Source organism: Mus caroli, unplaced genomic scaffold (genome assembly GCF_978045245.1).
Source record: "Mus caroli unplaced genomic scaffold, Mus_caroli_1 scaffold_8, whole genome shotgun sequence".
NCBI classification, from domain to species: Eukaryota; Metazoa; Chordata; class Mammalia; order Rodentia; family Muridae; genus Mus; species Mus caroli.
This window is the reverse complement of record NW_028227263.1, coordinates 41,650,378-41,722,466: the sequence shown is the minus strand read 5'-3', so window position 1 is coordinate 41,722,466 and position 72,089 is coordinate 41,650,378. Positions and strand designations below refer to the sequence as shown.

The following is a 72,089-nucleotide window of genomic DNA, read 5'->3' as shown; positions in this document are numbered from 1 at the left end:
AAAATTTGTGAAACACAAGAAACTCAAGAAGAACTGTACTTTATGGATACTTTTCCCTTTCTTAGAATTGGGAACAAAACACCCATGGAAGGAGTTACAGAGACAAAGTTTGAGATGAAAAAGCTGAGATGAAAGGATGGACCATCTAGAGACTGCCATACCCAGAGATCCATCCCATAATCAGACTCCAAACACTGACACCATTGCATACACTAGCAACATTTTGCTGAAAGAACCCTGATATAGCTGTCTCTTGTGAGACTGTGCCGGGGCCTAGCAAACACAGAAGTGGATGCTCACAGTAAGCTATTGGATGGATCACAGGGCCCCCAATGGAGGAGCTAGAGAAAGTACCTAAGGAGCTGGGGGGATCTGCAACCCTATAGGTGGAACAACAATATGAACTAACCAGTACCCCCCAGAGCTCATGTCTCTAGCTGCATATGTATCAGAAGATGGCCTAGTCGGCCATCAGTGGAAAGAGAGGCCCATTGGTCGTGCAAACTTTATATGCCTCAGTACAGGGGAATGTCAGGGCCAAGAAGTGGGATGGGTGGGTGGGGGAGAGGGTGTGGGAGGGTATGGGGGGCTTTTGGGGTAGCATTGGAAATGTAAATGAAATAAATACCTAATAAAAAAGAAAATAGGTAATGCCTATGAAGCTTAAGAAGAAGGAAGAACAAAGTTGGATACTTCAATCCTACATAGAAGGGGGAAAAATAACCACAGGAGGTAGAGGGAGGAAGGGACATGGGAGGGAGAGAGGAGGGAGAGGGAAAAGGGGGGCAGGAACAGGTATTGGAAAGGAAAGAAGTACAGAGGATCAGGAAATTGAAATGTAGCAGTGGGGGATGGGGAACTGGGGGTAGCCACTAGAATGTACCAGATGCCAGGGAAGTGAGAGGTTCCTTGGACCCAATGGTAATGACTTTAGCTGGAATACTCAACAAAGGGGAGAGAGTTACCAGTTAAGGTATGGGGTCACTCACCCATCTTAAAATTTTTAACCCAGAAATGTTCCTGTCCAAAGGAAAGCCAGGGACAAAAAATGGTACAGAGCTGGAAGGAAAGGCCATCCAGAGACCACTCCACCTAGGGATCCATCCCATCTGCAGACACCAACCCCCAACACTATTGCTGATTCCAAGAAGAGCCTGACAGGAGCCTGGTGTGGCTGTTCCCTGAGAGGTTCTACCAGTACCTGACCAATACAGATGCTGATAATCACAGCTAACCATTTGACTGAGCCTAGCTGGGGACCCCAATGGAAGACCTAGGGGAAGGACTGAAGGAAATGAAGGGGGACTGCAGTCCTTTATGAAGAACCATATCAACTAACTGGACCACCCAGAGCTCCCAGGAACTAAATCACCAACCAAAGAGTATACATGGAGGGAGCCATGGCTCCAGATACATAGGTAGCAGAGGATTGCTTTATCTGACATCAGTAGGAGGGAAGACCCTGTGTCCTGTTGGAGGCTTGATGCCCCAATGTAGAGGGAGGATAGAGTGGTGAGCCAGGAGGAGGTAAGTGGGTAGAGGAGCCCCCTCATAAAGGCAAAGGAGGGGGATGAGATTGGGGGGTTTCAGAGGGGAAACTGGGAAGGGGGATCATTAGAAATTTAAATGAAGAAAATAGTTAATAAAAAAGAATCCAAAAAAAGAAAATAGGTAATATATGGTCAGACAATACAACAAAACTGCAAATCAACTCATTATCTATCCATGTATCACTGTCATTGCTTCCTTTGCTGATTGATTCCTTCATTTCTGCAAAATTACTTTCACCAACAGCCTGTCACAATCTGATTATATTATTTTGTCCAAAGTCTGGGAGTTTATTATCTCATTAGTATAAGGCTACAGTAACTCCTTCCCTTGAATTAGAATAAAAATACTCACACTTGTAAAGCAGATTTTGCCATAACTGATGTGTATCCCCTGAGATCATATCTGAAAATTTACCTCTATTTTTAGTATCTGAGACCATTAGTGCTCTGAGCCAACCTCATCCTCTCTGGACCAAAAGCACCATCACAAGTTAAGGGTAAAAAGGACCAGATCCTACATACCAGGAACTATGTATGTGCTGAATCGAGTTTTCTGTTGACTGCTGAAACTGGGGTGAGTGTTTGATGATAATAATGGATTGTAAAGGAAGTAAAAAATAGCTCTGTGAAGGCAGGAAAAGAGGTAGGGGAGGGCAGGAGATACAACAGCAATGCAGAGATACTGATAGCTTTTCTTTGTTTTCACTTCTCTTTAGGTCATCCCAGACAGAGCCCTATTCTACAGAAACTAGTTCCTTGAACACTTCAGGTATTTGGGTAGATACAATGCATACTGCATACATACCAACATTTCATAAGAATTCCTCTGTGTGTGTGTATGTGTGTGTGTGTGTGTGTGTGAGGGATTATGCATGTGCATGTGAGCACACATGCATGAATCCTTTCTGTGGCAGGTTTTAATCTCTGGCTGTTTTCCTTGTGGTCTCAAGATAGGGTACATGAATTTCTAGGTATAATCATCTTAACAATAGCAAGGTTAGCACTTCTATAGTCTTGAAAAAAAGTTGTCATTGTATATTTAATGTATAAAACATGACTTTATGAGGAATTATAGACAGTAAAATCTTAATTCCATCTTGTTCTCACTCACATCAGACCAACTTAGTGTAAGCAAAAGCTTTTGTATTTGTTAATGTGTAACATTGTTCTTGAGTTTGTAATAAGACGTACAGTATCACCACAAACTCCAATTTGCCTACACAGCATCTGAACACAGATGATACCTTTTGAATTTAATTGACTCCATGTAGATAGCCTTGGAATTTCATGTGTATAAATTTTCGAGAGCCACAAGCAAATATATCCTTGCTGTAATATTTTCCTTTTGAAAATTGGTGACTGATTACCTAATAAATGTAATGTTTAGTTATAGTGCCCAATAAATGAAATGTAATTATTCTTACATCTTTACTCTGCCCATTATAGCACATAAACCATGTTTGCTACTTATAAATGGAAGGACTACAAATGCTGTAATAAATTTTTGACCCCCACGCAATTAATGAGAGGAATTCAACAATGCTGAAAGTTTGGTAGGATTGGGATTGTTAGAGAGTTATCCCACTTCATATATTGTGGATATTTACCTAGCCTAGCTAAATGAGGACCTGCCTTGATATTTTCAAACTGAGATCTTGATTAGAGGAATGGTCAAATTATAATGCACTCACACCGAAGTGCAAAACTCAAGAAAGGCTTTTATACCTTTCGAACTGACTGTTTCAAATGAAGTTTTCACTTTTTAGATTTAAAAAATCATGAGAGGTTTCAGTGAACATTTTAATTAATGTGCATTAATTATTTAGGTGACATCATAGATTTTTATATGCCTTCTGATTTAGTAATTAGCACTATTATCTGTATTTTACTAAGACTCTAAGGACAGAAGGGAATATTTATTTTATTTTATTTTTTCTGGTCTTTTTTTAATTAGATATTTTCTTTATTTACATTTCAAATGTAAATTTTCCCTCTGAAAATCCCCTATCCACTCCCCCCTTCCCCCTGCTCTCCAACCAACCCACTCCTGCTTCCTGTCCCTGGCATTCCCCTATAATGGGGCATATAACCTTCACAGGACCAAGAGCCTCTCCTCCCATTGATGACTAGGCCATTCTCTGCTACATATGCAGCTAGAGCCATGAGTCCCACCATGTGAGTTAGTTCATATTGTTGTTCCTCATATAGGGCTGCAAACCCCTTCAGCTCCTTGGGTCCTTTCTCTAGCTCCTTCATTGGGGACCCCGTGATTGGTCTGATGGATGGCTGTGAGCATCCACTTCTGTATTTGTCATGCACTCACAAAGCCTCTCAGGAGACAGCTTTTTCAGGCTCCTGTCAGCTAGCTCTTGGCATTCGCAATAGTGTCTGGGTTTGGACATTGTTTATGGGCTGGATCCCCAGGTGGGGAAGTGTCTGGATGGTAAGGGAATGTTTTCTAAAAAGCACTCAAGTTAGTACAATTAGGAAGGAATTGCAGCAGAGACATATTTTGAAACTAGGTAGTCTAAATCTAGGTTCTAGCTCTCATGTTTCAGACTGGACCTCAGAACAAGATCTGCAAAAGGGCAATAATACTGGAAGTCAAGCTGCCTGAAAGATGTTTGAAGAATTTGAAGAAGATTCAAATTTGGAGAGTAGCAATTATTTTCTCCAGGAAGACGTCTGTGAGTAGAAACTGGTTTATATGATATTTCTACTTGAATGGACATTTAGTAGGCACAGATGTCATTTAAGATAACATCCTTTCATTTTCTAACCACTTTTAGGAAGAAGATCTTCACCTTGCATCATGATGCTCTCTGCTGCTATCCCCAATGGAACTGCCTTCCACCCTCCCACATTTGTTTTGCTTGGAATCCCTGGGATGCAGGATCAGCATGTTTGGATTGCTATTCCCTTCTGCTCCATGTACATCCTTGCTCTGGTTGGAAATGGTACCATCCTCTATATCATTATAACAGACAGGGCTCTCCATGAGCCAATGTACCTCTTCTTGTGTCTGCTTTCTATTACTGATCTGGTTCTCTGTTCAACAACATTGCCTAAAATGCTGGCAATATTCTGGCTCAGATCCCATGTCATTTCCTACCATGGCTGCCTCACTCAGATGTTTTTTGTTCATGCAGTCTTTGCCACAGAGTCAGCTGTTCTGCTGGCCATGGCTTTTGATCGATATGTGGCTATCTGCAGACCACTCCACTATACATCCATCCTCAATGCTGTTGTAATTGGGAAGATTGGTCTGGCATGCGTGACTCGTGGCCTTCTCTTTGTCTTCCCCTTTGTCATTCTCATTGAACGTTTACCCTTCTGTGGACATCATATCATCCCTCACACTTACTGTGAGCACATGGGCATAGCCAAACTAGCCTGTGCCAGCATCAAGCCTAACACCATCTATGGTCTTACTGTAGCACTTTCAGTCACTGGCATGGATGTGGTCCTCATTGCAACCTCCTACATCCTGATTCTGCAGGCCGTGCTGCGACTGCCTTCAAAGGATGCCCAGTTCCGAGCATTCAGCACATGTGGAGCCCACATTTGTGTAATTCTTGTCTTCTATATCCCCGCATTCTTTTCATTTTTCACTCACCGCTTTGGTCACCATGTGCCTCCTCAGGTACACATCATACTTGCAAATCTTTATCTACTTGTGCCTCCTGTTCTCAACCCCCTAGTCTATGGCATCAATACCAAACACATCCGCCTGAGAATACTTGACTTTTTTGTAAAGAGAAGGTGACAATAATCTCCACATATACCAAAGGCTAATGAGTTCCTGACTTTAGTTTGCTGCTTCTGCTGATCTCAGGAAGTCAGTGTCATGTAACATTTAAGATTTTGAAGATCTCGTAGCAATTCCTTCATACCTTTAAAGTTAGGTATATGCTATAGATGGATAGTCAGTCTTGAAAAGGAATAGGTCAGGAGGGAATGTTGAACGCTTGAAGGAAGAGACATGGAGGTTTACTGTGCCTCTCTACATAAGCGCATGTGTTAGAAGTAGAGGGAACATGGAGTTAAAGCTCTAGTTCAAGGAATTGAGAATGCACATATTTATTGATTATTTAATCAATGACAGGTATTTTTTAGGACCAGTGTCACCAATGAGAGTCACAATGCTGGCCTTAGAAGGCTAGAAGCGACTAAGGCCCTTTGGACCTAGGTTCGGTTTGAAACAGTTAAAGACAACAGGTGGGTGAGTCACTATGAGAAGCCTGGAAGCACGTGGCTGCAGAGGGAAGGCGGAGGAGAAGGTTCCCAAGGAATTACTTCAAAAGATACTACTCTGTAAAGAATATACTTACCTCTTGACTGTGACTTCTGCTTCTTGGTTTTCTAAGCATGATGAGTTCAACATACAAAAACATTGTAAGGGCCACTGTGAACTTGGTGTGATCTTTTCTTTACCTCGGTAGGTAGATTCCTGGGTGTAAAAGGAACCCAAGGATAATTTCTTGCTAGTTGCATCCAGTCAGAGTGACAAGAATCCTCAAGCAGCTGTCCTTCCTTCCTGCACATTTCCCTTGAGTTCTGGAACTGGAACTAAAATGGTTGTGAGCTGCCACATGGGATCTGGAAATAGAACCTAGGTGCTCTGGAGGAGCAGTCAGTACTCCTAACCACCGAGCCATTTCTGCAGTCCCATTTCCAGATGTTATCGATCATAAAGGACATTCATCCTACTTTGTATCTTCCTTTTTCAATGACATAACATTCAGCCTATCCATGGTTGGTTTAACTTATTATGTGGTATTTGGTGAATAAGAGTATCAACAAGGAACATAAACTTTTACTGTGGTATCATAAAACTATACATACCATGAACTTTGTCATCTTGGCCTTTTAAAACTTACAATTCAGTGATCTTATGCTTACAATGTTGAGAAACCTTTACATTTTGTTTTAAACCTCGGCATCACTACAAGTAGAAATTCTGTAACCCATTAGAAATAACTACCTATTCCTCAGTCTGCTCAACCAAGGAATTCACCAAGAACAAATCTGTTGTAGGTGCTTTAAGAAAACATAGCTTGCTTATTGTAATTTAGTTTCCTTTCATTAAAAATATTTATCGAGGAGCCACTGTATACTGAGTATACAGTCAAGTTTAAAGGTAAATAGGCTTGAGAAACTCACAACCTAGGTGGGTGAAGAGAAGATGATGTGGTTTCACCAAAGTATGCCATTTGCAGTGACTCAGTATAAAAAGCGTGTGACTCTTCTGTACTGCCAGTGATGTGGTGAATTCAGATAAGAAATTACATTGATTATGGGTCAAGATCCAGCCTCAACAACACTGAAGGTCAATTTAGCTATGGAATGAGAACACAACTGAAATCACACGAAGAAAATCTCATACAATTAAAAACAGCTAATAAATATGCTGTATGGGCTCAGCAAATTTAAAAATCCATTGGGTTAAGAGGAGTAGCTCTTCTCCCCCCTCCCCCCTCCCCCCTCCCCCCCTCCCCTCTCCCCTCTCCCCTCTTCTTTCTCTTTTCTCTCTCTCTCTGTATGTGTGTGTGTCTTTCTCTCTCTCACATATACACACACATGAACTTTCAAACATTGCATTTTATATTAGATAGTGGAGAAACACTTTATGAAATTAGGCTGTGATTATAGTAAAAATGTTTCAGCGAAATGAAAAACCCTCAGACTCTCACTAAGATACACTAAATTAAGATAATAACAATACTAGCAATGAAACAAAGGAAACCAGTGATACAAATCTTAATTTTGTTCTACTCTCTTACCCAAAGGCTGTGTGCTTCGTGTCACTGGTATAAAGGAGAGTGACTTCGTCTGTGGCTCTCTCAGGAGCCCCTGCTTATGAAGAGCTTAAGAGTGCCCAGTTTAAGTTGCCTCTGAATGGTGACTTAGTAACAACATACACTGGAAAAAGGACAAAGGCACTGTCAGCTGAATACACCTGTCAGTAATGAGCTTATCAGAACATGGCTGGGTGTTATCTGCACCTGAGAAGTTTTCTCCAGTGAGGATCAAGAGCAATGTTTTGTTTCTTGATTTCTAAAACATCCAATACCCCTTTAAAAAGATTATTTGGTAAAAGGTAAGCAGAATTTGGTGAGGGGAGGTGGCCCTTACCTGTTGGAGATAATTTTAAACAGCATTGGTCAGTTTGTCATATCAACCAGAGTTACCAAAATAGATCATCCAAATGACACATAAGACACATTTAAGTTTTAAGAACTATCAATGTGTGATTATTATGGTAACAAAAAATAGTTATAGACACTGAAACCTTTAATTTATCACCAAGGCTTCTTATTTATTTGATGGTGTATTTTATAAATAGTTTCTGAGCCTGAATTTACAGTAAAGGAGAAAATGAATGTTTCATTATATTCCAAAAGCAGACACTCACCAAAATATGTTTCTCCTACACTGTATAAAGAGAAAACTCCCGTAATATCATTATGTGAATTTAGAGACTAAAACGCCTAAGTATTTCTACTATCATTTAAAAACTGTATGATTTTAAATTAAGTTTTTGAGAATTTCATAGATCACATAATATATTTTGATCATATTCACTCCATTTATTACTCTTTTTAAGCACACAAACAAATGTTTATGATATATAGTCATCATGTTGAGACCCTAAAGTTTCAGTGTAAAAGACATCTTATGGTTTTTATTATTTTTAAATTAAGACTTTAGTGAAACCAAGAATAAACAAAACAGTACATTTAAATACAAAATGCAGTTATATCAAGTCAGAAAATAGTTGCAAACTTTATATGCTCCAGTACAGGGGAATGCCAGGGCCAAGAAGCGGGAGTGGGTGGGTAGGGGAGCAGGGCAGAGGTAGGGTATAGGGAACTTTCGGGATAGCATTTGAAATGTATATAAAGAAAATATCTAATAAAAAATAATTTGGTATTGATGCCAAAGTAACAGAAAAAATAGTTGCAAATCATGTATTAAAAACACAAAATCATAAAAATTTGCTTATGAAAATTTTATTTTTTGTAAAGAAGAGTTTTTGATATAATGATTCAATATGGTAAAACCCAAGATAATATTTAAAGATCCATATTTTTGAACTCCTAAATTACTTTCTGTGATAATTTAATGCTCTTAAATTAAGTATACACTTAAAGAAATAGAAATATATAGTTACAAATGCAGTAACATAAGACTATAATGAAGAAATTGTAAATTCAGAGGCATCAACATTAATTTTAAAATGTGACCAGTTATATCAGTACATTATTAAAACAGCATGGATATTACTTTGAATTTGTAACCCCAATAAATTATAACAGCTTTTATAATAAATGTAAGATTTTATAGTAAATCTTTAGCTTAACTTTTTCTTTCATCTATTTCTTCAATGTATTTATATGTGTATGTGACCATGTATATATGTGGGCATAAATGAACCGTGGCATACATGTTGCGATCAAAGGACAACTTTCCAGGAGTATTTCTATCCTTTTACCACATGGGCTACAGGGATCTAAGTCTGATCATGATGGCTGCCAAACACCTTTACCTTCCGAGTCATTTCACTGCCCCCTAAATTCTTATATTATTACTATTATTTGTATATATGTGTTTTTGTATATGTGTGCATGATATGTGGATGCACATGTTATGGCATGCATGCGAAGATCAGAGAACAACTCTGTAGGGTTAGCTCTTTCCTGCCTTTATGTGGCCTCCAAGAGTTGGGCTCAGGTCACCAGGCTTGTGCTTCTACAATAATTCCAGTAGAACAGCAACAAAAAAGAGTCAGTGAGGAGTGATTTTGCGGCCTACCACGTAGTGAGCAATAAGAATTCAATCACAATTCATTCATTTAGTGTAAAGGGTATATGGTGACAATCCTAAGGTGATAGATAACCTTCCCCCTTGTGACATGGGAAGTTATATGTCCTTCTTGTAATGGCATGTTCCTCCCTAATGGATGGCAAGACATCTTCAGCTAAGCTATCCGAGGGTAGATCATAGGCAGGCTGTAGTAGCTGATATTTAACCTTCTTGGTGGATCATAAGACATAATATTGAGGTTCAGCTCTCTGCCCCTAAAGAACATGTCTGATTGAGGGAGGAAATACACTCAGAAAATAATGCAAATGTAATCCTCTCTGCTAGCTTCTGATGTGGCAGGAAAGTGGGAAAATAGGTTGATGAGATGGAGGTGTAGCCATGCTGATTCTTACAGCAGTCAGTGGGTAAGAGAAAGGAAGTACAAGTCAGATCTTTGCTAAAGAGCCCTTCCTAAGATCACACCCTTGGGACACATGAGAATACTTGTATAGAGAGGGTTACCATGGATGTGATGCTTTGACATACATTGACATTTTTTGGCTTTACACTGAGTGTTAGAAATTCGTTTAAGAAGGACTACCTTTTGTCCTAGTTGTGTTTCATGATTTTACATATCTAAAATAAATAAGAACACATGAACTAGGACTCACTCTTAGTTTATTTCTAAATGAGTTTCCTTGGCTATTCATTATCTTATTGATTTATTAGATGTTTATTATATGCCATTATGTCCAAGCACTACACATGTGTTTGGGTGTTTGGAGTGCAAACTGTGAGGAAAATATAGGCTTGGGTTCTTATCTTTAGTGCAGTAATCTAAAGAACTTGGTTAAGTTTTTTTTTTTTTTTTCTTCTAAAAAGCCTAGCGTCCTAGCATCCCATGGCTATAATACAAGATAATCTATTTAAGGAGCTGCGTTCAGGGATGTAAATGTGAAGAAGCAGAACTAGGAGAAAGGATTCATTCAGCTAAAAGCTACTAGTCACTGGCACCTGCTTGCTACCATTACTTATCAGGATCACCTTGTAACAGGAGGTAAATGGCAGAAGCCAGGATTTCTGAATGTTATTAAAATTACAACTTTCTGATGACAAAACTATAGTTCTTTTGTATATGGTGAAGGTATGCGTTTATAGCCAAGGGCACCTCTGCTCTCTGTTTTTGAATGTCACAGGACATTCAATTCCAGTCTTTTTATGCCTTTGCTTCAATCTTGATGGCAATCATCTCTAATTGCTATCTTTCTACAAGATCTGTCTGCAAGAAGAATTTTATCAGAATTTGACTGAATTCACCTTTTGTGGAGTTTTCATGATTTTGCAATTTTGACTTTTGACAAATACTATAAGGAAAAAAAATGAAGGCATCCTGTCATATTAGTTAGACATTGTTTCTTCCCAGTGTCAAAGAAGAAATTAGCTAGTTTTCAGCATGTCTTTCCTTTTCATTAATTAATTATTTACTTACTTTACATCCTGATTAGAGCTTCCCCTCCCTTCTTTCCTCCCACCCAGTCCCTCCTTCCTTCCTCTCCCCCTCTGCACCCTCCCTTTCTTCTCAGAGAAGGAGAGACCTGACATAGATATCAGCCTTGGTATATCAAGCTGTAGTAGGCAGGGTGCATCTTCTTCTATTGAGCCTAGGCTTGAACACTGCACTGTAACAGCTCCAGCTCTCACTGGCAGCTGGAGCTTTGCAGTTCTTAGCTGATGTATCTGCTACTTTGGAATCTCTCTCTTACTCCTCCTTCCACCAGGCTCCCATAGGAAGCACCATTTTATTTCTCTTTGAATTCTTTGTCCCCCCCCTCCCCAGATTCTACATTTTAGTAAGATCATGCAATTGTTTTCTTTTTTCTGAATGTGGCTTATTTTATTTAACATAGTCTCAACAAAAATATATCTCTGTTGTGGCAAGTAAGGATTTTCTTCCTTGAGACTAACAATGTTCAGACCTAAACATACTGTACAATCTTTTCTACTATTTTTTCATTGACTCATCATTCAGTGAAGACAGAGTATTTCCAGGATCCCTAAGATTAACCAGGTTTATCTTCTGGGAGTTCAGTCAATCTCCAGGGTCAGTTTTACTCACAACAGCTATGGTGCCTTGTGGTTTTGTGTTGCAGGGAGGATTTTCCAGAAACTAATTTCGTACGCCTTGGGGCTTTTTTCGTAGGTGTCTTAAAGAAGCACATCATGACTTCTGAGTGCCTGAGGGGAGAGTGGAGAGATGCAGGGCTGTGAGCATGGTTACTTGTTAAAATATACATACATACACATGTACACATGCAGTTCAAAATATTTACTGAAGACGGCTGAGACTAGCTGCCCAGGTTCTCACTACCTCACATTCAGGTAAGAGCATATACAACTCAAAATCTACTGCACAGCCTGCACACTGAATGCCAGCTGCCCAGTCACCCAATGCCCACTTCCACATTGACTGCCATTGCCAAATTCTTTCTTTCTCATACACACAGAAAAAAAATTCCAGATCCCACATCTGCTCAAAATGACTATTCTTTCATTTTGAGATGAACTTTGTATGGATTTGAAGTGTTCCTAAGTTAATTTCTTTCTCTTGTAGGTTTTTTTTTCTGATTGTTCCTGGGAGAAAATGTATCTATTTCTTTTTGCATTTTTTTGTTCATTTTTCTGACATGCCTTGAGTCATGATTTTTAGTGACGATGTATATATTTCATTGTATGCTCACCTACATTTAATATTTTAACAATGAGTCATCAATCATTTTTCCTCATTAAAGCCATTTCTCCTTCACACATTCTCAGACATTGATGCTGGCATGCTAACACTACGTTGTTACTGCACACCACAGCACAGTGCCTGGCTGCTTAACATATACTATGATCAGTTCAGGTTATTTTGTGTATTTAGTATTCTATTATCTCCTCCCCCATTTTAAGCATCTGAATTTTGTACAATTTAAATGCAGGTTGTTTCTTTGTTGCTCCCTTCAGGTACTTTACCAGGGTCCACCATGATGCCTTGCAACAGCACCAGTCACCCTTCTTTCTTCATTCTCCAAGGCATTCCTGGGATGGAAGACAAACACAAATGGATCTCCATCCCCTTCTCCTCCATGTACTTCATCACTGTGATGGGGAACTGCACCATTCTTCTCACCATCTCCATGGAACGTTCCCTGCACAAGCCCATGTTCCTGCTTCTCTTCTTCCTGGCCCTCACAGACTTGGGTATGTCTACGACCACCATTCCTAAGGTGCTCTGCATATTCTGGTTTGGACAGAGTCAGATAAGCTATGAAGGCTGCTTGGTTCAGCTGTTTTTCATCCATTCCATCTCTGCCATGCAGTCATCTGTCCTGATGACCATGGCTTTTGACCGTTATGTGGCTATCTGTAAGCCCTTGCGTTATTCCACCATTCTTTCCAATAGTCGCATTGGACTCATTGGCCTAGCAAGCCTGGTTAGAGCAATCCTCTTTATTCTCCCCATGCCTATCCTCCTCCAGCGTATGCCCTTTCATGCCAATCGAGTCATCCCCACCACCTACTGTGAACACATGGCTGTGGTGAAGATGGTATGTGTCGATACCACACTCAATAGGATATATGGTTTGGTTGTGGCTATGCTGGTGGTTGGGGTAGATATCTCAGCTATTGCCTCATCGTATGCATTAATCCTACGAGCTATCATGCATCTCTCTTCCAAGGAAGCTCACCACAAAGCCGTCAACACCTGTACCACACACATCTGTGTCATGCTTGTCTCCTATACCCCCAGTCTTTTCTCTTTTCTGACTCATCGCTTTGGGAGAGGCATTCCGCCTCATGTCCACACTATTCTTGGCAACCTTTACTTCCTTGTACCACCAATGCTCAATCCTATTATTTATGGAGTAAAAACCAAGGAATTTCGGGACAAAATTACCAAATATTTATACAGAAGAAAGGAGCCTATAATTTTTTCTCACAATCAGAAACTTGTTTGATAATCTAGTGGTTGTATTAGAAATCAATGGTAAGTGTCTAGGGGAAATTGGTTAATGGTAGAAATACATTGAAATGTCAGATTAGCAGCCATGATATTTATTCTTGCATAGAGGCACTAAGATAGGGAAGAACTTCTTGATTTCAGTAACTTAAAGGCAATGCAATCATTCCCCATGGAATGAAATAATGATATTTGCTCTTAATATTTAACAGTGTTGAGTAAACTTCTGTGATAATGAATATTAAAGAACTTAGAATACCACCCCACTCTATTCATGTGAGAGAGTGTGGAACATTTTCAAACAGTATTTCTTATTCTCAATAAGTGGTCAAATATTATGATATATACTTGCCAAGGTATGCACAGTCAAGCCTGGTGCAGGATTTTGTGTGTGTGTGTGTGTGTGTGTAATGGAAAGGAAGTTTGGAGATAGAAAAAGTTGTTTTAGAGGAGTGAAAGGGGTCAAGAAAGCTTGAAAATAAATTTAGAGTCAGTGTTTTATCATCCTAGGCAGAAGCCTGACACTTGGACCACAGAACTTTTTGCTTCCCTTTGACCAAGGGAGTACATACTGTATACCAGCTTAGGTTTGGAGAAGAAAGAAACTATTTGGAAACTCTAACTAGAGTGTGTGAGAAAACCTCTCTCTTTTTGAAGAGCACTTTTAAAATTATTTATTTAGTTTAATTTCATTCACATTGGTATTTTGCCTGCATGTATGTCTGTGTGAGGGCATCAGATTCCCTGGAACTGGAGTTAAAGACAGTTGTGTACTGCCATTTTGATGATAGGAACTGAACCCAGGACCTTTGGAAGAGTAGCCAGTGCTCTTAATCACTGAGCCATCTCTCCAGCCCTAAGAAAATTCTCTTCTGATGGAACAATTCTTGAGAGGGAAAACTGTAAAAGTCAACTTTACACTGAAAATCATTATGAAATCATGCATAAGGATTGTCTCGCATAAAAATCTGAGGACTGGCTAAGGCAGTTCCCAGGTAATGCAGAGGAGCAGCTGCTCTGCGCAGCCTCCCGCCCTGCCCTCCTCCTGGCACTGGGGCCAACGCTGCTTTACATAAGGCGCAGGCCAGGGCCACCCTGCGCTCAGCAGCTGCCTGCAGTCCTCAAGGGCAAGGAGAGGTGCCTATAGGGTAGTCTTGGCAGGGTTTCTCTGTATAGCCCTGGCTGTCCTGAAGTTCTCTCTGTAGACCAGGCTGGCTTTGAACTCAGAGATCTGCCTGTTCTGCCCCACTTGAGCTTGGATTAATGGTACTGCCAGAGACTGACATTGACTCAATGTGAAATGAAAGTTGAAAATCGCATCTCCCTGTGTGTTGCTATCATGGTGTTGATTCGCTGGTCATGCCTGAAGAGGGAAATTGTGTGGTAGAGAGCTGACTGCTGTGCGGTCCCTGCCTATCCTCCTCTCCTTTCTGCTGGAGTGAAATCCTCACTGGATACAGAACGTCCACTGTAGAAAATACTTTGTAGTTTAAGAATGTCAGCAACCTAAGTTCATGCGCCCTGTCTGTACAGTTGTTGTGGATGGTTTGCCATCTGAAAGCACCTCAAGTTCTTATCCAGGCCCTCTGTCTGTTTCTGACATGTTGCTGTTTCATGCATTGGACCCAGTGCAAACCTGGCTGGGACAAGAGCTGGAGAAATGTGGCATTGATGCCATGATTTATTCACGGTATATCCTTGTCATGGTTTGTATATTCTTGGACCAGGGAGTGGCAACATTTGGAGGTGTGACCTTGTTGGAATAGGTGTGACCTGGTTGCAGTAGGTGTGTCACTGTGGGTGTGGGCTTAAGACCCTCACCCTAGTTGCCTGGAGGTCAGTCTTCCACTAGCAGCCTTTGGATGAAGATGTAGAACTCTCAGCTCTGCCTATAGCATGCCTTCCTGGATACTGCCATGCATCCACCTTGATGATAATGGACTCTGAACCTGTAAGTCAGCCCCAATTAAATTTTTTTTATAAGACTTGCCTTGGTCATGGTGTCTGTTCATAGCAGTAAAACCCTGACTAATAAATCCTCATGCCAGCTATGACTATGACCTGCAGGAACAGGTGGAGCGGCACATGTGCCACATTCGTGTGAGGATCAGAGGACAACTTGTAGAAGCTGACTCTTCTTTCCACCTTGTAGGTTCCAGGGGTTGAACTCAAGTTGTCAGCAGGTACCTTTGAGGATCATCATCTGTCTCAGGCTCACTCCCTCTTGGGACCTGCCATTCCACTCAGTCTCTGGTTTGCTTCCAGCCCTGAGATACTGGCCCTGAACCGGTGGTAATCTCAAGCTATCTTCCTGTCCCAGAGCCCTGGTGCCAGTCTGCTGGTCATCTGAGGATAACTGTTTTCAGGGAATGTTAGGCTACTAATCATTCATTCAGATGTTCACAGACCAGAACACTGAGTATAAACATAGCCACTGTCCTCTCTGCCACCAGTGATGCACATGTGACACAGCAGCCACACCTGCAACACTCTAGAGGAGGAAGAACAAACTTATATTCACAAGGGTCTGGCTTTACCCTTCCAAATTCACACAAAAGCCCTAGAGTAAAATAAATGCTACAGAGGATTTAAAAAAAAATCTGTGGACTGAGTACAGATCTGAGATTTACTCTGGGTTTAGTAGCCAGTTTATCTACAGGCTGGTCCCACAGATCTTGTTTTTGCTTTGCATTCAGTCAGTCTATGTACTTGACGGGTGTGTAGCTTGCTATGGAGACCAAAGTGACTTCAAACTCAGAGATCTACCTGCTGCTGCCTTCCCCTGGCTGAGATTAAAGGGGTGAACATTCACAACCAGCTACACAGATTATTAAAAATTCTAATTTTTAGTACAAAAATAATTTGTTTGTTAAGAAAAATCAGAAAGCACAACTCTAGTTTACTCAGGATGCGTTAGAAAAAGTGTTCTTAGGAAACAAATAAAATAAAGGAAACAACTCTAGAAGGAGCTTCTACAGTTTGCATAGTAGTCAGACTTTACAGCTGTCTGGGCCTTACTTTCCAAACAAAGGGTAATAAAATGTTATCATTATTATTGTTCTCAATTACATTGCTATTAAAGAAATATCTACATTTGATGAGTCAGTCAAGTGTGCTAGATTATTCAATATGAGAGTTTCCTTCTAGCGAGATGCATGGATATATATATATATATATATATATATATATATATGTGTGTGTGTGTGTGTGTGTGTGTGTATTATGTATAATAATTCTGTAAGAAAACCTGAAAAAATTTTAATAGATGAGCAAGAAGACATAAATTGAATATATTTGTGATTAAAGTATTTTACTGATTTGATAGACAAAGAATTAAAAATTGTTAATACAATATATAAATTTTTAAAGGGAGGGGACACACATTCCTTTATTTTTTAACAAAATAAAATATAATAAGAAAACAAAACCTATCATACTTAGAAACAAAAGTCTATAAAAAATTTTTTTTAAATCCCCATGAGAAGATACAAGGATCATAGACCCATTTGTTACACATTTGGGAATCCCATAAAAGTCCTAAATTCAAAGCTAGAGTATGTATGCAGAGGACCTGGTGCAAACACTTGTAAGCCCTGTGCTTGCTGCTTGGGTCTCTGTGAGTTTATACAAGCTTTGCTCAGTTGTCTCAGAGCACCTTGTTCTCCTGCCCCTCTGTCTCTTCCTCCTGTTCTACTTCCCTTCCCTTGAGGTTCCCTGTGCTCTAGGGGGGAGGGATTTGTTGGGGACTTCTCACTTAGAAAACATACATTGAATATTTTCAAATTAAATGAAGTAAATAATACACAAAAAATAAGGAATAAACCACCACACATTTCTGTGGACTAAAATATGAAGTCGTCAGCATTGTATAGAAGACGTTGATATTTATTGTGGACTGTTGATTTTAGTTATAATGGAGTGGGTCTGTCTGAAAAAGCAATTTTGTGTCCAGGTCACCCCAATTTGATGTTTACACAAATACTGTAGAATTCAATCAGATAAAGCTTAAACAGTGGTCAGACAAGTGATAAGTCAAGAGATCATAATTTGTATATATTCTTGTCCCATTCAATTTTATATGAATTTTCTGCCACTTCCTCAAATATAGTTTTAATAGTAAAATTATTCAATATTGTTTTTGTATATTTTTTAAAGATTATTTTTAAATTTTTGCAATACAAAGTGTCACAATGACACCACTGTCCACTTTAATATAAGCAGAACTGCTTCTTAGATAACTTAAAAAATGTAGTAAATACAAGTGGAACAGTGATGTCTGGGTAGATGGGACAGCTTGGGGATCACTGTTTTTGTTGGAAGGATATTTTAAGTGTTACCAAATAACTAAACATGAATTTAAGAAAAGCATGCCCTTGACAAACGATAGTCATCTTAAACATCTTCTACTAAAAAACTTTTTTTTACAATGAAGCCAGTATCATCTGTGGACAGGACTGAATTACAGTTTATAATTTAGACAAATTGGAATATATTAAAGTTGGTGTTTCTTTTTTTTATTTGTCCTTGTGGCTATTCCATGCCAGGACAGATATATCTATTTAGTTATTTCAAAGCTCCATGGCAGTGGTTTTCAACCTTCCCAAAGCTGCAAGCATTTAATACAATTCCTCGTCATTGCCTAGTGCATTGGGTCCCTGGGTAAAGTCACAGTAATCAGGACACAGGGGATGCAGAGAAAAGTGAACCACTACATACTTTATTGAATTATCCAGCATATTTTATAGGCAAGCAGAATAAAGATTTCTCACAGCTTCTAATTCTCACCAGCTTCTATTTCTCTAACAGTAGTTTGTCTGGGTTTGAGGTGACCTAAACCTCCTTACAGACTGAGAAATCTGTGTGCTGTCCAACTCTTTTAAATGTTGCTTAGTTAAATTAAAACAAAGATTTTTCTTATAAGAAAATTACCATGAAGTCCACTTCCTCAGGCATGCAGAACATCATGAGTCTCTAAAGAGAAAGGATGCTTTGTCTCCTGATACTCATTCTGTGCTCAGGTAGTTTACTGTACCCTGTGGGCTTGCTCTGGTTCAGTTTCCAAGAACCATGCTAAGCTCCTGGATTTGTAACTTCATGATTCTGACTATATAAATTAGTAGGTCTAAAATATCGAGATCTTATAGAAAATTAATGAAGGATTGCCATTTGTGTTATATATTGCTGAGTTGAGTCCATTGATATTAAGAGATATTAAGGAAAAGTAATTGTTGTTTCCTGTTATTTTTGTTGTTAAAGTTGGCATTCTGTTCTTGTGGCTGTTTTCTTTTAGGTTTGTTGAGGGATTACCTTCTTGTTGTTTCTAGGGCGTGGTTCCCGTCCTTGTATTTTTTTTTTCTGTTATTATCCTTTGAAGGGCTGGATTCCTGGAAAGATAATGTGTGAATTTGGTTTTGTCATGGAATACTTTGGTTTCTCCATCTATGTTAATTGAGAGTTTGGCTGGGTATAGTAGCCTGGGCTGGAATTTGTGTTCTTTTAGTGTCTCTATAACATCTGTCCAGGATCTTGTGGCTTTCATAGTCTCTGGTGAAAAATCTGGTGTAATTCTGATAGGCTTGCCTTTATATGTTACTTGGCCTTTTTCTCTTACTGCTTTTAGTATTCTATCTTTATTTAGTGCATTTGTTGTTCTGATTATAATGTGTCGGGAGGTATTTCTTTTCTGGTCCAGTCTATTTGGAGTTCTGTAGGCTTCTTGTATGTTCATGGGCATCTCTTTCTTTAGATTTGGAAAGTTTTCTTCTATAATTTTGTTGAAGATGTTTGCTGGTCCTTTGAGTTGAAAATCTTCATTCTCATTCACTCCTATTATCCGTAGGTTTGGTCTTCTCATTGTGTCCTGTATTTCCTGGATGTTTTGAGTTAGGATCTTTTTGCATTTTCCATTTTCCTTGATTGTTGTGCCGATGTTCTCTATGGAATCTTCTGCACCTGAGATTCTCTCTTCCATCTCTTGTATTCTGTTGCTGATGCTCGCATCTATGGTTCCAGATTTCTTTCCTAGGGTTTCTATCTCCAGTGTTGCCTCATTTTGGGTTTTCTTTATTGTGTCTACTTCCCTTTTTAGGTCTAGTATGGTTTTGTTCATTTCCATCATCTGTTTGGATGTGTTTTCCTGTTTTTCCTTGAGGACTTCTACCTGTTTGATTGTGTTATCCTGTTTTTCTTTAAGGACTTGTAACTCTTTAGCCATGTTCTCCTGTAATTCTTTAAGTGAGTTATTAAAGTCCTTCTTGAGGTCCTCTACCATCATCATGAGATATGCTTTTAAATCCAGGTCTAGCTTTTCAGGTGTGTTGGGGTGCCCTGGACTGGGCCAAGTGGGAGTGCTGGGTTCTGATGATGGTGAGTGGTCTTGGTTTCTGTTAGTAAGATTCTTACGTTTACCTCTAGCCATCTGGTAATCTCTGGAGTTGTTATAGTTGTCTCTGTTTAGAGATTGTTCTTCTGGTGATTCTGATTACCGTCTATCAGCAGACCTGGGAAACAGGCTCTCTCCTCTGAGTTTCAGTGGTTAGAGCACTCTCTGCTGACAAGCTCTCCTCTTAAAGGGAAGGTGTACAGATATCTGGTGTTTGGACCTCCTCCTGGCCGAAGAAGAAGGCCCAAAACAGGACCTTTCCCAGATGCTGTGTTGCTTTGGCAGGTCATAGAAGCTGTCAGCTTCTGTGGTGCACACTCTCACCTGTGCAGACTAAGTTCCTGTGTTCGGCGGAGTCCGGGATCCAAGATGGCGCTCCCTGCTCCTGAGGCAGAGGGCTCCCGTGCAGGGCAGACCACTGTCCTCCGGCTGGGAGGGTGCCGGATGTCTGCGGCCCAAAAAGGGTGCTGCCTCAGCGGCTCTGTGGCTCCCGCCTGTCCCAGAAGCTGTCTGCCTCTGTGGTGCTCACTCTCACCTGTGCAGACTAAGTTTGGTGGAGTCCCGGAGCCAAGATGGCGCTCCTGTGCAGGGCAGACCACTGTCCTCTGGCTGGGCTCATTTATTCTTTGAGATTGTAATATGCTATTATTAGTTTTGCCTCCCTTCCCTCCCTCCAAACCCTCTCATAGGTCACCTATTATGCTAAGATGACTCAACAAAACTGGAGAACCTGGATGAAATGGAGAAGTTCCTACACAGATACCAGGTACCAAAGTTGAATCAAGATCAGGTTAATGATCTAAACAGCCCTATATCCCCCAAAGAAATAGAAGCAGTCATTAATAGTCTCCCAACCAAAAAAAGCCCAGGACCAGATGGGTATAGTGCAGAGTTCTATCAGACCATCAAAGAACATCTAATCCCAGTTCTTCACAAACTATTCCACAAAATAGAAACAGAAGGTACTCTACCCAACTCATTCTATGAAGCCACAATTACTCTGATACCTAAACCACAAAAAGACCCAACAAAGATAGAAAACTTCAGACCAATATCCCTTATGAATATTGATGCAAAAATCCTCAATAAAGTTCTTGCTAATCGAATCCAAGAGCACATCAAAACAATCATCCATCCTGGCCAAGTATGTTTCATCCCAGGGATGCAGGGATGGTTCAATATATGGAAATCCATCAACGTAATCCAGTATATAAACAAACTCAAAGACAAAAACCACATGGTCATCTCGTTAGATGCGGAAAAAGCATTTGACAAGATCCAACACCTATTCATGATAAAAGTCTTGGAAAGATCAGGAATTCAAGGCCCATACCTAAACATGATAAAAGCAATCTACAGCAAACCAGTAGCCAACATCAAAGTAAATGGTGAGAAGCTTGAAGCAATCCCTCTAAAATCAGGGACTAGACAAGGCTGTCCACTTTCTCCATACCTATTCAACATTGTACTTGAAGTCTTAGCCAGAGCAATTCGACAACAAAAGGAGATCAAAAGGATACAAATTGGAAAAGATGAAGTCAAAATATCACTTTTTGCAGATGATATGATAGTATATATAAGTGACCCTAAAAATTCCACCAGAGAATTCCTAAACCTGATAAACAACTTCAGTGAAGTAGCTAGATATAAAATTAACTCAAACAAATCAATGGCCTTTCTCTACACAAAGAATAAACAGGCTGAGAAAAAAATTATTGAAACAACACCCTTCTCAATAGTCACAAATAATATATCTTGGCATGACTCTAACTAAGGAAGTGAAAGATCTGTATAATAAAAACTTCAAGTCTCTGAAGAAAGAAATTCTAGAAGATCTCAGAAGATGGAAAGATCTCCCATGCTCATAGATTGGCAGGATCAACATTGTAAAAATGGCTATCTTGCCAAAAGCAATCTACAGATTCAATGCAATCCCCATCAAAATTCCAAATCAATTTTTCAACGAATTAGAAAGTGCAATCTGCAAATTCATCTGGAATAACAAAAAACCTAGGATATCAAAAACTCTTCTCAAGGATAAAAGAACCTCTGGTGGAATCACCATGCCGGACCTAAAGCTTTACTACAGAGCAATTGTGATAAAAACTGCGTGGTACTGGTATAGCGACAGACAAGTAGACCAATGGAATAGAATTGAAGACCCAGAAATGAACCCACACACCTATGGTCACTTGATCTTTGACAAGGGAGCTAAAACCATCTAGTGGAAGAAAGACAGCATTTTCAACAAATGGTGCTGGCACAACTGTTTTTTAACATGTAGAAGAATGCAAATCGATCCATTCCTATCTCCTTGTACTAAGGTCAAGTCTAAGTGGATCAAGGAACTTCACATAAAACCAGAGACACTGAAACTTATAGAGGAGAAAGTGGGGAAAAGCCTTGAAGATATGGGCACAGGGGAAAAATTCTTGAATAGAACAGCAATGGCTTGTGCTGTAAGATCGAGAATTGACAAGTGGGACCTCATGAAACTGCAAAGCTTCTGCAAGGCAAAAGACACCATCAATAAGACAAAAAAACCACCAACAGATTGGGAAAGGATCTTTACCTATCCTAAATCAGATAAGGGACTAATATGCAATATATATAAAGAACTCAAGAAGATGGACTCCAGAAAGTCAAATAACCCCATTAAAAAATGGGGCTCAGAACTGAACAAAGAATTCTTACCTGAGGAATACCGAATGGCAGAGAAGCATCTGAAAAAATGTTCAATATCCTTAATTATCAGGGAAATGCAAATCAAAACAACCCTGAGATTCCACCTCACACCAGTCAGAATGGCTAAGATCAAAAATTCAGGTGACAGCAGATGCTGGCGAGGATGTGGAGAAAGATCCTCCATTGTTGGTGGGATTGCAAGGTTGTACAACCACTCTGGAAATCAGTCTGGCGGTTCCTCAGAAAATTGGACATAGTACTACCGGAGGATCCAGCAATACCTCTCCTGGGCATATATCCAGAAGATGTCCCAACCCGTAAGAAGGACACATGCTCCACTATGTTCATAGCAGCCCTATTTATAATAGCCAGAAGTTGGAAAGAACCCAGATGTCCCTCAACAGAGGAATGGATACAGAAATTATGGTACATTTACACAATGGAGTACTACTCAGCTATTAAAAAGAATGAATTTATGAAATTCCTAGCCAAATGGATGGACCTGGAGGGCATCATCTTGAGTGAGGTAACACAATCACAAAGGAACTCACACAATATGTATTCACTGATAAGTGGATATTAGCCCAAAACTTAGGATACCCAAGATATAAGATACAATTTGCTAAACGCATGAAACTCAAGAAGAATGAAGACCAAAGTGTGGACAATATGCCCCTTCTTAGAATTGGGAACAAAACACCCATGGAAGGAGTTACAGAGACAAAGTTTCGAGCTGTGATGAAAGGATGAACCATCTAGAGACTGCCATATCCAGGGATCCATCCCATAATCAGCTTCCAAACGCTGACACCATTGCATACACTAGCAAGATTTTGCTGAAAGGACCCATATATAGCTGTCTCTTGTGAGACTATGCATGGGCGTAGCAAACACAGGAGTGGATGCTCACAGTCAGCTTTTGGATGTATCACAGGGCTCCCAATGGAGAAGCTAGAGAAAGTACCCAAGGAGCTAAAGGGATCTGCAACCCTATTGTTGGAACAACATGATGTACTAACCAGTACCCACGAGTTCTTGTCTCTAGCTGCATATGTATCGAAAGATGGCCTAGTCGGCCATCACTGGAAAGAGGCCCATTGGACTTGCAAACTTTATATGCCCCAATATAGGGGAATGCCAGGGCCAAAAGAATGGGAATGGGTGGGTAGGGAAGTGGGGGGCGGTATGGGGGACTTTTGGGATAGCATTGGAAATGTAATTGAGGAAAATATGTAATAAAAAATTTTAAAAATTAAAAAAAAGAAAAAAAAATAAATGAAAGTCTTGTTCTGTTTTTAAATTTCAAACACAATGTCATAGGTTGAGATTGGTGTTCAGAAATGTAGGCCCTGTCTTCTAACTTTAATCTCAATGACCACATACTTAGTACTAAAACAATGATTGAAAGTTGTCTTTACATTCCATGCTTTTATTTTGTGCTAGTTGTTTTAAACGTGACATTTTATAGTTTCGTTTTACAATAATTCATTATCATAAATTTTATTCATACAATGATTTTAAACACAGCAACAGAGCAATACTTCATCACATAATGTAAGTTGATCTTTATGCGGGAGCTAAGCCATTCTGGATGAATTCATGTGAGACTAATGTTGGTTTAGAAGCAAGTAGCTTTCATCTCACATGCATTTTTTTTTTTTAGGGTAGAGTTCCCTCTCACAGGAGTGTCTTGAATTGTTACTCTAGACAGTAATAGTTTAGTTAGTGACTTAGTTTGCAATGAAACAGTTCAAATTATGTATTTCAATAGTCTATAAATCTTGACTATACAATGCATACACACACACACACACACACACACACACACACACACACACATTATCACAATCCTTTGAGTAGTCTTGGAAACAGAACTTGAGAATGAACACATAGAAAAAATGGAGTGAGACCACTCTTTTGTGGTCCTATACTTTCCGTAATATCCACAGTTTATCAGGAGACATTACTAGGTCTTGGGTGGTTGTCAAAGGTCTCAGATAGCCTCATCATTTATCAAGTTGATGGGTTATTACTGCTATTCACATCGTATAAAGTTCATCTGCACAAGCATTTGGCCACCCTGTCCCGTATCTCCTTCATTTTAATACCGTAGATAATTGGGTTGAACACCGAAGGTATGAGAAGGTAGAGATTGGCAAGAATAATGTGAGCATGAGGTGGAATGTGGTGGCCAATGCGGTGGGTGATGGATGAAAACAGTGCAGGTACATAAGTGATGAGAATGACAAAGAGGTGGGCTGAGCATGTGTTGAGGGCTTTGAAGGTGGCATCTCGAGAGTTGAGGCGTACCACACTCTGCAGGATGCAGACATACGAGAAACCAATTAGAAGCAGATCGAGTCCCACTACAAGCAAGATCACGAAGAGCCCATAAATCCTATTTGGTCTGGTGTTACTACAGGCCATTTTTACCACAGCCATATGGTCACAGTATGTGTGGGAAATGACCCTGTGACAGAAAGTCAGCCTTTGAAGTAGAAGAGGCATGGGCAGGATAAGGATGACACCCTTGGCAAGTGCCACCAGTCCTAGGCGTCCAACTAGAGAATGGCTTAAAATTGTGTTGTAGCGTAGTGGCTCACACACAGCCACAAAGCGGTCAAAGGCCATTGCAACAAGTAGGGCTGATCGTACCACTGAAGCTCCATGAATGAAGAACATCTGTGTGAAACAGGCATAGATGGCTATGACTCGATCATCAAACCAGAAGAGGCACAGGACCTTGGGCACAAGAGCTAGAGTAGAGATGAGGTCAGCCACCATCAGCAGGGCCAGGAGCAGATACATTGGTGTGTGAAGTGTGGGGTCTGTGATAACCAAGAAGAGGATAGCACCATTGCCAATGAGGATGGCCAAGAGCATGGAAGTGAATGGAACAGAGAGCCACAAGTGTTGGGATTCTAAGCCGGGCACTCCCAAAAGAGTGAAAGTCATGAAACTGGAGTGGTTGAAGATTAACATGCCAGAAACTGGTAGTAGTTGTTAAAGAAGGTTGAAATACCTGCCAATGAGACATGGGTGTTGGTTGATTTTATTGGTTTTGGTTCCAGTGGTTTGTTAGTTTTAACCCGGAGAAAAATGTCATAATGTCTTCTTACAGTCATGTAATGCACAGCCCAGTTTCAGTCCTATCTCTAAGACCTTTTATTGTTTTAATGATCAATTTTTATGGGTTTTAGCCTTCAATATAAAGGATATATAGAAAGTCTTTATTTTCACCTTGACAGTTCAGCAATCCTATGCCTTGAAAAAAAAAGCCACCCATCCCCCACCATGACAGCAAGATCACTTAGTAGGTAACATGCTTGCTGTGCAAAAGTGATGACCTATTTTAGATTCTTGGAACTCATATAATGGTTGAATGAGAGAAACAACTCTACAAAGTTGTTATCTGACCTCTACATACACACCCACACATTCAATAAATCTTAAAATGTTCTGAAGCTCTAAGTAGTAATAGGAAAACATTTTCATCCTTGAGCAAAGGCTGAGAGAATCAGATAGAATCTCATGATATTTTCACTTGTATGTCTTTCATATATAGAGACACAGAAAGGGGCATCAGGAGGTACACTTCTTTACTCCTTGTTCCAAGATGGCTGCATAGTTTAGAGAAATTATTTTTTTGAGATCTTTTCCCTTTTTATGCCCTGTTTCTTTCATGTAGTAGCATCCTTTCTCTCCCTGTGACCTCTGTTTGGTGGATAAAATGTGTAAGACTAGGATCTATAGTCACTGTGAAGTGACTGCCTCTTTTCATCTCTTCAACTGTACATATATACACTTTCTGGATAACTCATCAAGGTATCATTCTCTTTTCCACTATTAATGTCTTTCATAAATAGAATGTAGACTGTTTATATTTAATTATAAATATTTACTTCAAATTGGTCTACTGGACCCCTTACAAGTATGCACTCATTCCTGGGTTCTCATCATGAATCAGCAGATGTTTTCTTCTCTAAGGAGCTTTAAATAATCTACCCAGTAATCAAATCAATACCACACTCCACTAATACCAATTCTGGGGGTAATGGAATTCATGTGATATGAAAGGAAAAGGGAACTATTTGTGAAGACAAGGGGGAGTGAAGCAATGGGGAGTGAAGGAGAAGGTGGTTGGGGGCAAAAAAAAATACAATGTATGAGAATGTGAAGATAAAATGAATTACTTTGTACACTAACAAAAAAGAAAGAAATAAAAGGAAAAAGAAGTCTATGTAAAATATTGTATTCAAATAAGTTTCTTTTATTTAGGTGGCCTTTCCTTAAGAAGGTAGAAGGTAGCTTCTATATTACCTAGGGTTTTTTGTTTTTGTTTTTTGTTTTTTCTTTAACCACTTGCTTTTGGCAGTTAACACATGTCATTTAGCAGCAGGGAATTAGGTAAAGAATTTATTGCTAGAGCTTTCTCTGGCAAGTTAGCCAGGAGCCTCTCACTAGGCAGATGAGAGGCTCAGAGCTTGTTCACTCTGTGAACCAGGGAGGAAAGAAAGAAGTCACTTATACAGGCAACATAACACACATTCTAATCAGGCCAGACTACCTGTTTTATTTAATCCACAACTGTTCTTGTATAACTACACACAGACAAACAGGCATATACATATATACATTTGGTGAATGGGACTGAGCCCCAAATGCCATACACATACATTTGGAAGGATGGATGGTTGGGGCAGAGCTCCCCGTAAGCCAACATCTTATTTCTATTCTTTGGCCTTTTTATAGGCAAAAGTTTTAGAAAATTGCCTCATAGATAAAATATTAAACAAAGGGGAGTTACAGAGGTTTGTCAGTAGTAAGTTCAAAGCAGTGTTTTGTTCTATAAACTCATAAGTTCAAAACAAGTTTCACATGGCCTCATTTTATCATTGTGCACACCTTGCTTCCTTCCTTCTGTCCTTCCTTCTCCTCCTCATCCTCGTCCTCATCCTCGTCCTCCTCTCCTCGTCCTCCTCCCTCTCCACCACCTCCTCCTCCTCCTCCTCCTCCTCCTCCTCCTCCTCCTCCTCCTCCTCCTCCTCCTCCTCCTCCTCCTTCTTCTTCTTCTTCTTCTTCTTCTTCTTCTTCTTCTTCTTCTTCTTCTTCTTCTTCTCTCTCTCTCTCTCTCTCTCTCTCTCTCTCTCTCTCTCTCTCTCTCTCTCTCTCTCTCTCTCTTTCTCTCAAGACAGAGTTTCATCTGTGTAGCCCTAGCTGTCCTGGAACTAGCTCTGTTCCAGGACAGAGCTGGCTTCAAAATCACAGAAATCTACCTGCCTCTGTCTTCTAAGTGCTGGAACTAAGAGCATGCATCAGCACTGCCCAGCTCCATTTTTTTTTTAAGAGCACAGACATTCAGTGTGAGCCTACAATCTCTGCTTATGTGTCTATATGTTGGAAGATTTAGTATTATGGTATAAAGTGATATTCATGAATTTTCTAAGTTGTTGAAGCCATGAGGTTGACTAATGGTTTTTAGAAGAAGTAATATCACTTTGTGTGAAGAAAGAAAGGGAGGAAAGGACCAAATTCAAGAAAATCCTTGCCAGAAAAAACCCACTATCACCAATATTTCAAACATATTAGAACGCCATGTGACATTCACTTAAAAAGGACTTTGCCTGCATAATAAGTAGATGTTGAAAATAGCTCATTCTGATGCAGGCCACAGACAATTGCAGATGAGGGTTGCTTAGGAGAATCTACAGGTCCTATGCAACACAAGAGATGCAGTAGAGGCATTTATCTGACCATACGGCTTTGAACTGCTTTGTTATACTAGAAGCTCACTGATGAGATGTGGGAGTTATGTGACATCCTGGTAGGACTTTGCAACTCTGCAAATTTGCTGACACTGTCATTGGAGCAAACTGTACATCTGTAGGGACCCTAATTACTTTCTTCATGGAATAGAAACATAAATATTAAAGTAGTTTATTATAAATATTTTCTGCACAGTTCTTTTCTTGTAAAATTCATAGCTATAATGTCCTCTGACTAATATTATAGAATCTGAGTTTATCCAAAATTATTTCACCTTTTCTTTCATTGTTGCTGTTGTTGCTCTTATAGAATTATCAAAGATCTCCCTGCTTTTCGTATAGTTATCTGACCCAAATTGACATTTACAACTAAAGTAATCTGGCAGCATCACCCTTGCCTCCTGTACTTATTGTCATAAAATCAATGCCTTTGTTGAAACTGAAACATTACACAGGATTAAAGTTGCCAGATTTTTGAATCTTTAAAATGATCTCTATTGATTATGGAACCAAAGGACATGGACAAAGAATGGCAATAATAGTATGGACATAGAACTGGGAGGTAGTATTGGGAGGAAAAACATTATAGGCCATATTGTTCTGTTTTACCTTAAACTTCTTTTGGGCAAAGCAATGTGCTCAGGCCATAGACTGATTGTGCACAATCAAATGAAGGGTGATTTTATGTATTTATTGTTTGTAGACTGCAAATTGTAAAAGTAGTGTATGCATAAGATTTTGTTCTTCATTATGCTGCCCAAATCTGACTTTCTTTCCTTTCCAAAGCCAGCCCCCAGAAAACTCATCAGCCTTCAGATCATTTATATGTCACAGAGCCACAAAGTGATTCACACCATTTCCATGAATTATAAACACTAAGAGGTGTAACAATCCTCATGCCTGGACCCAGACAACTGCATCCAAATAAATATCCAGCATTGGAGCCTAGGAGCTCTAGTCTCTAGAGCACCTGCAATAATTCCCTGTGCTGTCATGTTGAGAATTACCAACCTAAGATAATGTGGTTCATGGTACATGAATCTAGGTCCCCCCTTTTTTCTACATTTTTTAAAAAAAAATGTCATTCGACTTTGTTTCCCTTTACCTGTTAGGTAAATTTACAGACAGGGACTACAAAGTCAGTAAACGTTATAACTGAGATGGGCAAGGGGTTGTGGTGCTTGATGGGGAATTTTCTTGTACAGGGACAAAGAGAATTGTAAAGAACATTTGCTAGACTCTTAGGGGATCAGAGAACATTCTGTGTGTGTGTGTGTGTGTGTGTGTGTGTGTGTGTGAGAGAGAGAGAGAGAGAGAGAGAGAGAGAGAGAGAGAAAACATACAATATCTGAAAACTGTGATTTGTTTACAAAATAGAAATTCAGTGTGGTCTTGCCCCCAACTCCAGAGATTCCTGGGGGCAGGCTCATTATCTTTGATTGATAGCATGATTTCCATATCCCTTTATTAATAAAACCATATCTTCCTCCATTTTTACCTTTTCTCTCTACACACACTATAGTTATTATTTTAAGCATCAATTAGCTCAACTTTTTGTTCTTTAAGAAGTTATTCTCATTTAGCTCATGCTTATTAAGTACTCATACATAGCTGGATTTGTAAAATACTTATCCTGTCATAGTTCACATTTCTTTGTCATTAAAAATGATTTCTGGATTCTTGGATCTTTACTCTCTCACCCCTTAAATTTGCTGTTAACTCGTTCATCTTTCAGAAGGGGTGTACAAAGACTGCTGAATGGCTAGAACATAAATGCTTGATAAACAGGATTAATGGAGATATAGGTAGATATTGGGAGAAAGCAATTGAATCAAAAGAAAGTAATTATTTAAATTTTAAAATTAAAACTTACCTAGAAATATCCTAATACCTTCTTACAACCTACCTTGCTTTCAATAAGCAGAGCATTCCTATACGAGGGTCATAACTTGAATACGGTTTTTGTTTTCTACTGAACTGGATAGAAAAGCACTCCCTCCCTGTATTTATTTCTGCAAGATGACATATAAGTTTTCTTGTTGCTATGGGCCAAGGGTCTCTCATCATATAAAGGAAGTTTTGTAGTCTATGATTTCATCTTAGGATAAATCTGAGGGTAGTGACAAGTCTTCAGAGACCAAGGAAAGAGAGAAGCACAGCATAGCTCATCAGAGAATACCACTGGGTGTTTTATTAGAAGCAGCATGTCTTGAAAAGAAGCCCCCAAAGGAAAAGAAATTGTTGTGAGCATTCCCAGTTTCCATGTAATGTTAAGTTTTCATTGCTTACCACTTTTTAGATGACAGGAACAATGATGTTTTCACTCTAGGAAAACAAAGGTTCATTTAATAATTTGGATTTTTCAATTCAACTTTCTTCTTGTGATTTTTACCAAGCAATGTCGTTTTCACTTTTCAAATGACAGGAACTTGGCTGCAGTTCTTTTTTGGAATCTAAGTAATATTGGTAGAATTTTGCTTTTTTCCATTACAGTGTATTTTATTATTTGGCAATGATTGGTTTATAATAGAAGTTTTGCACCATAGGTAATGTCTAAAGTCCATTACTGGGGAAAGACGGCTAGATCTGAGGGGCATTTAAGGAATGGTATAGAAACCTAATACAGTGGAAACTGTTAAAAATATATAAAGATATGAAGCCACCAAATAGTGAGGGAGATGGAGTCCCAACTGGCAGTCTCTTGTCACCTACTGAAGCTTCCAGTACCAGGACTATGTTACATCTACTTGAATTGTTGGCCAAAGGGAAATCTGCAAACAGTTCATGCTGTTGACGAGACAATAGGTTGCTCTCCACAGACAGCAAGACCTCAATGCTGAAGACAACATCCAAACAACTCATTGGACATGCAGAGGTCAAGCTGGTGCCAACATAGATAGACCCTTTACATCTACATTCTAGTATCTTTGGTATGATAGGGTACTCTGCAGGTTGTCAAATGAGAAACATAAATAACAACCCAGCCACAAACCCTTAGATCTTTGTCCTGCCTGCATAATATGTTAGTGATGGTTGCCCTAAGCTTGTGGGAGTGAAGAATCAATGTCTGGTTTGACTTAAGGCCCATTCCATGAGAGGGAAGCCATACCCATCACTGCTTGGGTGACTGAGAACCAGAGTCTAGAGAGCCCAGACTCATGCACCACGCCCTCTGCATGGATTATGGATTTCAGTTTAGCGTTATAATAAGACTCTGGAGTGTTTGAATGAGTGGGTCTCTGATTCTTATGCCTTATCTTGGGCTTTTTCCCCTTAGTTGATTTGCCTTGTCTAGCTTTAATCTGATGGTCTTTGTTTTATCTTATATACTTTTTGTCATGCTTACTTGTTATCTCTTAGAAGCCTGTTTTTGTCTGTTAGAGAGAAAAAGGGAGTAGAGCCAGAGGAAAGGAGAGGTGGGGAGAGGGCCTGGGAGGATTTGAGGGAGGAGAAATTGTAATCAAAATCTATTGTATGAGAAAAGAATCTTAGGAAGGAGAAATTGTAATCAAGACCTATTGTAAGAGAAAAGAATCTGTTTTCAGTAGCAACAACAGCAACAACACTTATAATAGAGTGCTTTCTGCTCTTTTTTTTTTTTTTTTTTTTTTTAGGAGTGGAAATGTTTTAATAGAATGGAAGTTTATCCAGACAAAGACAACAACTATTAAAGGATGTTGAGCCAAGTAATATGAGTGTCTTCTTTTTTTTAAATTTTTAATATTTTTATTACATATTTTCCTCAGTGACATTTCCAATGCTATCCCAAAAGTCCCCCATAGCGCCCCCCACTTCCCTACCCACCCATTCCCATTCTTTTGGCCCTGGCATTCCCCTATATTGGGGCATATAAAGTTTGCAAGTCCAATGGGCCTCTCTTTCCAGTGATGGTCAACTAGGCCATCTTTCGATACATATGTAGCTAGAGACAAGAGCTCCGGGGTTCTGGTTAGTACATCATGTTGTTCCAACAATAGGGTTGCAGATCCCTTTAGCTCCTTGGGTACTTTCTCTAGTTGAGTGTCTTCTTACCATCAACAATCTGCTTGTGAAATCAGGCATGGTCTTAAAATATTATTTTTTTTATTTTTGACAATGTAATAAAGTCACAAGATTTTTTTCTTTTCTGTTCCGGAACCCTCTTTCTGCTCTTCGAGAGGATCTTTGAATCCTAGAACCACACGTGCCAGAGATGCTTCATGTGATTTGGCGCCATCTTCTGGACTCAACTGGAATTGCATGCCTGAGGTGCACATTTATATAGGCTGGCAAAACAGGTACACATAATTAATGCAGTACTACTCAGCTATTAAAAAGAATGATTTTATGAAATTCCTAGGCAAATGTTTAGACCTGGAGGGCATTATCCTGAGTGAGGTAACCCAATCACAAAAGAACTCAAATGATATGTACTCACTGATAAGTGGATATTAACGCAGAAACTTAGAATATCCAAAATATAAGTTACAATTTGCAAAACACATGAAACTCAAGAAGAATGAAGACCAAAGTGTGGACACTTTGCCCCTTCTTAGAATTGGGAACAAAACACCCATGGAAGGAGTTACAGAGACAAAGTTTGGACCTGAGACAAAAGGATGGACCATCTAGAGACTGCCATACCCAGGGATCCATCCCATAATCAGCCTCCAAACACTGACACCATTGCATACACTAGAAAGAATTTGCTGAAAGGACCCTGATATAGCTGTCTCTTGTGAGAGTAGGCCGGGGCCTAGCAAACACATAAGTGGATGCCCACAGTCAGCTATTGGATGGATCACAGGGCCCCCAATGGAGGAGCTAGAGAAAATACCCAAGGAGCTAAAGGGATCTGCAACCCTATAGGTTGAACAACATTATGAACTAACCGGTACCCTGGAGCTCTTGACTCTAGCTGCATATGTATCAAAAGATGACCTAGTCGGCCATCACTGGAAAGAGAGGCCCATTGAACTTGCAAACTTTATATGCCCCAGTACAGCGGAACGCCAGGGCCAAAAAGTGGGAGTGGGTGGGTAGGGGAGTGGGGGGAGGGTATGGGGGACTTTTGGGATAGCATTGGAAATGTAAATGAGGAAAATACCAAGTTAAAAAAAAGGAAAAAAAATTCAATAAATTATATTGCTTATTATATTGTTATAATATAGCCCATATTAACTAAATAATACTATATGAATCACATATTAAAATATTCTAAATTAAAAATAATAGTTAATTAAAAAAATCTGGACTGAAGATCTCTTTGTGTGTGTGTGTGTGTGTGTGTGTGTGTGTGTGTGTGTGTGTGTGTGTGTGCGTGTATACGTGTGCATATCTTGTGTATTAGTTTTTAGATTATGATGTGGAGATGGGTGTGTGGAGAAATTGGACAGATCTTGGAGGAGGAAATCACCATAAAATATGTAAAGAAAATATCTTGTGAATTGTATGAAAGCATCACCTGTCAATTTCAAAAGCTACTATACCCTGATTTAGACAGGAAATAGAGGTAGTGCATCCAGGAGAAAGAAAGGATTCTGAGATAGAGCCAGGAGGGGAATTCTCTGGGAAGATATAGCAGGACAGATACATGGTAACTGAACACAGGTGACCAGTCACATGACAGAATATAGGTCAGAATAAATGGGATATTTTAAGTTATATCTAGTCAGAGAATAGCCTAGCTATATGGCCAAGGTTTTTGTAAATATATTTTGAGTCTCAATCATATTTCTGGGAGCATGAGGCTGGGAGGAAGAACCAAGGACTAACTTCTACAAAAATATATTGTCTGAAAAAACATTTTTTGTTTTTTGTTTTGTTTTGTTTTAAATAAAAAACAAAACCCCAAACAAACAAAAAAGAGCACTTCCTGGTCTCTAGAGGACAAAGGAGGGGACCCTGCTCCTCTTCAGGAGGCTTGAAACAGTCTGTAGCTACAGTTCCACTCAATTTTATGCTTTCTTCTGATTTCTGTAGACACCCCTGCTTCTACCCACATGAGGTAGGCACTCTCTGTGGTGGTGTAAATGAAAGTGGCCTCTACAAGTTCACGTATTTGAATGCTTGCTCCTCAGTTGCTAGAACTGTTTGGGAAACATTAGGAAAAGTTGCCTCTTTGGAAAAGGTGTGTCACTGGTGGTAGACTTTGAGGTTTCAAAAGGGATTGAAATTATAGAATAGTTTCGTAATTTTCACTCTATCTGAAGCTTGAAGATTACCCGTATTATTTAATTGGTTTAAAGTACACTAATTCTGTCAGTTAACTCTGTTAAAATCTCACAAATGCCTATTGTAGAATTTAGTGGTTGAAGACCTTATTCTATAGTATAATATTGTTAGAATATGACATTGTCTCTTGTCAAATAAAGTAAATTTTGTGGGTTAAAAAAATGAAGAAAGAAACAACTATTCTTAGATAAGTTTTTTATATAACTTTCATTATTTGTCAAATTCTGTGGAATTCTTGGTATTTAACTGAAATCATAATCAATTTTATAAATGTACAATGTGAGATTGTCTTTGTGAGACAGAATCTCACTATGTAGCCCAAGATGACCTTGAACCCTTGGTAAGTTTACTGTCTAGGTCTTGTGAATGCTGGGACTACATGTGTACATACCATCCCCAGTTCTTCTTCCACTTCTCACTTTTGGTTCCTCTATATCTAATCACATGTGCTTCTTATATTTTCTTTAAAAGTATATAATGACCTATGCTTCTATAAATTTTCACTAAGTTTCAGTTAAGATCATATAGTCATTTCATATTTTCTGTGTTTGACATGTCCCTCTCTCCCTCTTCTCCTTCCTTTTTAACTTTTCTCTCTTCCTGATACAATGAAAAAAATAAATAAATTATTTAAGAATACTATCAGTTTTGGTTGCTTTACTCAATCTCTCTCTCTCTCTGTTTGTCTCTGTCTCTGTCTCTCTCTCTCTCTCTCTACCTTTTTCTCTCCATCTCTTTCACACCCAGACAAAACACATACCTACATACACACATACTTACAGAAGACACCAACACAAAATAGATAGATTTAGACAGTTCTGAGGACTGGCTGGGCAAGCACTGAGATGCAAAGAACAGGCCGTCAGAAAGTAAAGACTACAAGAAGGCTGGGGATTTCCAGACCTGGGATGAATCTAGTTTTTTATAGGAATTGGTCTCTTTTTCTAAGGGAAGCTTTAACTTCCTCTCAAGCTCTTCCCTCTGATTATTCAGGACTAAATGGCAAACCCCTAATTTAAAATCATCTAATTAAGATGCTCTATTATATCTATGGAGTCCCATTTGCAACAGCACCAAATTTAGTATTTGAACAAATAGAACTTGTGTGTATTTTCTGTTACAGGAGGCTACCTCAACTAGTCCTTTTATATGAAATCATACTAGAGATCAGATTCTAAGAAACTCAGTCCAGCCTTGTGAAGTTGACCTGCCATGGAGATGCTAATTCCATCTTGGAATATGCTACCCAAGACTTTCCTCTGAACTTGATGAGTAGACTTGTTCATGGAGGATGAGAGAAAGAGTTTCAAAGTCCATTTCTGAGCAGGGCTTGTGATATCAGGACTTGAGAAGTTGAGGCTGAATAATCTAGAGTTCAATTGCAACTTAGCTATGTAGCTAATTCCAGACCAACCAAGGTAGCATAGTGAGATCTTCACTCAAACAAACAACAAATCACCTAAATCATATTTTCTTTCTTCCCCCTCTCGCTTCTATTATTGCTTTAATTATCAGCAATGAAATGGATTAAACCTAGCCCTAGATAGGGAAGCAAATTTGGGATAAAGCTCTGGGAAATGAAAGTTTCTCAGGCAGATTTTTAAGGTATTTCACTCTAGATTTTTAAGCTATTTCATTAAAACTGATTGTTCCTCTGCTCTCTTAAATACAGCAAGAGTGGATCCAGAAAGCAGTTGTGGAGGAAAACCCAGTCGCTGTTTGTCTGAAATGTTCATTGGCTTAGGGTAGTGGCTCTATACGTGCCAGCACTGGAGGCAGCAAGATTAAAGCACTTGGAAACTTCTTAGAAAAGAAAATTTGGGGAGGGCTCTGCCAGAGCAGGTGGGAGAGCCATCTTGGGTCCTGGATCCTTCAGAGACTAGTCTGTGCAGGTGAGAGTACATACTACAGAAGCGACAGAGATTCTGGGACAGGCAGAAGTGACACAGCTTCTGGGACAGGCCCTGTTTCGGGCCTTCATCTTCAGCCAGGAGGCAGGTCTGAATGCCAGATATCTGTGCACATTCCCTGCAAGAGGAGAGCTTGCCTACAGAGAGTACTCTGACTAGTGAGACTCAGAAGAGAGCTAGACTTCCAGGTCTGCTGACAGAGGCTAACAGAATCACAGGAGGAACAAGTTCCAACCAGAGACAACTATAAAAACTAACTCCAGAGACTACCAGATGGCAAAAGGCAAACGTAAGAATCTTACTAACAGAAACGAAGACCACTCACCATCATCAGAACCCAGCACTCCCACCTCAGCCAGTCCTGGATACTCCAACACACCAGAAAAGCAGGACTGGGATTTAAAATCATATCTCATGATGCTGGTAGAGGACATCAAGAAGGACTTTAATAACTCACTTAAAGAAACACAGGAGAACACTGCTAAAGAGGTAAAAGTCCTTAAAGAAATACAGGAAAACACAACCAAACAGGTGATGGATTTGAACAAAACTATCCAAGACCTAAAAAGGGTAGTAGAAACAATAAAGAAAACCTAAAGTGAGACAACCATGGAGATAGAAACCCTAGGAAAAAATTCTGGAACCATAGATGCAAGCATCAGCAACAGAATATAAGAGATGGAAGAGAGAATCTCAGGTGCAGAAGATTCCATAGAGAACATGGACACAACAATCAAAGAAAACGCAAAATGCAAAAAGATCTTAACTCAAAGCATCCACGAAATCCAGGACACAATGAGAAGACCAAACCTATGGATAATAGGAGTAGATGAGAATGAAGATTTTCAACTTAAAGGGCCAGCAAACATCTTCAACAAAATTTTAGAAGAAAACTTCCCAAACCTAAAGAAAGAGATGCCCATGAACATATAAGACGCCTACAGAACTCTAAATATACTTCACCAGAAAAGAAATTCCTCCTGACACATAATGATCAGAACAACAAATGCACTAAATAAAGACAGAATATTAAAAGCAGTAAGGGAAAAAGGTCAAGTAAAATATATAGGCAGGCCTATTTGAGACTTCTTACCAGAGACTATGAAGTCCAGAAGATACTGGACAGAGGTTATACAGATTCTAAGAGAACACAAACGCCAGCCCAGGCTACTATACACAGCAAAACTCTCAATTACCATAGATGGAGAAACCAAAGTATTCCATGATAAAACCAAATTCACACAGTATCTTTCCACGAATCCAGCCCTTCAGAAGATAATAAAGGGAAAACACCAATACAAGGATGGAAACTACACCCTAGAAAAAGCAAGAAAGTAATCCTTCAACAAACCTAAAAGAAGACAGCCACAAGAACAGAATCCCAATTCTGACAACAAAAATAACAGGAATCAACAATTACTTTTCTTTAATTTCTCTTAACATCAATGTACTCAATTCCCCAATAAAATGACATAGACTAATAGAATGGCTACACAAACAGGACCTAACATTCTGTTGCTTACAGGAAACCCACCTCAGAGAAAAGGACAGACACTACCTCAGAATGAAAGGCTGGAAAACATTCTTCTAGGCAAATGGTTCAAAGAAACAAGCTGGAGTAGCCATTCTAATATGGAATAAAATTGACTTCCAAACCAAAGTTATCAAAAAAGACAAGGAGGGGCACTTCATACTCATCAAAGGTAAAATCTACCGAGATGAACTCTCAATTCTGAATATCTATGCTCCAAATACATGGGCAGCCACATTTATTAAAGAAACTTTAGTAAATCTCAAAGCACACATTGCACCTCACACAATAATAGTGGGAGACTTCAACACCCCACTCTCACCAATGGAAAGATCCTGGAAACAGAAAATAAACAGAGACACATGGAGACTGACAGAAGTTATGAAACAAATGTATTTAATTGATATCTACAGAAAATTTTATCCTAAAACAAAAGGATATACCTTCTTCTCATCCCAACTTGGTACCTCCTCCAAAATTGACCACATAATTGGTCACAAATCAGGCCTCAACAGATACAAAAATATTGAAATTATCACATGCATCCTATCAGATCACCACGAACTAAGGCTGATTTTCAATAACAACATAAATAATAGAAAGCCAAAATTCATGTGGAAACTGAACAACACTCTCCTCAATGATACCTTGGTCAAAGAAGAAATAAAGAAAGAAATTAAAGACTTTTTAGAGTTTAATGAAAATAAAGCCACAACACCCAAACTTATTGGACACAATGAAGGCAGTCCTAAGAGGAAAACTCATAGCCCTGAGTGCCTCGAAAAAGAAACTAGAGAGAGAATACACTAGTAGCCTGACAGCACACCTAGAAGCTCTAGAGCTAAAGGAAGAAAATTCACCCAAGAGGAGTAGATGGCAGGAAATAATCAGGACTGAAATCAACCAAGTGGAAACAAAAAGAACTACTCAAAAAATCAACCAAACCAGGAGGTGCTTCTTTGAGAAAATCAACAAGATAGATAAACCCTTAGCCAGACTAACTACAGGGCACAGGGACAGTATCCTAATTTACAAAATCAAAAATGATAAAGGAGACATAACAACAGAACCTGAGAAAATCCAAAACATCATCAGATCCTACTACAAAAGGCTATACTCAACAAAACTAGAAAACCTTGATGAAATAGACAAGTTCCTTGACAGATACCAGGTACCAAAGTTAAATCAGGATCAGATTAATGATCTAAACAGTTCCATTTCCCCTAAAGAAATAGAAGCAGTTATCAATAGTCTCCCAATCAAAAAAAAAAAAAAAAAAAAAACCAGGACCAGATGGGTTTAGTGCAGAGTTCTATCAGACCTTCAAAGAAGATCTAATTCCAACTCTCCTCAAACTATTCCACAAAATAAAAACAGAAGGTATTCTACCCAATTCATTCTATGAAGCCACAATTACTCTGATACCTAAACCACACAAAGATCCAACAAAGAAAGAGAACTTCAGAGCAATTTCCCTTATGATTATCAATGCAAAAATACTCAATAAAATCCTCACAAACTGAATCCAAGAACACATCAAAACGATCATCCATCATGATCAAGTAGGCTTCATCCCAGGGACGCAGGGATGGTTTAAAATAAGGAAATCCATCAACGTAATCCACTATATAAACAAACTCAAAGACAAAAACCACATGATCATCTCGTTAGATTCAGAAAAAGCATTTGCAAAATCCAACACCCCTTCATGATAAAAGTTTTGGAAAGTTCAGGAATTCGAGGCCCATACCTAAATAATAAAAGCAATATACAGCAAACCAGTAGCCAACATCAAACTAAATGGAGAGAAACTCAAAGCAATCCCACTAAAATCAGGGACTAGACAAGGCTGCCCTCTTTCTCCTTACCTATTCAACATAGTACTTGAAGTCCTAGCCAGAGCAATTGACAACAAAATGACATCAAGGGGATACAAATTGGAAAGAAAGAAGTCAAAATGTCACTATTTGCAGATGATATGATAGTATATATAAATGACCCCAAAAGTTCCACTAGAGAACTCCTAAACCTGATAAACAGCTTCAGTACAGTAGCTGGATATAAAATTAACTCAAATAAATCAATGGCCTTTCTCTACACAAATGATAAACAGACTGAGAAAGAAATTAGGGAAACAGCACCTTTCATAATAGTCACAAATAATATAAAATACCTTAGTGTGACTCTAAATAAGGAAGTGAAAGATTTGTATGATAAGAACTTCAAGTCTCTGAATAAAGAAATTGAGGAAAGATGGAAAGATCTCCCATGCTCATGGATTGGCAGGATTAATATAGTAAAAAATGCTATCCTGCCGGAAGCAATCTACAGATTCAATGCAATCCCCATCAAAATTCCAACTCAATTCTTCACTGAGATAGAAAGTGCAATTTGCAAATTCATCTGGAATAACAAGAAAACCTAGGACAGCAAAAAAGGTTCCTTTATTCTCTACAATAAACGAACCTCTGGTGGAATCACCATGCCTTACATTAAGCTATACTACAGAGCAATTGTGATAAAAACTGCATGGTAGTGGTGCAGTGACAGACAGATAGCTTGATGGAATAGAATTGAAGACCTAGAAATGAATCCACACACCTATGGTCACTTGATCTTTGACAAGGGATCTTTTTCCAGTGGAAGAAAGACAGCATTTTCAACAAATGGTGCTGGCACAACTGGCGGTTATCAAGTAGAAGAATAAAAATTGATCCATTCCTATCTCCTTGTACTAAGGTCAAATCTAAGTGGATCAAGGAACTCCACATAAAACCAGACAGTGAAACTTATAGAGGAGAAAGTGGGGAAAAGCCTTGAAGAAAAATTCCTAAACAGAACAGCAATGGTTTGTGCTGTAAGTTCAAGAATTGACAAATTGGACCTCATAAAATTGCAATGGTTCTGTAAGGCAAAAGACACTGTCAATAAGACAAAAAGGCCACCAACAGATTGGGAAAGGATTTTTACAAATCCTAAATCTGAAAGGGGACTAATATCCTATATATACAAAGAGCTCAAAAGCTGGACTCCAGAAATTCAAATAACTCCATTAAAAATTGGGGTTCAGAGCTAAACAAAGAATTCTCAACTGAGGAATACCGAATGGCTGAGAAGCACCTGAAAAAATGTTCAACATCCTTAATCATCAGAGAAATGCCAATCAAAACAACCCTGAGATTACATCTCACACCAGTCAGAATGGCTAAGATCAAAAATTCAGGTGACAGCAGATGCTGGTAAGGATGTGGAGAAAGAGGAACACTCCTCCACTGTTGGTGGGATTGCAAGCTTGTACAACCACTCTGGAAGTCATTCTGGAGGTTCCTCAGAAAATTGGACATAATACTACTGGAAGATCCAGCAATACCTCTCCTGGGTCTATACCCAGAAGCAGTTCCAACTGGTAATAAGAAAACATTCTCCACTATGTTCATAGCAGCCTTATTTATAATAGCCAGAAGCTTGAAAGAAGCCAGATGCCCCTCAGCAGAGGAATGGATACAGAAAATGTGGTACATTTACACAATGGAGTATACTCAGCTATTAAAAACAATGGGTTTATGAAATTCTTAGACAAATGGATGTATCTGGAGGATATCATCCTTAGTGAGGTAACCCAATCACAAAAGGATTCATTAGATATGCACTCACTGATAAGTGGATATTAGCCCAGAAACATAGAACACTGAAGATACAATTTGCAAAACACAAGAAAATCAAGAAGAGGGAAAACCAATGGGTGGATACTTCATTCCTCCTTTGAAAAGGGAACAAAATACCCATGAAAGGAGTTACAGAGACAAAGTTTGGAGCTAAGACAAAAGGATGGACTATCCAGAGACTACCCCACCTGGGAATCTATCCCATAATCAGCCACCAAACCCAGACACGGTTGCATATGCCAGAAAGATTTTGCTGAAGGGACCCTGTTATAGCTGCCTCATATGAGGCTATGCCAGAGTCTGGCAAATACAGAAGTAGATGCTCACAATCATCTATAAGATGGAACAGAGGGCCCCCAATGGAGAAGCTAGCGAATGCACCCTAGGAGCTGAAGGGGTCTGCAACCCTATAGGTGGAACAGCAATATGAACTAACCAGTACCCCCAGAGCTCATATCTGTATCTGCATATGTAGCAGAAGATAGCCTAGTCAGCCATCACTGGGAAGAGAGGCCCCTTGGTATTATCAACTTATATGCCCCAGTGCAGGGGAATGCCAGGGCCAAGAAGCAGGAGTGTGTGGGTAGGGGAGCAGGGAACGGGGAGGGTATATGGCACTTCTGGGATAGCATCTGAAATGTATATAAAGAAAATATCAAATAAAAAAAAACAACAAAAAAGAAAAATTGGAGGTCTTGCTCATTACTATACAGAATCAGTAACTCCTAAAGTATAGTTTAGCAATTTTTATTTAACAACACCTGCAGAAAGGCTGGATATACAATAAAATTTTTATACAGCTGGCTTAGAGAGTCTCTCAGAAACTGTGATAAATCATATGAAGGTGAACGCACTTATACCTAGTATAGCTGTGGCCAAAGCTTAAGATGGCTAAGTTATTTTGGAAGGGTAAATAACAAGGAAGGGCATTTAAACAGGTGAAGAGGAGACAACCTGCAGTGCTTAGCAGAAGGAACTGTAAATCTACATTGACCATCTCAGTGCACCTCTCTATGTAATGCCAGCACCTAGATACCTAAGACCTATTTCTCTGGGATCAGAACTTTAAAGTTCTTGTTTGTGTTCTGAAGGAGGATTGAGATGTTCAGCGGACTAAATTATATTTATGGAAAGGTTTATTTCAAATGTATTACTTATACAAGGGAGTGCTGGTGGCAAGAGTGATTGAGTCCTGTGAAAAACAGGGCTAGAGGCTTAAAGCAAACGATCCCTTAGACTCAACACTTCTTTTGAGATGAGTGATGATACTGTAGGTATACAGAGATGAGGTAGGTATACCACCAGAAGGTATACAGAGATACAGGTTTAGTGATGCTTAATGTGTAAGCCTTTCCAACCTTTCTCAGTTCCTAAGATAATTCCATGTGGTGAAAACATCATGACCAAGTCACATCACTTGTTTTACAAATGAACCACCATCTTCCTATACTCTTCCACAGGTGATATAAAGAGGGAAACAACTGCAGAGAGGTTTCACAAGGCAAGAAACACTGAGCAATAAAGGCCAGTGTGGGGATATTATAAACAGTAAACAGAATCCAGAGCAGAATGAGACAGGGATAACCACAAAAGAATGGAGCTGCATCAGAAATGGAAAGAGATTAGGTCACATGGTCACTGCACTCGTAGCCTCTGTGGCTCTAAAATGTCAGATGGCCTCTGGTAAATAGGCATTGAGATCTGGGAAATTAAAAAGCAAAACAAATCTAAGAGATGTAAAATTGCCTAGGGAATAGACTATAATTTTTGTCTTCCTTGCCTTAAGATCCATCTACAGATTTTGACCCGGTCAACCAGGATTGAAAACATGGAGCTTAATTTCCAAGGAAACAGAGGCTCCCTGGATGGCTTTAAACTTTGTGCAACCACCAAACTCCCCTGGGTCCATGAAGTCCATTCTTGAGTATAACAGTCTCTGAGCCCTTCATTCAGATGAATCATCGAGGAAGTGTAGAAAGAAGACAGGCTCTTTGATTTCTCTGAGGCTCTTCCAGGATGAAGAATCTTCTCAGTTATGCTCTCCTAGAGTTCTGTGAGTTCTGGTGGGAAGAAACTCTTAGAAAAAAAAGGTGGGGGATTATCTAACCTTTGAAAGAAGTCTCTACACTTAACTGGTCGTGAAAAATTTGCTTCAAAGGAGAGGGAATGAGGAATCTCTTGAAATCATCTTTGTTTTTTCTCATTTGGATTTTAATCTGCAACTTCATTTCAGAGTTCTAGTTGCCATTAGGCTGAGTCCTTGGAAACAGCACAATAGGGCCTCAGAAAAATAAAGAAAGAAGGAAGTTACATGCTAGCCAGATCTATAATTAGAGAGACTGTGGAGACAGATTAAGGAGTTTATTCATCGTAATATTTTGGGTATTATTAAACAGAAAAAAACCCACATTAATTCTTTTTTTTTTAAAGATTTATTTATTATATGTAAGTACACTGTAGCTGTCTTCAGACACTCCAGAAGAGGGTGCCAGGTCTTGTTACGGATGGTTGTGAGCCACCATGTGGTTGCTGGGATTTGAACTCCGGACCTTCGGCAGAGCAGTCGGGTGCTCTTACCCACTGAGCCATCTCACCAGCCCCCCACATTAATTCTTAATTCTTAAAGAAATTTGTGTGAGGCAGAAATTGCAAAGAACAGCAAGAAATTTAGTAGAGGGACTCAGCCAGGTTCTGGTGATTAATGAACTTGATTCTTCCTCTTAACACACACACACACACACACACACACACACACACACACACACACAAACACACACACACCACAGAGCACAGCACAGACAGACAGAAACACCCCACCCCAACACACACACAGAGGCACAGAAAGACAGACAGACAGACAGACAAGCCCGCACATACACACACACACACACACACACACACACACGCACACGCACACGCACACATGTAATCACTGATTCTTATAATTGATAGAGGGAGCCCAAGTTAGGCTGTGTTCTTGTGCAGACACACTGACAGTGTTCAGTGTATGACACAGTTTTGAGGCTTCAAGCCCCCAGGTAAGTTATTAAAACCTTGATAGCTCTGGAGGCATTGGCTATAATGACATAGTTAAGAACTGGAACAATAATTGGATCAAAGGGACAGTTTCTTTAAACTGGGAAACTAAGAATGATCACACATGTTTAGCAGTTTCACAAAGTGTTTTGTGCAGGGGATGTGGGAAACAGTAGACTTGTGAGGTAGGCAGAGTGATGAGCTTGGGGCAGAGCAGAAGAGAATGCCTGGCCCTGTGACAGGCTAGTTTGGGGGTTCCTAGAAAGAAAGAGCTAGAAGGCCTGTAAGAAATCCCCAGTTATGTTAAGTTAGGACCTCTAGTTCAATGACACATGGTAATCTGTACTTTCTACAGTTTCTGCTGGAAATCAAGTAATAAAGCATTGTCAGAGAGCTACTGCGAGGGAGGAAGTGCTAAGAATTCCATACTGAATGTGGGTGTGTGCCTTTGAGTAAAGACTGAAAGTCAAGCATGTGTGTAGTAGAAACTTAGTAGTAATTTGAATAGCTTTATCATCACGCTCTATTTCTTTTGGTAATCTCTGTTTCTAAGAACAATTAAAATATATCAATACTTGATCTTGTTTACCAGCATGATTGAGCTTCTTGACCTAGTTTAGTTTTTCTTATAGCTCTTTTTATTGTAGCAAAGGAACAGCTGTGAATTAGGGAAATCTCTTCTGATAACTTGCTTTTCCAATGACTATAACCAACTAGCCAGTCCATTGAAGATCAGGAGAGTTTATGTATCCCTTTTAACATGAACTTGAGTTAACACTGCAGCAGAGAAGTGACTCCCTCCTGATGAGTTGTCTTTAGCTACCCACATATCCTGGTCCTTTTGAAATGATTTCTATGTCATCTCCAGTGTCTAGAATAGGGACAGTTAAATACAGCATTGCAAATTGTATTTGAATAAGAACACTTAGACTTCTAGGCAGAGAGCTTCTTGTTCCTTTGTGAAAACTGTCAGGCAAAATGATTTTCACAAAGATGAGTCATTGTTGTCCAGGTACAGATTAAGATAATTTTAGAAAATCACTTCTGACCATCATGGAATAATGAAAATGGTAGTATCTGATGATATTTTTCTTTCAAGTGACCATGTACTGTAGCTAGAGTAACAGTAGAGATTTGATGGAGGAAGGATAAAGGTGAAATTTTCCTTTCAGAAATACAATGGAGTTTAAAAGAGGGTTAGCTTCACTATGTATGAGAGAAGGTGAAGCATCTCCTGATGAGAGTAGAGCAGTTAAGTGTTTAAATTTCTGTGGACATTTACTGTAATGTCGAGTTACATATAAACAAGAGAATCAGTTAAAATATACAGAATCTTTGAATATTTAGCATAAGCTAGCATAGAGATAATTACATAACCCTTTGCCTCATTTTTCTGCTCATTTTTATATTCCATTGGGGATTACAAAAATTAAATGGACAATGTAAATGTGACTAAGTATATAAAAATCTATCTATCTATCTATCTATCTATCTATCTATCTATCTATCTATCTATCTATCTATCTATCTGTGTTAATATGTGTTCAAACAAAAACATATATGCATTTACACACAGAAATGTTCATGGATTAATGAAAAGAATGCCAACCACTGATAAAACTTGAAAACTAATTAACATAAATCAGATCCCAAATCAGGAACTTTTCTAACTTAGATATGAAAAATTATGTCCATCTTGACCAGTGAGCTGTGTTTTTGGGACTCCAAAGTAACATTTTCCTATACTGCATGAGTATTCAGCGATAGTCCTAGAGTAAGGGGTGTACTTCTTTCCTTGAAAACAAGAACCATTAGCTAGGCTGAAATTGTAAGTCACTTAAGAACTTACTCAAACTTTACCATAATTGCTTATTCTGTTACGCAGTAATATATTATGCATTATGCAAATATTTCACATGTAATTCCCTGATTCTAAAAATATTATAATTATGATTATTATGACTCTCATTTTAAGAATAATCGTTTTCCAAATGTTCTGTAGCTAGTGAAAGTTATTGTGAGCTCATTTATTTATCTATCCCATGTTGTCTTTCCAGGTAATATGATATGGTGTGGGATTTTCTGACCAGAGACTATGTCCAACACCGTAGGCCAGACCATGGAGTCTCCTAATCACACAGACTTGGACCCTCCTCTCTTCTTCCTCTTGGGCATCCCAGGTCTAGAACAATTCCATATGTGGCTCTCACTTCCAGTGTGCTGTCTGGGCACTGCCACAATTGTGGGCAATATAACCATTCTGGTCGTTGTTGCCACTGAACCAACCTTGCACAAACCTGTCTACCTCTTCCTGTGCATGCTCTCAACCATTGATTTGGCTGCCTCCTTTTCCACAGTACCAAAGCTACTGGCTATTCTCTGGTGTGGAGCTGGGCATATCTCTGCCTCTGCCTGCCTGACACAGATGTTTTTCATTCATGCCTTTTGCATGATGGAGTCCACAGTGCTGTTGGCCATGGCCTTTGATCGCTATGTGGCCATCTGCCACCCACTCCGCTACTCTACCATCCTCACTGACACCATCATTGCTCGTATTGGGGTAGTAGCTATGATGAGAGGCTCCATACTCATGCTTCCATGTCCCTTCCTCATTGGTCGTCTGAGCTTCTGCCAAAGCCACGTGATCCCACACACATACTGTGAGCATATGGCTGTGGTGAAGCTGGCCTGTGGAGATACTAGACCTAATCGTGTGTATGGGCTGACAGCCGCACTGTTGGTCATTGGAGTTGATTTATTCTGCATTGGTCTTTCCTATGCCCTCATTGCTCAAGCTGTTTTTCGACTCTCATCCCAGGAAGCCCGGTCCAAAGCCTTAGGTACCTGTGGCTCCCATGTCTGTGTCATCCTTATCTCTTACACACCAGCCCTCTTCTCCTTTTTCACACACCGCTTTGGCCACCATGTCCCACTCCACATTCATATTCTTTTGGCTAATGTCTATCTGCTTTTCCCACCGGCTCTTAACCCTGTGGTATATGGAGTCAAGACTAGGGAGATTCGTGAAAGGGTTGCCAAGGTATTTCAGTGGGGACAGGCAACTAGGCTCAAGATATCTAAGTAATTATGGAATATAGTATAGAGTGCAGAAAATTAAAAAAAAACACATAGTTTTTCAAGATTAAGAAACTCTCAGTATTTGAAACTGGAAAAATATTTTAATGCTAGGATAAGATCCTCTGAAAAACTTCTGTTCATTTATAATAACCATAAATCACATAAGAGGGTAACAGTTTCTGTGCTTCTCTTTGATCTGGAGAAGTGCAACCATAATACTCTTCCATCTGGATAGCAACTAAACACAGGGAAAACTGTCTCTGTGATGAAAGGGTCTGCTCAGTCCAGAAGACCTCTGCATAGCCATATGGTCCCCACACTTCCTGGACCTCTCCTGGTTTCCCAAGAATGAATTCCAAATTCACAACATTTGGAAGGATTAGAAGACAGGACAACCGAGTCACAGCTAAAGAACAGCAAGGAAATTCTTAAGGTTTTTTTTTTTTTCCCCACAAATCCTGTCATTGCCTGTTAGTTCCTCAAGAGTGGAAGGGAGATGTGAATTGCCAATAAATACAATATGAGTGAGCAGCTGTACAGAACTCAAACTGAGAATACTTTAACATAAAACCTTTAGAACCTGTACCGATGAGGGTACTGGAGAGGCCAGGATGGAACTTCATTTCTAACGTCATTACCTATTTCACACATAGCTCCCTCTCTCCAGCTTCTAGGGAACCAATATAAAACCAAATGCCCTTAGATATTACTCATGATAATATTTACTTATATTTCAGATTATTTACATATTATCACTAGGAGTCATTTTGCAATGTGATTGACTCTATCTTCTGAACTTGGAAAAAAATTAGCCACATACCCAAACAAACCAGTTTGCTATTTTTTTATTAATCAATTTCTCTTTTATAAGGAAACATGGACAAGTTCAATCTTAGCTAACTGTATGTAGTAAGAGGTTCTTTTTTAAAAAAAGTTTCTTTTGTGTTATTTTTATGTGTGTGGGAGTTGAATCTGCATGTATTTTCGTGCATCTCCTATTTGCATTGTTTGTGGATGATAGAAGTGGGCATCAGATTCCCTGCGAATGGAGTTAGAGATGGTCATAAGCACACTATATGGGTGTTAGGGACTGAGCCCAGGTTCTGTGCAAGAGCATAAAGCTCTTAACCACCAAGCCACCTCGCCAGTCCCTGGTAAAAGGTTCTAAACTGCGCCAGTGGAACTAGGATTAGAAACTGGTCACTAGATACACAAAGACTTTGGGTCTTCAAGAAGAGTAACTTCAAATGGTTGGTGTGTTACACGCCACTAAGAATAATCACCTTTAAACTGAGTCCTTTGATGGGCGACATTTTCTGCCTGTCATCCTGTTGTCCTTTGTAGATGGCACACAAGACTCCTTGACATTTATAGATTTCCATGTCCTCAGAAACCATCAGTCATGAGAGATAGACAAAAAGGTCTATTTATTGAAAATCACATGTTTGAGAAAATAAATATTTACATTTTGGTTTTTCAGGCCAGCAGAGAAAATTATTTGTACATATTTTAATTTAATAACCATTTTAAGGGAAAGAGAAACATTATACTAGTCAATGGTGGGGCCAGGCAATACATGGACTGTCATGGATTTTTGTTTTGCATTTAATCCTCAAATTGAGATAACCTTAATATATATTTTTAAGAATTGGATTCTGTTACAGCTTGGTATGATGGTATAGGCCTCTAACCCCATCACTTGAGAAATGGAGGCAGTAAAATCATAAGTTCAAGACCAGCTTGTGCTATATAGCAATACTCTGCCTCAATCCCTGCAAATATACAATTCAAATTATGGTACTTCTTCAACTGAGTAAGCTTTTTATTCTCCAAATTGGCATTTTTCTGGCCCTGAAGTCCCTAACCCCACTTCTCTAACCCTGAGGCTACCCTGTGCTCTGTGTCTCAGGTTCTGGACCTAGGGGCTTGTAACATTTCTGAATAAACTCCCGAAAGTGCACAGATCAGCAGTCCCACTTGCTCATGACTTCTCATTATAACAGGATTCTCAGTACTCTGTCTTTATGGTTTTACTACTGGTATGTTTTATTATGATGCTTTTTATCACACTCAGCTACCTTCTACATACCCTTCTCCATTCTTAAGATCCATACTAATTTCTGTCCCAAGCGTTAAGTAAAATGATTTCAAAACTCTAGCTATATATGTTGCAGAGGATTGCCTGATTTGCATCAGTAGGAGGGCAGGCTCTTGGTCCTGTGGAGGCTTGATGCCCCAGTGTAGGAAGATGCTAGAGGAATGAGGCAGGAGTAGGTGGGTGGGGGAGCACTGTCTTAGAGGCAAAGGGGAGGAGGGGTGAGATGGGGGTTTTGTGGAGTGGAATTTGGGAAGGGGGACATTTGAAATGTCAATAAATAAAATAAATAATAAAAGTTCCAATTTTTATACAAACTCTTGACATCTATAGCCTTTACTCCTTCCCTTTTTGCCGTATTCACATCTTATGTCCTTTTATTTTCTTTTTTTTTTGATTTTTAATATTTTTATTACATATTTTCCTCAATTACATTTCCAATGCTATCCCAAAAGTCCCCCATAGCGCCCCCCATTTCCCTACCCACCCATTCCCATTCTTTTGGCCCTGGCATTCCCCTATATTGGGGCATATAAAGTTTGCAAGTCCAATGGGCCTCTCTTTCCATTGATGGCCGACTAGGCCATCTTTCGATACATATGCAGCTAGAGACAAGAGCTCCGGGGTTCTGGTTAGTACATCATGTTGTTCCAACAATAGGGTTGCAGATCCCTTTAGCTCCTTGGGTACTTTCTCTAGCTTCTCCATTGGGAGCCCTGTGATACATCCAATAGCTGACTGTGAACTCCACTCCTGTGTTTGCTAGGCCCCGGCATCGTCTCACAAGAGACAGCTATATTTGGGTCCTTTCAGCAAAATCTTGCTAGTGTATGCAATGGTGTCAGCGTTTAGAAGCTGCTTATGGGATGGATCCCTGGATACGGCAGTCTCTAAATGGTCCATCCTTTCATCACAGCTACGAACTTTGTCTCTGTAACTCCTTCCCTGGGTGTTTTGTTCCCAATTCTAAGAAGGTGCACAGTGTCCACACTTTGGTCTTCATTCTTCTTGAGTTTCATGCGTTTAGCAAATTGTATCTTATATCTTGGGTATCCTAAGTTTTGGGCTAATATCCACTTATCAGTGAATACATATTGTGTGAGTTCTTTTGTGATTGTGTTACTTCACTCAAGATGATTCAAGAAAGCCTAGAAAACACTGGTGGAAGCACATCCCGTCATCTATAGCTATTCCTTGGGTTAACAATTTGAGGTCACTAGTACTTTTTCTTTATAACTCATTCCTCAAATTTGCCTTTGCTTTAGTCTCCCTGTCTCTGTCTCTGTCTCTGTCTCTCTCTCTTTCTCTCTCTTTCTCTTTCTCTCTCTCTGTCTCTCTCTGTCTCTCTCTGTCTCTCTCTCTCTCTCTCTGTTGATAGAGATCAAGCTTAGTATTAAACATTTCCTTAACCAAGCAAGCATTTTGCCACTGAGTTACAGTCTTCGCTTATCACCAGTCTTCTTAAAATTGAACATAGACTCTTCTCTCATAATTCCAACTACAGTTTCCCTTCCCTCCACTCCTCACAGCTGCCCTTGCTCCACCCCTCTACATTTCCTCTTTAGAAAAGAACAACCTCCCCCCACCTCCCCTTTTCTGAGGAGGTAGTTAGGGAAGATGGAGAAAGGGGTGCTGAGAGGGAGGGTCTGAGTGAAGAGAAGAGAAGGGAAGGAAAGCTGCAATAAAGCTGTAATGTAAATTAATAAATAAATTAAAAATCCAATTATTACCCAAAACAAGAATAAAAGAAATAACTGAACAAAACAGGTTTCCAGGAGACAACAGTCAAACAGGACAAAGTAAGATACAGTATGACAGGGCAAAAGCTCCCCAAATCAAAGCTGAACAAGGTAATCTAAAGGAAGAGAAAAAGTCTCAAGAGTAGGCAAAAGAGTAATTTCCACTGCTAGGAGTTCCACAAAAGCACGAAGTTAATAGTCCCACAAAAACCAAGCCAACAGCCAGAACATATATGCAGAGGCCTGGTGCAGACTCATGGAGGACCCATGCTTGCCACTTCAGTATGTGAGCCTATGTGAACCCTGCTTTGTTGATTTGGTGGGCCATGTTCTCCTGGTATCCTACATCTCCTCTGACCCCTAAAATCTTTCCTTCCCTTTCTCCCAGGGGTTCTCTGATCTCCAAAGGGAAGACTCTGATGGAGACTCTGTCTCTGTCTCTGTCTCTCTGCAATGTCTGACTGTAAGTCTCTGCACCTGCTCCTATTTGTTGTTGAGGAAGCCTCTGATGACAGCTGGACAAAGCACCCACCCATACACTTAAGGAAGAGTGGGGTCCCTTGAGCTTTTCCCCACTCTATGAAGGAAGGTTGACAGGCCCAATCTTGTACAGTTTATCATAGTCAATAGGAGCTCCAGGTACAAGGGCATGTCCTGAACAGAAGACAACATTCTACAATATTTCACCTTTTCTCCATCTGTTATACTGTTTTGGGCCCCCTCTTCTGAGATTCTTGTATGAAATGACGTAGATACCATGTTCATGGCTGAACACTCAATGGTCATTTATTCTCAGCACCTTATCTAGATATGAACTTCCCTAGTAACCACTGTCCACCTCAAAAAGAAGCCTCCCTAGCCAGAACCTACATAGGCACTAATCCATGAGCATAAACATAAATATTTAGGAGACAATTTGACAGCCCTAACATGTCAAAGTAGCAATACAATGGCAGTAGCTTCTCTACCAAGGGTATGTCCTTTTCAGTCACAGGCTTTTGACTAGTCTTTAGTACCAGATATAAGTTTGCTCCTGTGGAGACAGCCTTGAAGTCAATCAAAAAATGGTTGGTTTGCCCCCAAACAGCCATGCCACTACTGCATTTGTGAGTTCATGCTGCTTGACAGGTTTGTAAAAGAGCATTCAGAGTGCACAGTTAAACAAGATAGTTGATGACAACTCTTCCTCAGCAGCCTTTGTAACACCTTTTGGCATTGTGAATACCAACCTTTGGGGAGGAAGCTTCTAGTTCATTTCAGCTTTGTTTTGCTATGTCCTACAGCTAATGCATTATTAACATTCATTTTTACTTGAGTATACTAAAATATTTTTGATACTAATTACTTTTAAATTCTTGACTCTTGCTTCTTCTGTTACAAACTAGTTTCAACCAGAAGTGGACATTTGTAGTAAAACTATTGTCACCAGTAACCATTTCTACCTATGTCCTTGCAGTGTAACATAGGTCTCAGTTTTTAATTGTTGGCCTCATTTCCTGAGCAGCTGGAATACTATGGAGAAAGTTCTTGCCTATGTTTATACCTTGAAGTGTTTTTGTCGGTTTTCTTCTAGAAATTTCAGGGGCTTAGGTCTTTCAACCAAGTCTTTAATCCATTTTGAATTTTTTAAATAAGGTAAGAAGTGTGGATCTGTGTAATTCCTCTGCAAGTAGATCTTTAATTTTCTCAGAACCATTTATTGAAGAGGCTGTATTTTGTCCAATATATATTCATGACACAAGTGGCTGTAGCTATGTGGAGTTTAGTTTTGGATTTTTCTTCTATTGTTCTTGTCTATGTGTCTATTTTGTGTTTCACTGAGTAATTTTACATTAAGACATTTATACAAATTGACATTTCTATATTTTATTTCTTTTACATTTAATGTTATATTCCCTTGCCCTCACTAGAAAACAATTTTTAGGAGAATGGAATTCATGTATTTAGTGATCACTTTATGCATGTCACATTTTGCAAACACATTAGAAACTTTGTTTTTGAATAAATTCTTTCTTTTAAAAACTATTTAAAGAAGCTTTCTAATCACATATTTTATAATCCTTTAAATTTTTATGTTTAATATAAATGAAGAAAATATTGAATAAAAAATTGAAAAAAAAGAATGACTAAGAAGTTCCTACCTACTGTAGGGTCATTTCAGTTCCCTGAAGAAAAATGTTATTCCTATTTATATAAGGTGTCAAGTTACATTAATAGAAAACACATCACTGAATTAATCTCCTTGTTACACTTTAGGGATTTAACACCATAGTAATTCAGCTTTCCCTACTGGCCATTCTCCCTCATGCCTCTAATGGGGACCTATTATCTTTAGGTTCTTGAGGTGGTAATATTTCCTATAAATTCTACAAGTCTGTGATTCCATGATTTCCGTCCCACACTCAGATGAGAATTCATCCTCCTCTCATATAAAGAAAAAAAATATCAAAATGCTTTGTTTCTCAGTGGGAAACTCTTTCCATTGCTAAGACTCCAGGCTATGAAGTTCTGCTCATAACAACAGTAAGTTATCACACATTGTTCAGTCTTATTGGTTAATTCTTCCAGCATATAGTTTTTGTTCCAAATTTAATGTTGTTCTGCAACTTCTGACAAAAAGCAAGCAATACTTTTTGCTACCGTAGTAGGAGACAGAGGTTTGTAAAGCTTTTGAGAAAAGGTCTAAGAGCAAATTTAGAAAATACCAGGCTGGTATGGAACAGCAGAAGTTATTTTCAGGAAAAAAAAACAACCTTCATGTTATTTTCAATATTTACATTATCAAACATTTTTGGTGGAAGAAACATATTTTATGTTATTTAGAATTTCATTGTTAAAAAGTTAAAAAATGTTTTATTTCCTTAGTTCAAACTTACTTCTAGTTTTAATTGAATAACAGAAATACCAACTAGGAGAGTATTTTAAATGAAAATGGTGAAAATAGTATTATTCAGTTTGTGACAACACAATTAGAATCAGAGACCATTATGTTAAATGAAATAACTCCTACATAGGAAGCTGATACCAAACGATATCTCTCAGGTGTAGTACAAAATAATTTTTTTCAGAGAAGAGGATGGCAGTTGCCATAGTCTGCACTGGAAGAAGGAAGGATGGTGGACAAGGAAGGAAGCTCTCAGGTTGGCAGTAGGAATAGTCTTGTCTTTTTAGATCAATTGCATAGAATCCTGAATAGAGCTGGACATTGAGATCTGTACATTTCAATATTGCTAACAAAATAATCTCTATAAAATATATGCATAGATACATATGCATATATAAAAATATGCATAAAAATTTTTGGATGAAGGAAACATTAATCAATTTGATTTAATAATTCCATATAATATTAAAACTTAAAATAGCACATATAAAAATAAGTAAGTAAATAAAATGTATATCTTTACAAGTAAATAAATGAGAATCTATCAAATGAGAGGCTGTGTGATTTGAGGTGGAAGGAATGAACGAGGGTCTTAGAGAATTGCCAGCTTTTGTGCAAACACGTCTTACAGTTTCAAACTCTCAAGATGTGTGGATACTATGCTGAGCATAAATACCTAATAAAAAAAAAGAAAAAAAAGACAAAAGAAAAAAAAAGAAATACTCATCTAAGATCTCAGTAAAACTAGCCTATCTCTAAGCTTCTTTGCGATTTTCATTCATTAAATTATGGTGTGGTTACATTGAGATTATCCAACTGGTCATGTTGGATTTATCATAAAGAGTCACTGGTAACTATATGCTTATTGAAATACAGAAGCTTTGAGAAATATGTGAAGAAAAACTATGTTGTTAATAATTGTTTCTTAGAGCTAATGAGATGGATCTATAGGTAAAGGTGATGGCAAGTAATGTGATGACCCCAAGTTGATCTCCAGAAACCAAAAATGAAGGATTGACTCCTGAAGGCTGTATTCTAACCTCCACATATGAACAGTGTCAGTGGTGTGCCCCAACCACACATACATATACACACACATAAGTGCAAAAATATTCACAACAAATAATTGTTTCTTGTTGGTAATACTATAGGAAAATTATTTTCTTCAATCTCTTTATTCTGTCTTTAAAGTTACTGTATCAAGAATAAATCTATACTTAGTATAACTAAATTGCTAACATCCCACTTTAAAGTACCAAAGTTTTAAAACTTTAGTACAGTGTGTGTGTGTGTGTGTGTGTGTGTGTGTGTCTGGTTTTTCCACTCGTGTGATGGGCCAAGAAAATAAAGGCTATGACAAACAATAGAATTTGAAGGTGCATGAGTCTAATTTTACCAGGATTCTGAACATATTCCATAGCTTCTTCAGAATGATAGATGTGACTTGGCCATGATACAGGGTATGATTTTTGTTCCATAGTTATGAAGATTCCATTTTATAGGGAAAGCCTCTGAAATCTGTGTACAATAATGTATATAATATGCACTGTGCACTTGAGGATCTGAGGATATATTTCATATTAAGTGTGCCTGATACAATAAAAAAACATTATTATGTGTGCCTAAATTCTGTCTTTATAGATCCACTAAGACTCAAGTAACTAAAATTTATAAGATCACTAGATGGCTAGTTAAGATAAAAATGTAGCTATGGTCATTGAGCATTGCTTAATTCTCTTGCACAATCTTCAAGTGTGTTTGTATACTATATATAATATATATGTGTATACATTATAATAATATAGTAACATAGTAATATAATATGATATATTATATACACTATATAAAGTATATAGTAAATACAATGTTTAGTATCTAAAGTATACTATAAAATAAAATATATTCATCCCCTAAATTTCAGCATAGTTTATTTCTTGAACCTTTATATGTTTATAATAATACTTTTGATAAAAGGATATATAAAATTTGAATGTATATATATAATGTATATATGTAATATATATATTATATGTATATATTCATGCATTGTTTATTTACAAAATTAAATATTCATAATTACAGACTAAAATTCTAGTGGTTGTTATCAGTGAATAACATTAAGTCAAGCATCGATAAGAAAGACTATGAAAACAAGGCACTCACTCAATTCTATGTTTCTGAAGAGATGACAAAATGCTTACATAAACTCTAATTGCATTTGTGTGATAACACTGCCTGGAAAAACAAAGGATCTTGCAAAAACAGATTTCTTATTTATTCTTGAGTTTCCCTGGAAAGCCAAATTGTTAACTATAATACTCTTTTGGAAGTGGCAAGAATCAAACCTTGAGACATGTATGATGGCAAATCTTTCTATCATTGATTCACACCCACAACCCATGTAAGTGTGACCTGTAAGTTTACTTCTCTTGCTAAGCCTCTTGAACTCCCTGGTACTTTATTAACATAAAGTACTGCATAATAGACTGTCTACAACATCCATTCTTTGACAGCACTGAGCTGTGCCTCGTGTTGATGGCTTTGAGACACCATTGAAAAATTCCAGTTGTAGAGCTTGTTCTTCTGCAATAGATGTACTGTTTGCCTTTTTGTGGCCCAATTTTGAGACCATTTTCATTCTGTCTATATCAGTTCCAGCTCTTGCTCCAAATCATGGGTCTTCAAATCACTGCTCACCATTTCTACCTCCTGGTTTGATGAAGGTGGATCCAAATTTCCCATCACTTGCTGAGTCTCCACCTTTGTTCTTAGCTGGACAAGTTCTACTTCTTTAGATTGTAGCTGTGCATTTAATAATTTCAAAGATTCAGAGTTGTTTTTGTTTATTTTATCCAATTGTTCCAAAAATCTCTACCAATGAAAATTTCTTGGTAGGTATTATGGGTCTTATTCATTGCTTCTTGTACTACTGTATAAGCTCCCCACCCCCAAGATTTTATTTTTTCCTTTTAGAAAGAGTTTTCTTCAACATAAAGCTGCTTCTTGATGTCTTCATACACAGTGACAAAGCAAAATGTGAAGCAACAGACCCATTTTCCAAATGTATTGGAAATGATGTTTTGCCTCTCTTTTATGGGCTTTTTGATGGTTCAGAATGAAGACAGCATCTTGCCCTAGTGCGTGCATGATAGCTTGATTCCAAGCTACAGAACCAAGGTCTTTCAAGATCAAGCTTGCCACATGATAATATGCAATGTGCACACTGGGAACTAAAGGCAGAGATTCTCATTTACATCAGTGATCCAAGTATGAACAAAAATACTAAGAAGGCTAAGAAGTCCAACTGCAACCAAGAAAGTCTGCATCCCAGTAGGATTTGCTGAAAACCTTGGAAAAATCAGGAAATTGCATTTGATGAATTTCATTGCAACTTACAAATGATATCTCTCTTTGTCACCAAATGACAAAGCTGTTTGTCACCTTGCATCTTCTACTTTACCAGGAGTTATGAAACTTTTCATTGGAAAAACAAAACAAACAGCCTTTAAGTCATGGAGAGTTAAAGATAAATGAAATCCTAACACTAGTAAAGACTTCCAGGAAAGTAGCTCTTAGCCTAAAAATCCTCTGGAAGGTGATTTTTGGGTATTCCCAAGCAGGAGTAAATCCACTAAGACAACATTTAGGGTCATGAGGTGTTCTAAAGAAAACATTTTCTTTACCCAGTCTGCCACCATTGGATTGCTAAAATCAGCACAATCAGAGCTGTGCTTATAAGAATTCATTCTGAAGTTCATCATGATTTGATCATGAGGTCACAGTACCCCCAAGTAACCTTCCCCAGGGAGTAAAAAACGTGAACTTCACTTTGAGCAAAATGTTGCTGACATTGTGTACAAAGTATGTACATTTTTACACACTGAACATTACGTAGTTGACTTTCCAGTATGAACTACAACCCCAGCTCCATTTTTAAGAAACAGACTTATGACATCAAATTAATAATATTAACTAATACCCTTAAGTGTTTCAATATGAGAACTGTGTGCCTTTAATAATAATTATGTGGTTTTGCTTTTTGAATAAAGATGTGGTTTTATAAAGTATGTGAAATTCTTAAATGTCTATTTATTAAATAAAAAGAAAGCTTTAATATAAGAAATAAACACCATTTAATGATGCTATTGCCTAGAGAAAGAAACATTAAAGACCTCATCTTTTCTTTTCCTCACAGGAAAATGTCTGAAGCTCTCAAAGACTTCAATAGTTCCAAGTCCCAGGTGTCTGAGTTCATCCTGCTAGGATTCCCAGGCATTCACAGCTGGCAGCACTGGCTCTCCCTACCATTGACTTTGCTCTACCTCTCAGCAATAGGGACAAACGTGCTCATTCTCATCATCATCTATCAGGATCCTTCCTTGAAGCAGCCCATGTACCTTTTCTTAGGTATCCTCTCTGTTGTGGACATGGGCCTTGCCACCACCATCATGCCTAAGATCCTGGCCATCTTCTGGTTTGATGCCAAGGTCATTAGCCTTCCTGAGTGTTTTGCTCAGATCTATGCCATTCACTGCTTTGTAGGCATGGAGTCCGGTATCTTCCTCTGCATGGCTTTTGACAGATATGTAGCTATTTGCTATCCTCTCCGCTATTCATCAATTATTACCAACTCCTTGATCTTAAAAGCCACACTGTTTATGGTACTGAGAAATGGCTTGTGTGTCATTCCAGTGCCTGTGCTTGCAGCCCAGCGGAATTATTGTTCAAGAAATGAAATTGATCATTGCCTGTGCTCTAACCTTGGAGTCACGAGCCTGGCATGTGATGACAGGAGGCCAAATAGCATTTGCCAGTTAATCCTGGCATGGGTTGGAATGGGGAGTGACCTGGGTCTCATAATATTGTCATATACTTTGATTCTGCGCTCTGTACTCAGACTCAATTCGGCTGAAGCTGTTTCTAAGGCTCTGAGCACTTGTAGTTCCCACCTCATCCTCATCCTCTTCTTCTACACTGTCGTTGTAGTGATTTCAGTAACTCACTTGGCAGAGACCAAGGCCACCTTGATCCCAGTTTTGCTCAATGTGATGCACAATATCATCCCTCCTTCACTCAACCCTATTGTGTATGCACTTAGGACCAGAGAACTCAAGCGGGGTTTCCAAAAGGTGCTTTGTCGGAGCTTACAAGAAAAATAAAAAAACTCTTCTTCATGATGTACATGGACTTCAGCATCTCCTAAATGTATGGTAGCATTCTAGATATGATGGAGGGGAAATGAAGTGCCTTCAAAGCGTCCCTTTTCATGATTTTTTTTTACATAAATGATCATAAAAAATTTAAAAATTCCTTTCACATTCATTCCAAAATTAACAAAAGCTTAATGACTATATTCAAGAATATGGAAAGACTGTCCACTAGACCATCCAAAGAGTATTACAAACCAAACTTGTGATTTATATGTATAACTTAAAGTAAAACCCAATATATTAACAAATGTGTGAATGATAGGACATGATTACACTTTGTTAGCTATGTTAGGAGCAAAGTCAGCCTGCCTAATTAGCACCACCTTAGTAATGTATGCTGCAGAGGTAGACATAGAAAACACAATGGGAAAAGCCTTACCAGCTGAGAGAGAGTGCTAGGTGGTTCATAACTTTGTTACCCACCTCGGACAAGTAAATCCACTTATATAGTTGCTGTCCACTTGTCTCACTAGATTTGCTCTCTATCTTTCTATGAAGCTCACTATCTAGAGAGTTGACTTTCATGTACTGTGAGTCAAGCTTTTCTGTCTTGGGGCAATTAGGAGAACTGAAACAATGACAATGAAAAAGAAAAAAGATTTTGATTTATTTTAGATCCTTGATTCTTCCACTTCCATCCTCCATCAACATCATTACCAATAGGATGTCTTACGACCCTTCTTAGGTGGTCCACTGCTACAGTACATATGTCTATCCAGTGACTCTTTTTTCACTTACCTTCCCATCGAGACAAAGAAAATAATAAAAATTTCTGTTATTAGTAAGAAACATGTGCTGTTTGTTAAGCTTCATGGTCGTTTTTCTCTTGTGTGTATGTCTGGGGAAATTCATGTACTTGCATGTGAAAGAGAGGGCTGGGAGGAGTGGAGCTGCCTCATATTCCCCCAATATAGAATATTACTCTCTGCCTTTGCACATACATCCATATTTAGATCTAGTGCCTTTCCTTAAAATACTGAAATAGAAAGACCAGTCCACGCAGGAGAGCACGCGGCTGACAAAAGCAACAGACCTTCTTGGACAGGGTCCCTTCAGGCCTTCATCTTCAGCAAGGACGCCGAGCTGAGACCCAGACCTCTGTGCACCTTCCGTGCAAGAGGAGAACTTGCCTGTAGAGAGTGCTTTGACCACTGGGACTCAAGAGAGTTGGACTCCCAGGAGTGCTGACAGAGGCTAACAGAATCACAGGAGGAACAAACTCCAGCCAGAGACAGCTAGAACATCTAACACCAGAGATTACAAGATGGTGAAAACCAAACATAAGAATCTTGTAAACAGAAATCAAGACCACTTGGCATCATCAGAACCCAGTATGCCCACCAGAGTGAGTCCTGGATATCCCAACACACCTGCAAAGCAAGATTGGGATTTAAAATCACATCTCATCATGCTGGTAGAGGATTTTAAGAAGGGCATTAATAACTCGCTTAAAGAAATAGAGGAAAACACTGCTAAACAGGTAGAAGTCATTAAACAGGAAACACAAAAATCCCTTAAAGAATTACAGGAAAACACAACCAAACAGATGATGGAATTGAACAAAACAATCCAAAATCTAGAAATGGAAGTAGAAACAATAAAGAAAACCCAAAGGGAGACAACTCTGGAGATTGAAATCCTAGGAAAGAAATCAGGACCCATAGATGCAAGCATCAGCAACAGAATACAAGAGATGGAAGAGAGAATCTCAGGTGAACAAGATTCCATAGAAAACATGGACACAACAATCAAAGAAAATGCAAAATGCGAAAAGATCCTAACTCAAAACATCCAGGAAATCCAGGACACAATGAGAAGACCAAACCTAAGAATAATAGGTATAGATGAGAATGAAGATTTTTTAACTTAAAGGGCCAGTAAATATTTTCAACAAAATTATAGAAGAAAACTTCCCCAACCTAAAGAAAGAGATGCCCATGAACATACAAGAAGCCCACAGAACTCCAAATAGTCTGGACTATAAAAGAAATTCCTCCTGACACATAATAATCAGAATGAAAATGCACTAAATAAAGATAGAATATTAAAAGCAGTAAGGGGAAAAAGTCAGGTAACATATAAAGGTAGGCCTATTAGAATTACACCAGACTTCTCACCAGAGACTATGAAAACCAGAAGATCCTGGACAGAGGTTATACAGATTCTAAGAGAACACAAATGCCAGCCCAGGTTACTATACCCAGCAAAACTCTCAATTACCATAGATGGAGAAACCAAAGTATTTCATGACAAAACCAAATTCACACAATATCTTTCCACCAGTCCAGCCCTTCAAAGTATAATAAAGGGACAACTCCAACACAAGGAGGGAAATTAACCTCTAGAAAAAGCAGCAAAGTACCTTCAACAAACCTAAAAGAAGATAGCCTCAAGAACAGAATCCCAACTCTAACAACAACATCATCATCAACAACAACAACAGGAAATCAACAATTACTTTTCCTTACTAACTCTTAAAATCAATGGACTCAATTCCCAAATAAAAAGACATAAACTAATAGACTGGCTATGTAAACAGGACCCAACATTTTGCTGCACACAGGAAATCCACCTCAGGGACAAAGAAAGACACTACCTCAGAGTAAAAGACTGGAAAACAATTTTCCAAGCAAATGGTCTGAAGAAATAAGATGGAGTAGCCATTCTTATATCGAATAAAATCAACTTCCAACCCAAAGTTATCAAAAACGACAAGGAGGGGAACTTCATACTCATCGAAGGTAAAATCTTCCAAGATGAACTCTCAATTCTGAATATCTATGCCCCAAATGCAAGGGCAGCCACATTCATTAACGAAACTATAGTAAAGCTCAAAGCACACATTGTACCCCACACAGTAATAATGGGAGACTTCAACACCTCTCATCAATGGACAGATCCTGGAAACAGAAACTAAACAAAGACACATTGAAACTAACAGAAGTTATGAAAGAAATGGATTTAACAGATATCTACTGAACATTTTATCATAAAACAAAAGGAGATACCTTCCTCTCAGCATCTCATGGTACCTTCTCCAAAATTGACCATATAATTGGTCACAAAACAGGCTTCAACAGACACAAAAATATTGAAATTATCCCATGAATCCTATCAGATCACCACGAACTAAGGCTGATATTTAATAACAATATAAATAATAGAAAGCCAACAATCACATGGAAGCTGAATAACACTCTACTCAATGATACCTTGGTCAAGAAAGAAATAAAGAAAGAAATTAAAGCCTTTTTAGAGTTTAATGAAAATGAAGCCACAGCATACCTAATCTTTTTTTGCTGACAGGAGCCTGATATAGCTGTCTCCTGAGAGGCTCTGCCAGTGCCTGGCAAATACAGAAGTGGATGCTCACAGTCATCTGTTGGATGGAGCACAGGGTCCCTTATGAAGGAGCTAGAGAAAGTACCCAAGGATGTGAAGGGGTTTGTAGTCCTATAGGAGAAACAACAATATGAAGTAACCAGTAACCCCAGAGCTCCCAGGGACTAAACCACCAATCAAAGAAAACACATAGTGGGACTCATGGTTCTAGCTACATATGTAACAGAGGATGGCCTAGTCGGTCATCAATGGGAGGAGAGGCCCTTGGTCTTGTGAAAGTTCTATGCCCCAGTATAGGGGAATGCCAGGGTCAGGAAGAGGGAGTGGGTGGGTTTGGGAACAGGGGGACAGGGGAGGGGGGAGGAGATTTACAGAGATGAAACTAGGAAAGGGGATAACATTTGAAATGTAAATAAAGAAAATATCAGATAATAAAACAATTGTATATCTATATATTGAGAATTATGAGTCCAAAAAAGCAAAATAAATCAATAATTTCCTGTGTAGCAGTATGAAAAGCCTATGTTGTAAAGATAGTGCAAGGCCCCAGCAAAGCTAAGCACATCCTTTCCCACTGTGGCCCAACTAGGCAGTCCAGGTAGGAGATGGGAATCCAGTTGCAGGCAGAGCCAGAGACAGCTTCCTTTTGAACTGTTAGAGAAGCCACATGAAGACCAAACACACATCGCAAATGTGTAGGGGGCATAGGTTCAAATCCTGCATGCTGTCTGGTTGCTTGTTCAGTTGTTGGTATTCAGTTTTAATTTACAATGGTCTGATAAGATTTAGGAGGTAATTTCAATTTTCTTTTATCTAGTGGTTTTTTTTTAAACCTGGGAAAACTTTTAATCACAAATAGATAACATTGCTAAAAACAACTAAAATGAGAAGTACCAAGTGAACACATAAAGCAGCTGGCATGATGGATGGCAATATGAAATCATATTAATCTAATTCACTTTTTTTAGGTGTTTTCTTCATTTACATTTCTAATGCTATCCCAAAAGTCCCCCCATACCCTCCCCTCCCGCTCCCTCCCCCCCCCATTTCTTGGCCCTTCCCCTGTACTGAGGCATATAAAGTTTGCAAGACCGAATTTATCCCATGAATCCTATCAGATCACCACGAACTAAGGCTGATATTTAATAACAATATAAATAATAGAAAGCCAACAATCACATGGGGAGGTACTGGTTAGTTCATATTGCTGTTCCACCTATAGGGTTGCAGACCACTTCAGCTCCTTGGGTACTTTCTCTAGCTCCTCCACTGGGAGCCCTGTGATCCATCCAATAGGTGACTGTGAGCATCCACTTCTGTGTTTGCTAGGCCCTGGCATAGCCTCACAAGAGACACCTATATCTGGGTCCTTTCAGCAAAATCTTGCTAGTGTATGCAATGGTGTCATCGTTTGGAGGCTAATTATGGGATGGATCCCTGGATATGGCAGTCTCTAGATGGTCCATCCTTTTGTCTCAGCTCCAAACTTTGTCTCTGTAACTCCTTCCATGGGTGTTTTGTTCCCAATTCTAAGAAGGGGCAAAGTGTCCACATTTTGGTCTTTGTTCTTCTTGAGTTTCATGTGTTTTGCAGATTGTATCTTGTATCTTGGGTATTCTAAGTTTCTAGGCTAATATCCACTTATCAGTGAGTACATATCATGTGAGTTCTTTTGTGATTGGGTTACCTCACTCAGGATGATGCCTTCCACGTCTATCCATTTGCCTAGGAATTTCATAAATTCATTCTTTTTAATAGCTGAGTAGTACTCCATTAGTGGTCTTTAATTTTGATAATATCCAACATTTTCCTCAAAGGGTCTCAGATCTACCCCTTCCACCTTCAACTCCCTTCCCACCCAACTTTGTTATTCTCTCTCTCTCTCTCTCTCTCTCTCTCTCTCTCTCTCTCTCTCTCTCTCTCTTCATACAAAAGTATTCATGCTGCCCAACTACTCTTAGGAATGTAGCCTTCCCTGCTGTTGAAGTGTAGTGGACCTATCAATTTAAAGACTCTGACTCTCTCAGAGCTGGAGAGATGGCTCAGAAGTAAAGAGCACTGACTGCTCTTCTGAAAGTTCTGAGTTCAAATCCCAACAGCTACCACATGGTGACTCACAACCATCCATAATGAGATCTGATGCCATATTCTGAAGACAGTAACAGTGTACTTACATATAATAAATAAACAAATCTTTTAAAAGTAAAGAAATAATCTGACTCTCCCACAAGCCCACAAATAGCTCCTCAGCATGAGGTGTGATTCTCTGCCCATCTCCCCCATTCATGCTGGTATTTTGTCTGATTTGAGTTTGCATAAGTGTTATCTGTGGTGTCGCAATTCCCATGAATTCTTATGTATATCTGCCCTGCAGCATGCCTAAAACAGTTTTGTTGGTCTTATCCACCTTATCTACCAATCTTTCTGTACAATCATCCATGAAAATCCCTGAGCCTTGTGAGTGAACATAAGCATGTATAGACACTTTCCATTCATTGGAAATTAGGGTGAGCACTCCACAGTTTCTATTTCCCCGTTTAGTGACCAGTTAAACACCTGTGTTAGTTTCCGCCTACTGCAACACGCTTATTTGATGAGAGTTGAGAGATGTGGTGATCTATGGGTGTAGCAATTAGACTAGGCTAGCTGGGCAGTGAGTCACAGGGATCCTCTTGTTTCCAGCTTCTGAATGGTGGGATTACAGGTTCATGCCACCACTCCTGACTATTTTACATTAGTCCCAAGGATCATAGGATTCTTATGATTGCATGGTAAGCATTTTTCCAAATAAGCCTTGTCCCAATTAGAGTTTTAAGTAACTTTTACTCATTTAAGAATTTCATACATTATACTCTATTTACATCATTTTTACTCCTTTCCATATCCTTCCATGTCTCATTTCATCTCAAGTTCAAAAAGTCTTCTTTAGTTATTGCTACATACAAATACATATGCGTACATACATACATACATACCTGTTTTAGGCAACCATACTCTTAGGGTTTCATATGTTCAGCTCCTTGTGTCTAAAAAGTACTATATAGCAGAAGATGTCCTGACCCTCTGGTTTTTACAATCTTCCCACCCAATTTTCCATTATTTTTCCTGAGCCTTAGGGATATAAGTTGCAATTAAGTTGCATCACAGGGGTTGGACAGCCTGTAGTGACATATCCAGTGTCTTTTGAACAGTTTTGGGTCTTGGTAATATTCTCCAGCACCTATTTTTAAGATGGTGTCACCTAATAGGTTATTAAATGTGATACTGTACAAAAGGTTTTTGAAGTGGATGAATGGAATTTGGTGACTATAATTCATCATTATGATCTCTCAAATTATGATTTGAGAGAAAGAATGTGTTTTCTTGCCTCCTGGACAGGGAAAAGTGAGAATAAAAAATATGTTTACTCTGCATTCCTTATAAGTCAACTCAGCTAACAAAACATTAAATATACACATACTGTTTCTTTGAATTATTTTTATTTAATATACTCCTTAAAAATTAGAGAAATATTTGATTTTATTATACTTGCAATTGGAGAAAACTTAAAAATAAAATTTGATAGTTTTTATATGATTTTTTCTAGGGAAATATATGAATTTTCTTAAATGTGTTTCAGGGAGTTAGCTCTCTTTCTGGACTACATGATCTTTAAGCCTGCCTTGAAGGAAATGGGACAGTTAATTGTTCTGCTGTGAAATAATTATAACAGTGTCTTGGCTAGAGAAGCCTAGGTAGCCTAATAAGATTCTATTGAGAACCCTATATGATAAAAGTTCATTATATTCATGACTTTATGAGAAATATCTCTATCCTTTCAGGAAGAAAGAAGTATTTGAAAAACAGGGACTTTGTATTTCATACATACATACATACATACATACATACATACATACATAATATATCCCTATGTATATTAATATATACAAATATCTATATCAGTATGCACACATTTACATATGCATACATATGTACTCAATCAAAAGCAATAACTGACATATATCCTAAGTATTACGGTTGATATATTGACTTAAAACTTAAAATTACAGTCGATAAATTGAGTTAAAATCCTCAAACTTTATTCATTTTTCATTGAGTTCTGTCAATGAAACCTGGCCCATCCAGTAGGTTAGTGCTTCGAGAGAGAAGCTATAGTCAGGGGAAGCTTGGTGAGCTTTCCAGGAATGTTGAAGAATACATTTAACACAGTCTAGTTTTCAGTGCCTTGTAAAGGTAGTGTATGTACAAGGATTTTACCAGGACTCACCTAAGCAAGCAATTAGATGTACTTCTCTGTTGCCCTGCCAAAGCTTATTTATATACTGTGAGCTTTGGAATCCTTAGACCCTGAAAGAATCCTTATGACACAGTCTCGTATCTGTTTGGTTTTCACTCCATAGACAACAGGGTTCATAGTGGGAGGCAAAAGCAGATAAATATTAGCCACAATGATGTGGCAAGATGGAGGGATTGTGTGCCCCCCAAAGCGGTGGGAAAAGAAGGAAAAGAAGGCTGGGCTATAGGAGAAAACAATGGCACAGATGTGGGCAGTGCAGGTGCTGAAGGCTTTCTGCCTAGCATCTGCTGAAGATAAGCTGACCACTGCCCTCAGAATCATGGTATAGGAGATTGTGATGCACAGGATGTCAAAGCCCCCAATCAAGAGAGCAACCATCAGACCATAAATGGCATTCACCTTGACATTGCCACAGGACAACTTGGCTACAGACATGTGGTCACAGTAGGTATGGTTTATTATATTGCCTCGACAGTAGGGTAGGCGCTTGGTGAGAAATGTGAATGGAATAATTAGCAGAACCCCCCTCAGGAAGGTGGCTAACCCAATCTTGGCAATGATAGGATTGGTGAGAATGGTGGAGTAACGCAGAGGGTAGCAGATGGCTACATAGCGGTCCAGAGCCATGAGCATGAGCACTCCAGACTCCATCCCCGTGAAGGTATGGATGAAGAACATCTGTACAAGACAGTCATCAAATCCAATTTCTTTGAGATGAAACCAGAAGATGCACAGGGCTTTGGGGATTGTACTAGAGCACATGACAAGGTCTGTTAGAGAAAGCATTGCTAAAAAGTAGTACATGGGTCTGTGTAAGGAATCCTCAAAGAAGATGAGATAGAGGAGTCCACAGTTCCCCAACATAGCCACTGCATACATGGAACAGAAAGGGAAGGAGATCCAGATGTGCATGTCTTCCAGGCCTGGGATCCCATTCAGAACAAAGGAAGCTGGGGTCAGATCTGTGCTATTCTGCGCTGACATGACCATGCTAATCCCACCGTGGAATTGCTTGAAGTTATGCAGGTTTTTTTCTAAAGAAAAGACAAAAGAAAATACAGGTTGTAATTGTTATTTATAGCTCTACTCTCTTTTTAAAAACCATACAATACAATTTTTATGTTCAATCAAACAAAGGAATAGTTATATTTGTATTGTTACTTATTGTTAATTCATTGATTCTTTCAGGGAACTGTTACTGGTCAGATCCTGACTGAATTTTTGAAAGATTTTCATCTTTGTAAAATAATAAAGTACTGTATTCTATTATGATTCTTCCAAATGTGGCCCTTTTAAGAATGTTTTTCTCAACAGTTAGTTCACATTTTACTATAGATATGGTCTTAGAAAGTATTTAGTCTGGGCATGTTGACTGTGTGGCTAAATACCAGCTCTGGGGAGACTGAGGCAGGAGAGCTCGAGTCCAGTTTGGAATATATTGCAAATCTCATAGATAGATAGATAGATAGATAGATAGATAGATAGATAGATAGATAGATGATTTATCCTCTCAATAATTATTTATAACTTAAGACTTAGACTTTTAAAATTCTTATCAGTGTCTGAAGTTTATCATTAGTTACTGATGCTCTAGTCAAAGGATTCTGAAAATAGTCTAATGATTTATTCTTTAGTAAATCCTAGGATCTCACAAGTCAGTGAAATTGTTTATTAAGTTCCCTTATTCTTCATGATCTCTCTTTATTGTCTTTTAACATTCTGAACTCTAATACGTTTTCCCAATAATTGAATGCACGTTCATAGGTCAAGAGCAACTAGTAATACCAAGAGCTTCCGTTTATTTTTTCTACAAAATAAACAACAACATCCATTGTTTTACTCTTTCTACAAATCCCCCTGATTTTCCTTCCTTGTCCTCTGAGGTTTTCCATTGCCTGTGCTATACCACACACACACACACATACATATATATATACATATATTATACATATACCATTAATATTACTATGTCTTAGTAAAGGCTATCAAGTCTTTGCCTCCACTATACTAGTTCTCCATTTAATATGTGTTTTCTCATAACGTTTTGTCACCTATATTTGTTTTCTCATTTATACTTTCTACTCTTTCAGATTTATGTTTTTATAATCATAAAAACAGAACTCATTTTAATTAGTTTTTTTTTAAAATTGGGAGCCATATAAATAAAAGTTATATTTTGGTAAAGCCTTCCAGGCTGCCCACATGAGTTATCAGGCAGTTCCTGGTGAACCCCACCCGCGTTCCCTCCTCAGTCCCTAACCAAGGAACTGACTGAACCCATCCTGACTTTCTTCTCTATCTCTGCCATCCAACTGCAGGAGCTCAGCCTCCAGGAGCATCGGCCATGCTGAGCTCCAGGCCACAGCACCAATGAGGACCCAATAGATTCATCCCGTCAATTAGGCTGTGCACTGAGCCCTTTTCTTTTCACCAATCTTTCTTTTCGCCAATCTTTCCGCCCCGCCACCCCGCTGTGTGACACCCCTCCACCCCCCTTGCCCCGGGACTTACCTGAGATCAGAGCTGCCAGAGCTGGACCGCTGAGGCAATGGTGGCTGGAGGTTGACAACTGTGTACTTGCAGGTTCCCTGTGGCCAATCCCGGAGGCCCAGATGAGACAGTTCTGTGCGTCCCACTTCCTGCGTCCTCTCAGTGACACCGAATCCTGCCCCCTACCTGCATCCAGGCGCCTGGGATCCCCCAACATTCGAGGTCTTCTCACCTAACCTGAGAACACGCTGGAGCTGTTGGAGGTAAGAGCAAACTGGACCCTCAGCAGGAGCACAAGCACAGGAGTGACCTGCTCCAACACCATGGCCATGGGACAGCTCAGATCGGTCCAGCTCCACCTGCACTGCTGCCTTGACTACCAGCCAGCCGCTGCACATGTATCCGGGTGTCCTTGTTGCCCTTGTGCGGCTGGAATAGGTCCCACACACTGGGCACGGCTCATTTCCAAACTCTAAGTGGTACTTATTAAACCCCGAGTACTGGGCTTGGCAGTGTGACCACTAAGGAGCTTTCTCCACATTCACAAGACAAGGAGGCCTCTACCTCTCCAGCCCCCAAGGCTGAAGGTCCTACGGGAGGAAGACCAGGGACCTCTTAGACAAGTTTTTTTTTTTTTTTTTTTCAAAATGGTACAGTAATTGTGTCCTTATTCCCTCGAGTCCACTAGAGGATTGAGTATAGATGCCTTGGGAGAAGCTGCCTTCTAGTGTAGAGTCTGTGGTGTTTTAAATAAAATTGTGTGTAAAGAATCTTGAAAAATATCGCATTGCCACAGATAAAGGACACAGTGGGTATTTCCACTGCTTCCTTTGATTTTATAAAAATTGGTCGTGCAAACTTTATATGCCTCTGTACAGGGGAACGCCAGGGCCAAGAAGTGGGAGTGGGAGGGTGGGGGAGTGGGTGGGGGAGCGTGTGGGAGACTTTTGGATAGCATTGAAAATGTAAATGAAATAAATACCCAATAAAAAAAAATTGCTTGCATTTTTTGTTGTTGTTGTTGTTGGTGGTGGTGGTGGTGGTGGTGGTTTTTAAGTTTTGCATCTTTGTAGAAAAAAGTATTTCTAATCTTATCTCCTATTTGTTTCTCATACTAGAAGAAAATTACCAAATTCTAAATTCTCTTTGCTTCCAAACTCCATTTGCAACTTAAATAATTGTTTGGAATGGGGTCCCACATGTTCTCTGTTTGTTTCTTTTGGAAACACTGACCATCAGCCAGGGAACAATGGGAATCCACACAGGCCTATCCAGCTGGAAGCTCAGAGCTCCATGGAGAGAGACTACAAATACCTTAGCAACAGTGGCAGAACTAAAATCCAGTGCCCAGGATCCCAAAGAAACATTGGGAACTCTCTATCTCTCTGTCTCTTTGTCTCTTTGTCTGTGTGTGTGAGTGTGTGTGTCTGAGTGTATATGTTTGTGTATGATGTGCATGTATGGTACATGGTGTGTATGTATGTTGTATGTGTGTATGTGTGTGTGTGTGTGAATGTGTATGTGTGAGGGAGTATGTGTGTTTATGGTGTCTGTGTGTGTTTATATTGTGTGTAAGTGTGTGTTTATGGTGTGTCTGTGTATGTTTATGTTGTGTGTGTATGAATATATGTATATGTGAGTGTGTGTTTATGTGGATGTATATGAATTGTTGATGTTCAGGGTTTGGGAGAGGAATTGGTATTTTCAGAATGGATTCCTTAAAGAGAAGCTGTTTGCCACATGCTTCTAGTAATGCTTAGAAGAAAAACGACACACATACACAACACAAAAATCCAAGTGATGGAGTCTGTAGAACTATGCTTACCACACAAGCCTGTGAAGGGCAGGTCAAGACAATAAGCTTTAGGCATGAGCTAGAACAGCCGTAACTTTAATATACCAGAGAACAACAACTGTCTGGCAATTAAATGATAAGGAATTCATGAGAATTCTAAGAGCTATGAGTTGGTTCTACAGTCCTTGGGCAACCTACCAGGAAGTGCTTCCTTTCTCAAAAAAAAAAAAAAAAAAAAAATCCTTCTCTCTGCAGTCAAAGCTGGGTTTCTGGGCTGGAGTTGGGTGGGGAGGGGCAGAGGGAGGCTTTTAGCTATTGTATAGTCTTTGCCCACCAGGCACTCAAACCCTCAATCCATAGGTCCCAGAGTTGAGGCAGCTTGCAGTTGGATAGTGTCCTTTACTGAGCAGACTCCAAAGCAAAGAAGGAAATCTGCATAGGCTTTCTACCTGGCCTTGTGACAGAAACTCTGACCAGGTATCCAGAGCAGCCCAGCTGGCTCCCATTTCCCTCACTCCCCAACAGCATTATAATTACTTCAAAGACAAATGATTTCCCGTAGAACTATTGTCAACCAAGTTCATGTAAATTCCATTAATTTATTAGAAATTTTGTC

General features: G+C 39.0%; 6 protein-coding genes, 1 non-coding gene and 1 pseudogene across 7 annotated transcripts; 4 read left to right on the top strand and 4 right to left on the bottom strand.

Annotated features, from left to right (window-relative positions):
• Nucleotides 1–4,362: 4,362 nt before the first annotated feature.
• Nucleotides 4,363–5,316, top strand: LOC110299067 (olfactory receptor 52D1-like). The gene has a single exon (XM_021168664.2). It carries the CDS (start codon nt 4,363–4,365, stop codon nt 5,314–5,316), a length of 954 nt encoding a protein of 317 aa, XP_021024323.1.
• A 7,012-nt stretch (nt 5,317–12,328) lies between these two features.
• On the top strand, nt 12,329–13,354 carry LOC110297247 (olfactory receptor 52D1-like). Its single transcript, XM_021165996.2, has one exon. It carries the CDS (start codon nt 12,329–12,331, stop codon nt 13,352–13,354), a length of 1,026 nt encoding a protein of 341 aa, XP_021021655.1.
• Nucleotides 13,355–15,724: 2,370 nt separating this feature from the next.
• On the bottom strand, nt 15,725–15,857 carry LOC115031649 (small nucleolar RNA SNORA17). The gene has a single exon (XR_003837318.1). It is a non-coding gene; the product is annotated as a small nucleolar RNA SNORA17 (small nucleolar RNA).
• Nucleotides 15,858–24,478: 8,621 nt separating this feature from the next.
• On the bottom strand, nt 24,479–25,405 carry LOC110297211 (olfactory receptor 52P1-like). Its single transcript, XM_021165951.1, has one exon. It carries the CDS (start codon nt 25,403–25,405, stop codon nt 24,479–24,481), a length of 927 nt encoding a protein of 308 aa, XP_021021610.1.
• Nucleotides 25,406–46,638: 21,233 nt separating this feature from the next.
• LOC110299398 (olfactory receptor 52P1) lies at nt 46,639–47,628 on the top strand. The gene has a single exon (XM_021169082.2). It carries the CDS (start codon nt 46,639–46,641, stop codon nt 47,626–47,628), a length of 990 nt encoding a protein of 329 aa, XP_021024741.1.
• Nucleotides 47,629–56,771: 9,143 nt separating this feature from the next.
• Nucleotides 56,772–57,486, bottom strand: LOC110298018 (5-azacytidine-induced protein 2 pseudogene; annotated as a pseudogene).
• A 1,052-nt stretch (nt 57,487–58,538) lies between these two features.
• Or56b1 (olfactory receptor family 56 subfamily B member 1) lies at nt 58,539–59,498 on the top strand. Its single transcript, XM_021168661.2, has one exon. It carries the CDS (start codon nt 58,539–58,541, stop codon nt 59,496–59,498), a length of 960 nt encoding a protein of 319 aa, XP_021024320.1.
• Nucleotides 59,499–67,206: 7,708 nt separating this feature from the next.
• LOC147002902 (olfactory receptor 52N4) lies at nt 67,207–68,178 on the bottom strand. Its single transcript, XM_085842528.1, has one exon. It carries the CDS (start codon nt 68,176–68,178, stop codon nt 67,207–67,209), a length of 972 nt encoding a protein of 323 aa, XP_085698654.1.
• Between the last annotated feature and the right edge of the window lie 3,911 nt (nt 68,179–72,089).

Bases quoted from the DNA above. Each gene is read 5' to 3' on its own strand.
- LOC110299067 (XM_021168664.2), top strand. From the start codon at position 4,363: ATGATGCTCTCTGCTGCTATCCCCAATGGAACTGCCTTCCACCCTCCC.
- LOC110297247 (XM_021165996.2), top strand. From the start codon at position 12,329: ATGCAGGTTGTTTCTTTGTTGCTCCCTTCAGGTACTTTACCAGGGTCC.
- LOC110297211 (XM_021165951.1), bottom strand. From the start codon at position 25,405: ATGTTAATCTTCAACCACTCCAGTTTCATGACTTTCACTCTTTTGGGA.
- LOC110299398 (XM_021169082.2), top strand. From the start codon at position 46,639: ATGTCCAACACCGTAGGCCAGACCATGGAGTCTCCTAATCACACAGAC.
- Or56b1 (XM_021168661.2), top strand. From the start codon at position 58,539: ATGTCTGAAGCTCTCAAAGACTTCAATAGTTCCAAGTCCCAGGTGTCT.
- LOC147002902 (XM_085842528.1), bottom strand. From the start codon at position 68,178: ATGGTCATGTCAGCGCAGAATAGCACAGATCTGACCCCAGCTTCCTTT.